The 68,247-nt window shown below is 32.1% G+C and overlaps 5 protein-coding genes across 19 annotated transcripts in view; 2 read left to right on the plus strand and 3 right to left on the minus strand.

Annotated features, from left to right (window-relative positions):
• Positions 1-1,677: 1,677 nt before the first annotated feature.
• LOC116352526 lies at positions 1,678-2,746 on the plus strand. Its single transcript, XM_031785186.1, has 2 exons — positions 1,678-1,758; positions 1,845-2,746. Exons 1-2 carry the CDS (start codon positions 1,708-1,710, stop codon positions 2,604-2,606), a joined length of 813 nt encoding a protein of 270 aa, XP_031641046.1. The 5' UTR covers positions 1,678-1,707; the 3' UTR covers positions 2,607-2,746.
• A 4,090-nt stretch (positions 2,747-6,836) lies between these two features.
• LOC116352527 (LHFPL tetraspan subfamily member 2 protein) lies at positions 6,837-11,011 on the plus strand. Of its 6 annotated transcripts, XM_031785192.1 has the most exons (6): positions 7,527-8,141; positions 8,253-8,439; positions 8,914-9,393; positions 9,542-9,780; positions 9,873-9,986; positions 10,151-11,011. In XM_031785192.1, the coding sequence occupies exons 3-6, from the start codon at positions 9,203-9,205 to the stop codon at positions 10,291-10,293; spliced, it is 687 nt and encodes a 228-aa protein (XP_031641052.1). In that variant the 5' UTR covers positions 7,527-8,141; positions 8,253-8,439; positions 8,914-9,202; the 3' UTR covers positions 10,294-11,011. The 6 variants fall into 6 exon arrangements, with proteins under 6 accessions (XP_031641051.1, XP_031641047.1, XP_031641052.1 ...); XM_031785191.1 differs by lacking the exons at positions 7,527-8,141; positions 8,253-8,439 and adding an exon at positions 6,837-7,178; XM_031785187.1 differs by lacking the exons at positions 7,527-8,141; positions 8,253-8,439 and adding an exon at positions 7,382-7,511.
• A 1,335-nt stretch (positions 11,012-12,346) lies between these two features.
• Positions 12,347-13,953, minus strand: LOC116336590 (protein CDV3 homolog). Of its 3 annotated transcripts, XM_031760529.1 has the most exons (4): positions 13,896-13,953; positions 13,626-13,735; positions 13,322-13,563; positions 12,347-12,897 (listed from the first exon to the last, which is right to left on the minus strand). In XM_031760529.1, the coding sequence occupies exons 3-4, from the start codon at positions 13,526-13,528 to the stop codon at positions 12,367-12,369; spliced, it is 738 nt and encodes a 245-aa protein (XP_031616389.1). In that variant the 5' UTR covers positions 13,529-13,563; positions 13,626-13,735; positions 13,896-13,953; the 3' UTR covers positions 12,347-12,366. The 3 variants fall into 3 exon arrangements, with proteins under 3 accessions (XP_031616389.1, XP_031616387.1, XP_031616388.1); XM_031760527.1 differs by having other exon boundaries at positions 13,322-13,735; XM_031760528.1 differs by having other exon boundaries at positions 13,322-13,735; positions 13,852-13,933.
• Positions 13,954-17,100: 3,147 nt separating this feature from the next.
• Positions 17,101-28,869, minus strand: LOC116352025 (oxysterol-binding protein-related protein 1). 8 transcript variants are annotated; one of them, XM_031784211.1, is made up of 8 exons: positions 28,640-28,869; positions 21,612-22,073; positions 19,873-20,093; positions 19,141-19,597; positions 18,846-19,065; positions 18,628-18,750; positions 18,330-18,544; positions 17,101-18,240 (listed from the first exon to the last, which is right to left on the minus strand). In XM_031784211.1, the coding sequence occupies exons 2-8, from the start codon at positions 21,662-21,664 to the stop codon at positions 18,141-18,143; spliced, it is 1,389 nt and encodes a 462-aa protein (XP_031640071.1). In that variant the 5' UTR covers positions 21,665-22,073; positions 28,640-28,869; the 3' UTR covers positions 17,101-18,140. The 8 variants fall into 8 exon arrangements, with proteins under 8 accessions (XP_031640071.1, XP_031640069.1, XP_031640073.1 ...); XM_031784209.1 differs by lacking the exons at positions 21,612-22,073; positions 28,640-28,869 and adding exons at positions 26,325-26,341; positions 27,108-28,159; XM_031784213.1 differs by lacking the exon at positions 28,640-28,869 and adding an exon at positions 23,397-24,394.
• A 13,414-nt stretch (positions 28,870-42,283) lies between these two features.
• The window catches only part of LOC116352179 (calmodulin), a 34,344-nt gene continuing 8,380 nt past the window's right edge, over positions 42,284-68,247 (minus strand). The window contains exons 2-4 of the mRNA XM_031784568.1: positions 58,770-58,944; positions 55,207-55,449; positions 42,284-44,174 (exon numbers count right to left, since the gene is read on the minus strand). Of these exons, the coding sequence (XP_031640428.1) occupies positions 44,146-44,174; positions 55,207-55,449; positions 58,770-58,944 (447 nt within the window). The 3' untranslated portion in view covers positions 42,284-44,145. The remainder of the gene's footprint in view (positions 44,175-55,206; positions 55,450-58,769; positions 58,945-68,247) is intronic.

The raw sequence follows: 68,247 nt of genomic DNA on the forward strand, positions 1-68,247 counted from the left end.
GTGATTTTGTTGTGCGATAGATGAAGTGTTTTCACGTCAGGTAAGTCAACATATCCGCTTTCACCGAACTTATTATATGACAAATCAACTTCAGCAACATTTGGTGTGTGGTTGAAAAACTCTTTTGAAATTTTCGTAAGTTGATTATGCGATGCGTTCAATGTCACTGAAATGGTCAAGTTTCAGTTCGAGTGTATCCAACGATTCGTAACCAGAATATGAAATATGCAACGATCGCACATTTTTAAAGTTACCTGCTATTTGTGCCACTGTTTCATGATCACAGCCGCTAATTTTGAGCTCTGTTACCTTGGATTTATCACAAGTATGAATCCACTGTAAAAATGATGTTGTACAATTATCCGGCAATGGTTCTGCATAGTTTTCACAATAAAATTCAACCGATTCTACGTTGCCATCACATAGGCCACACTTTAATTCGTTTGAGACACAAAATTTAATCAAAAACAAAACGAACGCAAGGGAATACTTCATTTTACAAAATGTGTTCGATGGACGTTATCAGTCAGACATTATAATGAGATATTTTCAGCCAGATGATTCAGCTCAGCCAGATATCGTCAGGAGCTGAAATTTAGTGAAAACAATAGAAGTGATTGTTATGGTTATAATTACACTTACATTGCTACAATCACTATAACAATCACTTTTATTGTTTTCACTCCATTTCAGCTCCTGACGATATCTGGCTGAGCTGATTCATCTGTCTGAAAATATCTCATTATAATGTCTGTTATCAGTTTAACGCTTATTTTCAATTTCAATGATTAAACATTTTGAAAGCGAATTTATATACATTGCCGTCAGAAAGTGTGAGACCAAGCAAAAAAATGTCATACAATTTCATACAAATTGACGATTTTTTGGAGCAATATTTAATATATTTCAGAAAGAGCTAGACTCATAATTTTTTGCACACTTATTGTTCTATTTACGGAGAGTAAACTAGTGAAGTTTTACCAAAAAAGGATTATTTTTCATACAGAATGTGTCATTTTTCACACTTGAAAGTGCAAACTTCGGATATTTTTTGGTAAAACTTCACTAGTTTACTTTCCGTAAATAAAATAATAAGTGTACAAAAAATTATGGGTCTAGCTATTTCCGAAATATATTAAATATTGCTCCAAAAAATCGTCAATTTGTATGAAATTGTATGAGAAAAATGAGCTTGGTCTCAAATTTTCTGACGGCACTGTATACCTATATACATCATTGGAGTGATATCAAAAATGATAAGTTTTACTTGTTTTTCTAACACAAAATATTCAATTTCAAATAAATGAATTGTTGAATATATTCAAATCGTCTAATGCGAAAAGCATAGGTTTTGACGTGTAGAAGGGATTTTGAAATTATCCCTTTACACTTTTGAAACATTTTGGGAACTACCCCTTAAATCGCGACTGAAGTTTTACCTTAAGCTTATACTTTCAGTTTTTAAATGGATCAAATACAAGGCAGAATGCGTAAACTTCTACATCGAGCTATTTAGTTTGACATTCCAAACATTTTTATTTTGAATGAAATGTTCATGATACACGCGCACAATTGTTTGATGTGAAGACAAAATTTTCCATCTTTTTTTTCATATACGTGTAAGTTTATAGAAAAAATAGTGGTATATAAAAGTTGTTTTGCTCAGCAGATGTTTCAGTTCCAGCTATATTTCCAAGGTAAAACAAAATGAAGCTGTTTTTATTCGTACCATTTTCGCTACTTTTGCTATTCGTTCAGGTATGAGAGCATCAGTCATTAAACCTTCAGTTATTATTCCCACGTTTTTTTTCTCCAAAACGTTTCCAAAATTTCTATTTATCAATATAATTAGCGCTGAACACGTAACATTTGAACGAGTAGTAGAGAGCTTTATTGCCAAGGCGAAAGTAAAAAAAATCAAATTAAATTCAACGTTAGATTTCATGCTCCAAATATCCGAAAATGTCGTTGCTTTTGAATATCTATGCTCGAAAGGTATGCCCGCATTTATAACGGATGAAAAAAAGATCGAAGTGCTGGCAAAGGTTCCAGAAAGAATGGAAATTAATGGAATTAATGCGAGTGCCTTTCTTGCGAAGGAAATCAGTTCCATCAACTGCACACTGAAAACAACATTCAAACAATTGTGTGACAATGTCATCAAAGGACTAAATTTCAATTCGCCGGGAGTGTACGATGATACGTTCGATGTTTCATTCAACAAATGGAATGATAGGCCAGCTAAGAGGGCAGACGTGGAAAGAATTCAAAAGCATTTGAAAACCATGATAGAACAACACACGAAATTGAAGAATAAATTTGATACATATTCACAAGCAAGATTCGATACAAGAATTGAACTAGGGAAGCAAATCAACTATTGCCGGGAACATTTTGATCTCCTTATAAATACAAATAACTCTGAACAGGCAACGTCAATTATAAATTCAAGTATTCTTCCTACACTCGAGCAAATCAACGAATTTAAGGCGGCAAAACAAATTCATTTAAGAGAGATACAATTTACGGTAAGTAAATACAACCAGCAACGCGTGGCTTGGGCACAATTTTTAATTGGAACGAAAGAAATTCCTGAGGAAAAATGAATGTTTTTTGCATGTATTAATTGTAGTTAATGTATTTTGTTGATAAGGTAATTTTTTAACTCGTTAATTTCAAACTAAACTTTAATTGGTTAATAACGAAAATAAAATACAAAATTACATGAACATATAATTATAACAAATATTCTAGTTTTACTATGGGTTGTACACCGTTTGCAAATGAAGAATATACAGCAAATCCACGATTCTCGCTATTCTTACAGTTCTCACTATTCCTACGATTCACAAAAATTCAATGATCTAGTTTATATTCCGGTTGTACAGTATATACACAACGATAGCATTTTATTTGAATCTGAAAAATTGAAATTTAATAGTTTTTGTAATTTTGAGAAATTTGAATTAAAAATTAACACAAATTTAACATTTAAATTTCCAATGACTACATATTTTGTATACGTATATAAGTTCGTTGTTCGAAACTGTCAAAACACGATCAATGAACTTATGTCTTATAACATTGACAGTTTTATAAATGAACCTATTTATATTCATAAGCTGTACAACAATTAAAATAATTTTAGTTCATAAATTTGATACCAATTATAACAAAAAATATTATTTTACATAAATGACTCCCGGGGAGTAAATAAATGACTCCCTCTAAAATAAAATAAATAGAACAACTCTATGGTAAATTTTTCAAGGAAATAATTTTATACCTCGCAAATTCTAAAAACGAAATAATAGTTTTTTCTATATTAAAATAGATTACTCCCGGGGAGTAAATAAATGACTCCCGGGGAGTAAATAGATTACTCCCGGGGAGTAAATAGATTACTCCAGGGGAGATTAGTTTTACTCCCGGGGAGTAAATAAATTACTCCCGGGGAGTAAATAGATTACTCCCGGGGAGTAAATAAAGTACTCCAGGGGAGATTAGTTTTACTCCCGGGGAGTAAATAAATTACTAAATACTAAATCTAAAAATTGTTCAGGGATTTAGTGTTTAATTGGCTTCTCAATGCCACTTAAATTACAATCAGTGCTCCATTAAATTGCTGGAAATCATAAGGGTTGGAAATGATATAAGGGCAAATAAAAGGAATGGATACAGCTCAATGAGTTTTTATCAAAAATCGTTCAAAAATGGTATTAATGGCAGGCATTATAATTCATACATCTTTCACCGTTGAATGTTTTTAGCACTAATGAATCAATAGTTTTTAGAATGGAAAATATTCAATATTCGACAGACGCACAATATACTAAAAATGCATTCAACGGCGTCAATCAGGCTATTGGTGGAAACATTCGCAGGAAAATAATTTTGGTGCCGTACTACAATGTGGCGAACGCTTCAATGATAGAACAATGAAACTGTTATTTCAACCATTCATAAGAGAACACTTGAAAGGTCAAAAGTAACATGTATTTTAAGTTTTATACTTTTATATTTTGTATAACTTGTTCATTTCTTGCCCAATTTTTCTACTCATTTTTTTCAATGTTGATTATTGAACACAATACTTTATTGTATTCATTTGTGAGATAGTTTGTTTTAAATCGAATCTCTTCAAAATTTTGTTTTTCATTTTTAACCAAATGGCTTCGCGATTAGAAAAAAAAATAAAAAAAATTAGATACAATATAAACTATGAATTAGATTCACTTTTACGCATTTTTCAACTGCCACACGAAAAATTTCAAGGTACAAACAACAGACTTGAATTCAAGACCAAAATACAAACTTACTTATACTTCTAGATTGAATAATGCAAGAAACGACAATCAGACTGTATGTAATTTGTTGTCTTTCAACAGAATCGATTTTATCGTTTTAAGCTGAGCCGAATCTCAATTGTAAATACATTCTTTAAACATTTAGAAGAGAAAAGTGTTCAGAAACCGTCAATCAGACACATATGTGAAGACGCCGAAGAAAATAGTTATGTGCATGTTGAAGAGCATAAATTCTCCGTTTTTGGTGTTATTGTTTAGTATGTTGTGTTTTAGTTATTGGCGGATGCAAAACAATGACAAATACCCGGAATACGAATTATTTTCAAAGGGTAAATGTAACTTTAAATGAATGTCGTACACGGTGTTTGATCTGATTGGTTTGCAACGAAGAAAAAAAATGTAAATTGAAAATAATTTCAATGCATATTTCGTTTAAAGAAATAAAATTGATTTTGGTCGACGAAGAGCAAGAGCGATGGTTAAATGACGATTCATTATAACAAAAATGGGTTTTGATTGAATAGAATAGAAGCTGTTGAAGTGACTGTTGACTGATACGAATGCATTATGGATATTGGCTCCATTGGCCCGATGGGTGTGCGTGTGCAAGAGAAAAAGCGTTGAATAAGTACACGAGAATCGCATAATGATCACATTTTTTATTTGATGTTGAAGTTTTTATTTGATTTTCATTTCCTACGATTGCATATATGCAGCGACAATTTTATATTTCGTTTTTATCGTTATGGATTTTCTAGTTTTCTTCTTCATCGCTTTTTTTTGTAATTTCTCAGCTTGAATTTTATATTGCTATCGTCTGAATGAAGTGGAAATAATAACATCAATATTCAGAGGCATTTGTCGTGGTATGAGTCATCTAATAATAATCATAGTCAACCCGTTACAATGGCCATTATAACAATAGCAACAACAGAAACAATGTGTGAATGCGCAGAGATGAATAAATAGAGAAAGAGGTAGAGAGAGAGAGAGAGAGAGAGAGAAAGAAACACAAAGAACCGAATGAAATTAAAAATGAAATTCTATACGCGCTATATATGTTTGACAACAAAAGCGCACGAGAGGTTATGCATCCGATGAGAATGTAAACAAATGAATGCATTTTATTCGAATTGTGAATTCGTGTGGTGAGTGCGTTTTAATCGCCATGTATATACTTCATCCGAATGAGAGGAAAAGAGAACGAGTGAAAAATAGACGGAAATTTGAAAATGAATTGCCGAAATATTTGAGCTGAGCAAATGTGTTTGTGCACGATCTCACCGTATATACATGAGAATGGGCGCATAAATATTAAAAGATCAGATGCTGGATGTAAATTAATTAACTCGAAATAGATCTAATATTGAAGCGCCTCTCAAAAGTGCATGACCCGCATCATGATATATATTTTACCGGAGCACAAATGTCCGCTTAAACAAAACGAAATGAAAAAAAAATCCACTCACTTTAATGGCTCTAGTTATTTGTCGATCACTTTGTATAATTCATTTTTCTCTCGTTTCAGTGCGCAGCCAACGAATTAGTAAGTGTAAATGGTTCGATAAATTGCCTGTATGAGTTGTTCCATCATCGCATCACATTACATTTATCGAAACGAAATATGCCGTTGTTTATGACTAAAAGCCTGCATGCCTGTTTGCATTAAACTCACCATATCATCGATTGATGGAGATCCGCGAGCGTCGATCGAAAACATAAATTGAACATGTTTATGTTCTATTTGTTTATTTTATTTTGCCTGTTTTTTGCGTATTGCAGTCGCTCTATCTCTTTCATTCGTTCGTGCTCCATCCAGAGAAAAAATGTTATTGTTTAGCGAGAAAAAAAAAGTTTATTTTGGAGCCGCCACAACGATGTAAGAATAAGCAAGAATGTGAAATAAGTGCTTGCTATGCACCGACGAAATTTATGGCCAAGTGCTGAAAATGAATTGCAATAATGATCGCGCTGGTGTAATAGTCAAGGGGGCCCGTGTCAAACATTATCAGGGTGTGTCAATATTATATGTATATAAATACGTTTATAATATGGTTTTTATTTTGCGCGCACACATAATACCATCTTTCTTTTCTCTATCTCTTTCCCCGCGTCTTTCTTATTTAATCGGCTACACATTTATGTGTATGTGTGTGAGAGAGAGAGAGAGAGAGAGAGAGAGAGAGAGAGATTATGTGCCTGTGCATGAACATTTTTGTGTGTCTAGCACACGAAACAATTTATCTCTTGCATTTACGTGGTTGCTTTTCATTTAATTTTTCATATTCAATTTTATAGTTGTGCGCGCCCATCGTTGTCGCTGCTGTGCGTACTTTGGTGCGCGCAAGTGAAAAGAAGTTTGCTATAGACAATGGCTTATAAGTGTGTTTGGTGCATGTGTGTGTGTGTGTGCATGTGAGGGAGAGAGAGCGAGATAAATAGAAGAGGAAAAAAGGGAAGAGCACATTCATTAAATGCCGTATGCATATAAAAATATTTTGTAATATTATTATTGCCAGTTTATGTGTGAGCAAAAAAAAAATGGAATGAGGCGGTGGTGGCAACGGCGACGGCAGTGGCAATGACAGCGACCAAGTCAGCCAGCTAGAGCTCACAGAATGCCAAATAGCAAGAATGAGTGAAATGAGCAGCGCGCAAACCTTTACACACAATGCACATATTAAACTCCGGCAAATGCGGCATCAATATTGACGACACAACAGAAGAAAAAAAAAAACATATGTTCATGAAAAGCAGCAATAAAACATAATAAACAGTAGAACGAGGAACGAAACGAATGTGGACTGGAAGGGAAAAAAGGAAGAAAAAAAAGAGAATATAAAAGAAACACAACAAACAACCAAATTGTGTGTGAGTGTATTTTTCATTTTTGATACTTCTACTTTTGCTGGCTCTTTTCAGCAACACAGTACACACATATTATTTCTTCTTCTTTTTTTTTTGTTGATTCTCTAGCGTGTGCATAACATATAATACAATTTTTTTTCGGTTTGTGTGTTTTTTTTTTTCACTCTTCGTTCAAAAATGTGCTCGGCGCACAGTTAGTTGAACGACGAACGTTCAACACTGAACACATACATACCACATTGAAATAGTGCATCAGCAACAACAACAACAGAACTAAAACCCTAGAACTGTTGTGCATTGTGTGTGATAGTAATCATAACAGGCCCGATTCCACCAGTATTATTATTATTATTATTCATTACATATTCGATGAGAGAGCGATCGTGCAATTGTTGCCTTACATCGATCAAAAGACAAACTGACCAGTGTGCATTGTATTGTTGCTCTATCTTGGATGTCATTCAGTTTTAACGCACAATTTTTACTCGCGAACTCTGAATATATCATCTTTTTTTTTTGTTTCATTTGTTTATCTGTAACATTCAACGGCAACGGCTAGTAATACGATACATCTGGATTGTGAGGGAGACTCAGAGAAAGAGTCAACAAAACGAAACAGACGAAGAAGTATCAGTTTCAAGGCAACATATCGGACCCACACACAAATAAACCAAATAAAAAAAAAACGAAAAATTAACGACGAAAAAATGTCAATTTATTGAAAGAGTTGATTCAACAAAGATCAACGGTTTTGCGATATGAGTGTATGTGTAGTGCATATGTTTGAAACGGTCAATTGAATTTTTATGATATTTATCGGACAAAGTCGTCGATTCGAAACCGAAAACGAAAACAAAAAAAAAAATAATTTAAAAATAAACGAGGAGAATAAAAACAGTTTGATTTTGCCGATACGTTTGCAATAAACATTGAAAATCTAGTTCGAAGTAGCCGAAGATCGCTGTGGTTAGCAGTAAATTTGTATATTCGTTTAATTTGTTTGTGCCGAATTTTATCATATCGAATTTGGTTTTACGTGCTTACTTAATTTTTGTTTTCTCGTTGCATTCGTGACAGTTGATATGTGTGAATGAATTTTGAAGAGTCGAGCGAAAAAAAGGAGCAAAACATATAAATACCAAAAAGCAACGAATTCAATGTGAACATCATATACATGCACATCAAAGAGCGATGACGAGCAGCCGGTGTGCAAATGCCAATTTAATGAGCGAACGTCGGCATATATACGTATCTGTTTCTAAGTGTAAAAATACTTTGTGCCGTATTTTCACTTTCGGATTTTGATGATTACATTTTTTGTGCGCCCGCAACTGGATAACTATTTCGAATGACAATTTTGTTTTTTAACTTTGCTTTGCTTTGTTTGTTCGTTGTTTATTCACACGCAATACGAGGGTATGTCAAGAAGAAATCTGAACACGGCGTCTTAACACTCGTTCTTTTTATTATTATTACGAATTTTTTTTTTTCATACATATTTTGATTGGTGTTTATGCTATGTTACGGCTTAAAATATATGTACGTTTTCAACTGACCTTCAATGTTCTACCGTTCCGCGCCCACATTCGTACTTGAAATCCACTCATTCATAGTGTCATTTTGTTAATTTGTGCTAATGTTGTTGCTGTGATTTCTCTCTCTCTCTCTCTCTCTCTCTCTCTCTATCTCTCTCTCTCTCTTTCTTAATAATCTTGTATATTATTTTTACATCGAACAGATTCACTTGCGCGCAACACTCAATATAGAAGCTGCTGTGCATCAATTTGCTGATTTCATTCGGCGTACTGATTTAGAAGAAACGACGAGACTCATTCATTATTATATTTTTCTGCGAAATTGTTCAGTTAAGAATAGTGCCAGACAGACAAAATAAGTGAAAAACAAAAGAAAAAGAAAAACACCAACCAGTGCGTCTTAAAAAAGAACACGAAAACAAGGGAAATCGTTTAGATATTGTGTAGCTCAGTTTGTTCACAGTGATTTTTTTTTCGCATCTCATATTCAAAATGTGCTATTATGCGGTGATAACATGTCGCAGTTTGGCATGGTTTTTATTAACCATTGTTGCCGATCTATTTATTTTAACGGCAATGGAGAGTCCAAAATGGCTTGTGGGTCCTCAATCATACATCATAGACGATTCAATGGCCGAGAATACAACCATACAACGATATCCATCGGTTGGAATTAATACTCGGTGAGATACATTATGTCACACACCATTTCATCTTGAGAATAAAAACAAATATTACGAAATACGTGATATATGTATAATGTAAACATTACTCATGTTCATGTCGGTTGAAGTTAATAAAGATTTATTTCGAATTTGCTCCCCATTCTAGATGCATTCTAATGAAGAATGTAAATGCAGTTAATTTCAACTGTGGTCCATTTGATTTAGATGGATTTGCGACTGAAAATAATGTCTATCCACTGCCATGGAAATTTGCCAGGTTTTTCATCGTTTTGGGTTTTATTATAATGACATTGACCTTAATTTTAACATTGGCCACATTTTGCCGTCAATCGATATTTGGAAAGAGCATTCACACTATCACCGGATCTGCTCAAGCATTTGCAGGTATTTATGACTGAATAATCATATGAATTATTAAAAAGTCAATATAAATTAGCGACAAATGACGTGACACTTTTTTATTTGGAATTTTATAGCGATTTGTGTGCTGATTGCATTATTTTTGCATCCGTTTGCATGGGGTCATGATCGTGTAAAACGCTTATGTGGATCAGAATCTTCAGCCTATTGGCCATCCGATTGTAGTTTGGGTATGTTTTTTTAGCTTGATATTTGAAAATATTTTTTTTTTGAAACATAAAAGTAAAATCAGAGATCAAATTAAAATAAAGTGAAAATAGAAAAAGTATTTAATCGGAGAAAATTTATTTCGCTCAATAATGTGTTGTTTTTTTTTTTTGTTCATATTGAATAGGATGGTCATTGTATTGTGCCATAATAAGTGTGATTTTTGGTTTTGTTTGTGCATCGATGAGCATAAAAGCTGAATCGGCAAATATGAATATAAATGTGAAGAGACGTATCGAGGCTGGAGAAAGATTACTATGTGTCATGTGAATACTACTACTCTATATAGTATATGTGCTTTATTACAATCATTTGTAGAGAAGTTTTTGGTCTTCGTAAAAAACAAAAGGAAAAACAATGTCTCAGGAATTCACTTTGAAATTACAAATTTTACACTAATCAATTCTAACATTCAAATACGCTCACGCACACACGCACACATATAATTGTAATGCATGAATATTCTCGCACGAGAAACGAAAAACAGATTATGATGATGTGCCGAGTTTCAAACAGTTGATGTCGAACTGAGGAAGGAACAAATTTAAAAAATAATAATGTATTATTGAACGTGCACCTTTTTTGATACATTTCAAAAGATTTTTTCACAAAAATATATTTTATAAACGAAAATATAATATTCCAAAATCATATATGCATATGATACATTTGTCATTTTGTTGATTTTTTTTTTATATTAATGAAGAAAAGAAGAGCTAAAATTTATTAAACCCACATAATCCAAAGATGTTAGAAACACATTTGCGAAAGCAATTAAAATACTTATTATGATATCATCCCGTTCAATTGGAGCATCACTAACAAAAAATGACGGACCACATGAATTGCCGCACATTCTCAGATTCCGAAACGTGGTTTAATCATTTTTTTTTTGCTCGTAAAAAACACTTCTTTGTGTAGTCAATGTTCTTTGTGTTATTATTATTCATTTTTTTTTTAAATTAAAACTAACATAATGTACGGAACAAAAAGCATTTTTCTTTCTTAAATTTTCAGCAATCAACACTCCATTATAATCAATTATTCGTTTTGTTTTCTTGAAACTTTCGAGTGGGTAGATCGGGATTATCAGCTGTAAGTATATAAAATGCCAGTCATAAGATATTATCGATAAATGGTTGTTGGTGCATTTGTTTGTCACTATCATTCGGACAAAATTCGATGTGCATTAATCTCGTCGATGGTGCAACATGAACAAACATTTTGTCACTTATCTCATTTTGTTTTTATTGCTGCCTTCTTTTTATTGTGGACATGTGGTGTTTCTGAAAATTGAATGCTGTTTATATTACATTATGCTGATCACATCGCGAAAATAAAAAGTAAATTCAAATCAAAATTTTTAAATGCATAACCATTCTCTCTTTATTAAATATTTCTTCATTTTTTTCTCTCTTGCAATTAACAATGTTCAGAGTTTATCATAATTTGTATTTATGTATGTGTGTGTGTGTGTTTTTTTTTATTTAAATAAAATGTTCTGAAAGCAGTCATTTATAATTTACAAATAGAAAATGGGAAATAGATTTGTCATTATCATTTATCCATTTTGTTTTCTAAATCAATTGATTTTGCGCGACATGGCTTTTTCAATTTGCTTAAGACCTGAATATGCATTTTGTGGTATTGAAACAAAAAAAAAAACGATAAAAAATAATGGAACTTGAACCATTGTTTAAAAAATTCATTTGTATGTAGTAATAGTTTCAATTCCATAACACATAAAATTAATTAGAGAATATTTCGGGAAACATTTTCTCATATTTTGAAACAGATACAATCGGTACTGTTTTTCATGATGAATCATTTTTTGTGTGTGTGTGTGTGTTTTTTTTTGACAATTTAAACCAATGATTTTTTTTCTACATTGATTAACATTTCAAGATGCTTTTTTAATATTACAATGGAAACAAATTCGTAGTACAATGAAATATACATACTAAAAAAAAACAAAACAAAATTTAAAAAAATCTTCAAATATTTTAAGAAAATGGTCATTATTATTTTGTTCATTTCATTGCTTTGATTTCCTTTTTTTCTTTTAAATTTTCAATTTTTCTTGCATATATATTTCATTTTAATGGATTTCTTTTTAGCATTTCTTGTATTCATTTCTATTCGTTTGTATTGTATTTTCATTAAGATTTGTTGTTTTTTTTTTGTTTTCTTCTCTTCGTTCTTTTTAAATATATGAATTTATCATAATTTTTGCTATTTAATTAATTGTTTCCATTTATTTTTCTCTTTTTTTTTTGTTATCTCTTTTTCCTTTTCAAAGCTGTTATAAAACGAAAAAAAAAACTGATTTGAAATTATATATTTCTAGCTATCGGCTAATGAATTATAACGATTTCCTATAGAGACTGGTGCGTTTGTTGGAAGGTCAGATGATCGTTGGATACGTGCACCTTGTTTAACTTCTTCGAATGCCGGTTCGTTTTTCTTTTTTCGTAGTTCTTCTTTTTTGGCATCGCCCAGCGTTGGGAAGTATTCTTCGTTGTTAATGTCTGGCAAAGCATCTTTCTTCAGACGCATCGACATAAGCGGTTGTTGTTGTCTAAGTGCCGGACTGACATACACACCCGTTGATGTTGCCGATAAAGCCGGCTTCTTTTTCGAGCTATCGCTTTCAGCTTGACTATTTACTTTGGCCTCGGTCGCACTACTTGCACCGCCACCGGCCATTTTTTTCCATGCACCCTTTTCACCGTCACCATCTTCACCATCACCATCACCACCATCGGCATCCGAACCCGAATAAAATTCATCGTCGTTCAATTGTACGTTCTGGATTTTAAGGCCCGTAAAATCTACGTTACGTTCTTCTTCTTGAAATTCTCGCCATTCGTCTTCCTAAATTCGACATAAAATAAACAATCGTAAAGCATTAGAAATGCTTATATTTTTTCTCGTTGGCAATTTATGAATTTAATTTTAAAAATCCAAAAGATTTTCATTTTTTCAAGCAAATTAACAAATGGTAATCCCTTTGTTTCTCGTTCAAACATTCAAAATGAAAATCAATTGGCGACAAAACTATCACTTTCACTGGTAACGTGTTTAAGTATAAAACAATAGACGCACATGTATGAACACGCAAGCACATACACACACTCATGCACGCATACAAGGATATTAAGTACATATATATTTGCATATGCGTGCAGTCGCATACATGTCGACACCGAATATCCATTTCATTCGTATCATCATCATAAAAATTATATTTTTATGCATTATTATTTATTTAGTTTGAAATTTGTTTAGAACTACATACTTCGGCTGCATTCAATTGTGGTTCGCCGCTCTCATTCTCCACACCATCTGACTGCTGTGTTGACTGTTGTTCTTTGCGTGGCGGTTTCACTTCGTTTCGCTTTGTGGTGTCTTCCAATTTTTTCACAAATTCATCTGGTGTTGCAAATTTCTTGGTTTTTGTCTTTTTGCGATCTTTTTTCGCAAAAAAATCATCCAAATCCGCCATTATTAGTGCTTCTCTTTCTCTGTGTCTCTTACACTCTGTAACTTGTCCTTAATTAGTTGACGTTTTCTTTTCACTTCCACTTACTTCACTCTCTTACTTCACCTATTCTCTCACTCTCTCCGCTGTGTCTTTCTTCTTCTTTTTTTTTCTGTACTGCCGCCACTGCTGCTGCTGTGTAGCTCCAACGATTTAATCAGAATATTCAACCTGAAATTAATCGAAAAAATGTAAATTATCGACTGCACACACAATAACAAACAGGATATCAACTAATTCACAATAATTGTTTGACCAACTATCGCAATAACTAGTGTGAAATGTACTTCTTTTTATTGAACGATTAAGCTATATATTAGATTGCACGTACTTTCTTCACACTTGCGTTTCACTGATTATCAATGTGGACTTGGATGACGTTCGTCAGCATGAAAATGACATTTAGCGCGAAGCCGACAACGACACCTTGTGCCAAAATAATAATCACACATTTCAATTCGCCGCGAATCGATTTTTTGCCACTCGAACATACTTTGTTCTCAGTTTAAGTATGCCAATTGAATAAATTCATTTTTAGTCATAAGCTTCCGATATTCTTATAATTTTGAAATCGATGAAATGTCATTGTTTTGGTAATTCTATGAAAATCCGAATAATTTTCATCTATCATTTTCTATGATGCATTTTATCATCTTCTTCATATTGGTTTGACGAAGAAGAGAAAATATTGGGTTGGTTGAAAGTATTTGACATTTATCTCAATAGATGTCATTGAAGTCATTTTGTTCATATTAATTAAAATCATACGAATGGTGACATTTCTGGCCACATTTGAAAACAAATAAACAAAATAGTTGGAATTGGTGAATTCTTTCAAAGTTCACAACGTTATCGAAAAATAATGAATGAAACTTACGAAAAATTCCGATACACTTTGCAATATTATTTCGACAAAGGCAAGAAGGTGGCAGAAGCTCGACGACAAGAACATGGTAACATCGTTTTAAAGATGGAAATTTTGATGTAAAAGGTCTGGCCGACCGCTGATTGAAAAAGCTGACGACAATTCTCGATAAAATCAAAGAAGAAGAATTCAAACATCGTCCTCACAAAAGGTCACGCTATGCATTTCCACCAAATGGGTGGAATTGGAACGGAATTGTCTACTGTATATGAAATATTACCACCTGGATTTCCGCTCAGTATCGAATTCCGTTGTCAACCGCTGACAACAGTAGACCCCATATAAATATGATGACACAACAAAAACTAAGAGAGTTTGGTTGAGAAGTTTTGATGCATACGTCACATAGTCCACACATAATACCCTCCGATTATCGTTTGTTTTGATATCTAAAAAAATCACTTTATGGATTTTAATTATCTGAAATAATGGGGCTGCCGGGAAGATGGCCAAAAATCATCGATCAAAATGGAAAATATTAGGAGAAAATGCTGGAAGTACTAAAATGATATTTTTGAAAATAAATAATAAATACACCGGTTAAGTTTTTTGTTTAGCTGTTTTGGTTTTAATTTTAATTTCAAATCATAAGATTTACTCCAATGAAATGTTTTACATGATTGTAGCAGATGTCTTTTTAGTCCGATTCTTGGAATTGCTTGGTATGTGCTTCAACGAAATGGATCCATAAGAATTTTCATTCATGTTATAATTTTTGAATCTATGGCTGAGAGAATATATGAATTAGAAGCTGATACATCGCTATTAAATAGACACAAATCAGCGATCAGAGAGTAAAATGCAGTGGCTCAATAAGCACAACCACATTTATTTTCTTCGAGCAAATGGTGGTAATTGTTTGCACAACCGAAATAATCAAAAATTGACTTTTTAAACATATATATTATATTTATATATATCTCATATAGAACTTCTTTTTTTTAAACCTTATTTTGTTTTACATTTTTGCTATATTTTTTTGGTTTTTTTGTTGGAACTGATTTTACTATATGCTCCTATTATGTATGTATTAAAAATAGATTTTTTCCCCTTAATTTTAGTTTGAATCAAAATTCAAGTGTTGATTGAACACAAAGGAAACAATTTATGATGACAATTGGGTAAAATGAATGAAACAAAGACTTCATTCAATATTTTAAACAAATATAATATTCAAACTAATGAACGGCCAAAAATAAAACGCTGATATAGACTCGCTGTGTGGAACAAAAAGCGAACTAAAAATTGAATTTACCAATGAAAGTGAGGACATTGTTCTTATGTGCATTTTTTAAGTTTTTCATTTCTGACGAATCTATGTCAGTATTTTATTCTGAGACGTTTAAATATATCATTTAAAATAATGAACTTTTATAATTTATAAAATACGAATAGATACTCAACACATTTGTAAATGCGCGACGAAGAACTGTTCAACGCATTGAATGCATACGAAGACTAACATACATCGTAAAAATGTAATCACACCATCACACTCACTCAATTAATAATCGAATTTATTTTTTGGTTTTTTTTTTATAATTAATATTCTGCATCGTTCGAATGACTATTCTCTTCAGAATTTTCATAAAGTGCCTAATATTGTTTAACTATACAGTAAACATGGTCTGTAAATAGATAAATATTAGTTTTGTAACCAGTACTCTCTAAGTATATTATTATAATAATAATATTAATTTTGTCTTATTTTGTGAGTTTAAACATTGACATTCAACGAACTCATTTTCTTGCAACTAAAGCACATACATATTATTTCTCTCGCTGTTGTAGACAAAAAAAAACAGAATTATGTATGCCGCAGACAGTAGCCAATAAAAAATAAATCAAGTTGTACTTGTTTTTATTTTTAAATTAAGAAAAAATAGAAATGTTTCGTCTCTTTGTGATTTTCTGCACCCAAATTTTTTTAACAAGATAAAATAAAAAATAATCGGAGAAAAAAGCAAAAATTCGATTGTCACACCATTCAATGGCAAAATGTTTTACTCCATTTTTTCCTCTCTAATTCTCTTGATTTCTACAAATGTCTTAAAATATTATTATTTTTTCTATTATTTTGTTTGCTAAATTCAATAACTGATCCATTTTTAAAATATTGTCATGTCATTCGTGGTGTGTTATATATCATTTTTTATACATATATGCTTGAAATTGTCTTTGTGCATGAGTGCGTGGGCTGGAAATTTTTTTTGTATCTAATTTATTTTTAAAAAAATTTGGAAAGAATTGGACAGAACAAAAATTCTATGCATTTTTCACATTGTAAATAATATATTTAAAATATTCCACATGAACAGCAAAGGGAAAATTGACAAAATGAAATAAAAAACAATGTGGACATTTGCTAAGTTAAATGAACCTAGCCATTTGTCCGCATATCATTTTGATTTCATTAATTTTGTTTTATGTTCTGTAAAATATATTCACTTGACCAATTTTACCATATACTTAATGTGTTTGCTGGAATTATTCTGAATTTTTTTGCTACAGCGTTTCTCAATTTCAAATATACTATCCTAAAGAGAGCAATTCTAATTGCTGGCAAATTGTTAAAATGACTACAGTGATCAAAAGCTAATGGTTGGTTAGATTTCGTTGGTTTTTTTTGTTTTTTTTTTTTTTTTGTTGCTGTTATATTCCGCACCTTTTCCCTTGCTCTTGTGGGAAGTGTGGCCGATTTCATTTACAATTTCACAAATGTTGATGTCTTGGTTGATGTATTTAGCTTTGGATTTGGCACATCATCGACAAATTCTAGCACAATTTTATTTTTGTCATTCGATTATGAATCCTTGAACAGAAGCCAGGAATGAGGTGTATACATTTTGAGCGCATTAGGCATTGCATCACTTTTGCGGGGGAAGGTAGAAAAGTACGGCGTGTGCATAAAGCGGAACTACAAATTACCATATTCAATTGTAATTTGTTGTTGTTTTTTTAAAGACACAAAAGAAAACGGTCGGTAAGAAATGTTTTAGATTGAGTTTACATTGTGTTTGAATCGGTGGGTGGAATGTACTCCATCACACAGAATTGCTGTCGAATTTGCTTTCAAAACCGAAATCAAATACACAGATGACAAAAGTAGAGCACTATTGCAATTAGCTTCAGTGGAATGTGTGTGTGTGTGTGTGTGTGTTTGTCATTGCATTTGTAGAGTTAGATTTATAGTATCAAATTCACGCTTGCAATCATTCAATTCACTTCTAATTTTTGTATCAATATTTTCATTGGCAATGCACAAACTTACAAATTCTAAGAATTCGAATAAACCATCAAAATATGTTCGTACAATATACATTCAAAAAGTATTTGTGAGCAGATAAATAGAATTTGTTTTTGTTATATGGTAATATAATGGCTTGTTTAACTTGTTTTGTTGTCGATGGTCATTTCCTTGATATATTTGAACATGTGTTATTGAATACATTTATTGTTTTAAAAAAAAATATTTGCTTCTTCCCACACATTGAATGGCTGTTGCTACTAATTCAGAATTGTTGTTGTGGTGGTAGTATGTGTCCTGGCTTGAGCTGACTGACAATTTTTGCCTAAAAGCATTTGCTTCAAAATGTGTGTTTGCATTTGAGTTTGTTTTTATTGCTGTTGCAATATTGATTTTGGATTCGCTTAGAAAATATTTACTTCATCGTAGTTACGATTCCAATATTCACCGGCGTACATCCAATCGGTTAGATTCGTATGCGGATTAGTTGCCGCTTTGAACCACCTATAACAATGACAACAACAAAAAAAAGACATATTTACACAGTTTTCATTCGATGTGATTTATTTTTTACTATTTAAATGCCCACTAACCTTGGACTCCAACCTTTACTTCCTTTCATTGCCTTTTTTGTGTCTCGTTGTTTTTCTTCTAGGCGCGTTTTCTCCAATGCAGCACCATCGACATCACCCAGTTCAAGTTTGCGGACGTCTGGTCGCAGTCGAGAATCGGTCGGGCATAGTCGATTTGGTGGCTTTACATCAGGCATTTCATTCAATGTCATCGCAAAATACGTGAATTGATAATACTAATAAACAATGAATATTTTATATTAAAATATGCTCAAATCGTTTGATATATCGTGTCTGCATGAAAATAAAATTTAATTACTTCGGATGTATTTGGTGGCCGTGGTTTTGCCTCCCAAATTGTTTCTGATTGTGGTATATCGATTGAATAAAGTGAATCACATTTTGGAAGATCACCATTGGATGGCTCGGGTGTTTCCTCCGGCTGAAATTGAAGCAAAAAGAAAAGGACGAAAGTTATCAAGCAATCTCACATTTTCAGATAAAAAATTGAATTTTCTAAAACGAAAAAAAACTTACCTCTTGTATTGATAGGCTTCTGAATGAGCTCATTTTCAAACTGTTCAATTTCGACAAAACTTTGCGTGGTGTATGCGCTGGCGATTCATTTGGACTTTTGCTACGTTCAGTTCGTTTGAATTTCATGTAATGTTCCTTCAAGTATTCCTCATACGAATCATAATCAGTACATTTAATGAACTCAGTCCATTTACCATAAATGAAACGAACTCCTCTTTCCCTGTAAACAGAAATTCATATGTTAATATATTGATATGTGTGACGGTAGATTTTAAGTGAATGTAAAATAGTTTACTGTCTATCATAAATGGTTCCTTCGACTCGATGTAAATCCTTTGACGACGAACTGGCTGGTTTAAATGTAAGCACGGCTTTGATTCCGTAAGTTTTATTCACTATTTCCATTGTACCATATTGTTCAATCCACATTTTACCAACGATTATATTGTGAACACAACAGTTTACATTCGACCATGTGTAGGCCTCTCTCCATCTGGGTAATTCAACGGTGACAATGCCTTTTGGTTGAATTTCGACACTTTTTCCCCAGAATTTCAATTTCGGATGAATGGCACCGCTGAATTTAAAGTGTGGTGCGTCAGCATGAAATGCTGAAACTGGAGGATGATGTGACACTTGTTCGCATATTATTCGAAAATCATCATTTTGATATTCGTATGTTTCACCCAACAAAGGATTAAATGGTTTGCCTAAGCGTTCCCAATTTGATGCCAATGCTGATACAGCAAAACCTGCGTGGGAAATCAAAAATCAAAATATGAGTACATTGAGTAAAATTCCGATATTTCAAACGGACAAATTTATTCCGTCCGTCAAATTTTTATGGTTCTGAGCAATTACTGACCATTAATGGTAGAAAAAAACTGTTTTAGGCACCGGCGAATGTGAGTGAACTTTTCTTATAAGAATAACTTTCTTGTTTTATATTCAGATGCGGACTTTTGGAAACTTTTTCAGGTCCTCCGATGCCAATAAAAACTCTGACACCTTTACATATACTACTTACCAGCAACATATTTCATTCGTTCAATGGCGTCATCTTGTTCGGAGGCCAGCCGCAATAGTGACGCATATTCCATATATTCGGTCATCCGTTGAAGGAAGGTTAATGGTTCATTGAATACAACAGGCATTGTGATTTTGCTCAATTCTTTACCGATACAATTTTTTAGAACAGACCAAATGCTGAAGTCATTGCGTGACAACATGGGCGATGGCAACGAACATCTGTAATTGGTAATTAAACAAAAAATAAGAAGGAGAAGAAGAAGAAGAAGAAGAAGAAGAAGAAGAAGAGAACAAAATTCATTTAGTAATATACATTCATCAATTTGGAAATTAGTTTAGAATCAAGATAAGCATATTTAGACAACAAAAATTAAAATGGTATTTCTGGTGGGCTTTATTCAATTAAATTCATTCTACATTGAGAGAATTGTGTATCGATAAAGCCAAAACGAAAACGACAAAATCTATGACATTGACTGTTGTACATAAATTTGTTTTTCCATTCAATGCAAATCATGGAAAATCAAATTTTCTTTCAAATATACATATTTTCCAATATAAATTGGTTGTGCAATTTGTGTTTGTTTGTTTGTGTGTGTTTTATGTTTATATGTGTGAACATTTTCCATTTATATTTATAAAATTAGATAAATGTGCGGCTGCCTAAATCTGCTTCTAATTGCATATCACCACAAATCAATACTCTATGAATAATAATGAATATGAATGTCAATGCTTGCAATGTATTATGTGTATGTGTGAATGATTATTTTTGTTCTTCGGTACAACCGAAATAGAAACCAATCGATGCAAATTTGAATGATGCAAACAATGATCGAAATGTGACAATATGAACAATTTAAAATGCGCGAAAAATGTTTGAATATATTTTATTCGAAATTAATTGCAAATTTAGCTACATACAATAATTAGAGTTAAAATCTCTGTCAACGGAACACTAAAAGCGTCTAAGCCTCAAACCCAAGCGTTCAGAAAGACATACATTTATGCGAGCGATTGAATGATGCTTGCATCATTTGATGCGCATCAATTGTGCTGTTGCCATACATTCGGATCTTCGGCAGCGCACGAAGTGCTCCGAACGCACAACGAAAGCACTAGCGATGCGCATCAAATGATGCAAGCATCATTCAATTGCTCGCATAAATGTATGTCTTTCTGAACGCTTGCTCAAACCAAATATATATATCTAAGCTATGACGTTATAGTTACTTAAGAAAGAACATTTAGAAAGCGAACAAAGTTAACAGAATTTCCGGACAATTTCCATTTAATCAAAGCGAATTTTTGTGCTTTTCACCAAAGCATATATTAAATACTTTTCTCAACCAATTGATACAATAATGCAATAAGAAGTATGGAATTATTTAGGCTCACGAAGTTGTTTTTTCAAATATAAAATGAAATTTAAAAATGGAAAAAGTGTAAAAATGTATGAAAAGGTGTTTTTTGTTTCGCAGAAAAACATTTTTTTTTGATGAATTAAATGTTGGTTTCTGATTTTATGGTTTTAGATTAAAAGTGTTAGTGTGTTATTTACATAGCCACTTGTGATGTGAACTATAAGACATAAAACACTTAGAAAAAATTACGCATTTTAAAACAAACGATTAGAGTTAAATGAAAACAACAACAAACAAATGGCACATAAAAAGATAAGAATTTTTTTTTGATTTGGATTTGTTTTTTTTTTTGTTTGAATGCAAAAGAAATCACCTGTGCTGACAAACAGATTTTTGCTCTTCATCCTGATAATTAGCTTCGGCCATAATATAATTTTAAAATTAGTTCTTGTTTTTCTTTTCTCTTTTTTTTTGGCTTTTATATTGTACGTCTGACAATTGGCTTTCTTAGATTTGTTAAAATTTTCTTCTTTGTTGTTTATTCTCTTTATTGGTTGTTTTTTTTTATTTGTCTTTTATTTCAATATCGTGCGTTCAACGTAATGATATAGTTGTTGGGATTGAATTGTTTATAACTGTATTATTATTATAATAATTTTTTATGTGAATTTAAATTGTTTGAATTGAAATACGATTTGCTATGCAGAAGAATTGACGTAGAAGACGTTTTGTTGCTATTTCAAATGGTTCATATATTTTTTTTTGTTGGAATAATTTGCATTTATTTATTTGTTTTTGTGTGTGCGTATGTTCACTTGATGATAAATTACACTGTCTGTAAGAATATAGAATTATTCAATTAATTTAATTGCAATCAAGTTCAAAAACCAATTGATAAATAAGTAAACATAGTATCAAAATACACAGTTGTGTTGCCGTTTTAAGTGCGAATGAAGCAACGAACGACAATAAATATGAAACCGTGCGGAAAGCAAATATAATTATCTAACTATTTTGGAGTTTTTTTTATTTGCGATTAAACCAGGTGGTGCATTAACAAACGACGCTTCCAATTCAACGCTTTTTTTGATCACCTTTCTTTTACGTAGTGTTTTTTTTTGTTCAAATATAATCTTGTATCATTATCAAACTTTTAAATTATAAAACGTAACAAAATAAATAGAAGAGAGAATTCACTGAATGTATATTGAGGTGAGGCTTCATTAAGTGCCAAAGACCGATACAAAAACATATTTTCCGATTGAATGAATTCGAAAAAAACTATGATTCTACTTTACGGAGAAAAAACTTTAAGTTTGCAAAAATTCATTAACCATCGATACACCGGTTCCACGGTGAGAGATAAAAAAGCCTTTTTTACGGCTTTTGTGAAGTGGCCAAAAAACTACTTGTTCAACACATAAAGAACACGCAGAAAAGGAATACACGTTTGAATTATGAAAAACAATGATTTTCAATGAACAATGTATTTAAATTAAAACTGTTCATTTTCAAGTAAAGCATTCACAAAAGTGATAGACTATTTTAACCCAAAATCACTAGAACTAGAACTGAATGAACTTTGTTTTCCTCTGAGTTTAACATTTAATTTGTCGGATTAAACTGAATTCATTTGTTTGAATTGAAAGTTGTTTGAATTGGGTTCTGGTGCGAAAATATTTGCAAACTGAAGTTTATTCATTATCACTTAATCGCGTTTAATTGTATTGACTGCGGTGAGCCTCATTCGACAATAATTCATAGCGCCATTTTGCGGCTTTTCTCAACAAACGAAAAAAAAGAGTGTTGAATGTGTCGTTAATAATCATATGATCAAAATAAAAATGAGTGATTTTGTTATTTCACTTTTGTCAATTAAGTTTCAATCGCACCGTACCACAAATATAAAAGTGTTTGAATCATGATACAGTATTTGTTCCAAGTCCTTTTGACAAAGAAAAACATTTATTCCAATTGTGAATGCCAACAATTGTTTGTTTCACAATTTGTTTTACCAGCCGACAAAATATCAAATGTAAATAGAACGAGTTTCCTTTAAAATATAATCACAAGTCAGCAGAAGCAACAAGAGAAGAAGAAGAAGAAAAAAATGTTCGATTAAATTATGACAAAGACTATACACTCGGCTGACACACACAATTCTCGCCGCAGTTAATTAAAATATTTGGTTTTTGATTTTTGAATTGTGAACGCGGTGTGAATGGTATTCGTGCTGTTTATTTGCCAAAATCGCGAAAGATACTGGATCACAATTGAAATCGGTGTGTACTCATGTACGTCGTGTGTTGTTTGGCCGCGGTTGTCGCTTCTGTTGTCGTCATCATGCACATCGAAACAGTCACACATACACACACATGTACATATCGCACATATTTCAATGTGAACTTCGCATTTCGTGTTTAAATCCGAAGCCCTGTCATGTATAGCCGATTTGAATGTCATGCCTTGATGTTGAGCACGAGAATCAAAGGCGCTTTGAAAATGTTGCACGCGAATTGTATTTACACACGGTTATGGTGGCGTAAATACTGGAGATATGACATTCAGAATTTGTGGGGTATATTTTTCATTTGGATTCAGGTTGTCTCTCTGTCTCTTGCAATTGTTTCAATATTTGCAGATTTGAAGAAAAAAACGGCATGTTTGTGCAAGCGTGTAAGATAAACACATATCGCATCTACAATTGTAATTGTCTAGTGTGAAATTATTTCGGCTATTGTGTTTTTTTACATCGGTCAACCAGAGCTGTGTGCACAAAATGAAGTGAATGCCCTGTACGACTATATCCATATGTTATGAATTTTGTGAAAATTAAATTAATCGATTGAATATGGTTAGCACTCAGGTTGCTATTGTCATTGCTTAATTTATGGTTTTTGCTTGTTGTTATTGCTGTTGCTGTGCTGCGTTTGGAATTTAATTAAGATAAACTGTCATCACCGTTGTATTTTGTTCATCAAACCAGAGCTTCTGTGGTGCTCTCGCCCTTTTTTCACTCTAGAGGAAATATCCAATTTCAAGTCTTTTTTTGGTTTTGAATTCCACGCAGTAGATACCCGATATATCTAGAATGAAATGTTCATTTTTCACTCGATCGCTTTCGCTTTAGGATCTTTGCATCTTTATTATAGATTTAATGGTTTCAATCAATTTTCAACAACTCTTACAATATTGCTAGCAAATTGCTGGTAGCAATATTGAATTAATTTGAAAAGAAAAATGCACCATTCAACCGATCGAATTTCTCGCATCAATGAAATGTACAAATTCTGGTTCATTTGCATTCAATTAAATAAATTGAGGTTTTATTTCATCAATCATGATGATAACATAGTCATATTAATATCAAAAATATAAATAAATGCAGCACCAACCATTTTCTCCTTATTTAAACACGACATTCAAATAACTCATTTTTCAGGATAAATAATGGCTTTCAATTGAATTGCATTCAATAAAATGAAAATATCATGTTTCAAAAGAACCACATTTCAACCCTCACATTTGTGGCCGGATTCAAGTATATTTTTATCATTTTTATCTAAAGCTTTTTGATCCTGTTTGAATTTTGAATAGAGTGAAGAGAGAGATGGAGATAACTTGAAAGTGACAATTTGAAGGACAATTGAGGCGTTTGTTTAGATTCCACCCAAAGGCCGTTTTAGAACGCAATTGAATGAAAAGCGCAAAAACAAAACGAAAATTGTTCATATTCTCAGCCAAGAGTAGTTGATGGTGGTGAACCTTTGACCTAACCTTGCTATTCAAATAAAACATATAAGTTGTAAGTGTTAAGAATTTTAACTTCCGTGCCGATCGAACTTTTTTAAGTCGTTGCGTAGTTGAGGGAGTTGATTTTTCTTCTATTTCCTCTCTTCGTTTCTTATTCATTGTTTTCAAAATTGGTGGAGTTGTTGAACGTTTTTTTTACATAGTTTGTATTGTATGTTTTTCGTGTGTATGTGATGAAAACCTAACGCTTTTTCGCCGCAGATTTTTCCTATTAAATATTAATATTGATGTAATTAATCGCATTTGAAACATTGTAGCACAACAACCTTCAACATTTCTTAAATAAATGATTAATAAACCGAATAATTCAAGCCAAAACGGTCGAAAATAGAATGGCAACAATAAAAATGGAACAATATTTTAACACGCGCGCCAAATGTTCTGTACGATAGGGAAACAACAATAGGATTTCATTTGAAGTATGATGTGTTATTTTCTTATTTGTTGTTTTCGTCCAAAAAAATCGCTCGATACAATGTTATATTGTACGAATAGACGCTTAAACGACACGAAGACACTATATAGACAGAAGTTATGTAAAGAAAAAAAGCATGTCGTATTTGTTCGACATTGTCGTCAGATTATTCGTTCATTCAAAACAATTCCTTGAATATAAAATCGATTTTTTTATTTTCCTTCCATCTCATTCAGCGTTTCATTGTCTATGCCATTAATGCAAAGAAAAACTTCTGAAAATGTTGCATACATAAATCAATGGTATTGATATAGCAATAATGCTTCTTTTGTTTTCTTTGTCTCTTCTATTCTCGCTTCTTTTTTCTTTTTCTCGCTTCATATATTTATTGAGTTTATTTAGCAAAAATACCCATCACTTTTACTAGCGCCATCCCATCGGTAGGATTTTGCACTAACCATTCTTAGGCGCTGTGTATAAAAAGGCCTGACATGAAATGAGAAAATGCAGGACAAAGTCACGAATGTCTGAGTTTTGTTATTGTGTATATATCCGGTGAATAAATGGCCAGACTAACGGATATATATGTGCACAAATATGATGATAATATATGATATTAACAATTTCTAATTGAAAAGAAAATGATAGACACTGCATGATGAAAATGAAAATTATTATGCTTATGAAATTATATGGTAATTGAAGTGTTTATGTATGAAAATGTGAATGTGTTTGTGTGTTTATGTTATTGTTGTTATTGTTATTCGAAGCAAAAATAAAATGGATATGCAATTAATAGACGCAACATTGATAATGCGATGGCAGAAATAGACAGCAATAGCCACATAAACCACTTACACGCATACGAATGAACACTGAAAATACATAATATAGAAGACATTTTACAAACGACGGTTGACAATGAATACAGAAAGTTATAGTGTGAAGAAGACAACGATAGCGGCTAATAACAGGGTAGATAAAAGGAATAGAAAATCAGAGGACGGTTACGAACAGAATACGTGTTGACCAGCATAATACACAGACGAATGACCATTGCTTAGATACAGTCTATGCACTTTAAGTGACAATTTTATGCTTTTACGCACATCGAGGGGTTGTTTTTTCATGCTTGCATCGATTAGCCATTAGGCGACTTAAACGGAAAATCCATTCATTTTCTTGATTATCTATTTTGTATAAATGATACTGTGATGATGTGCTCAACAACAACATGAAAAAATCACATAAATAAAGAAATTCAAAACGTTCACAATTTTTCGATGACACAATAATCGAATCGGGCGAAACATTCAAATTTAGATGTTGTCATGATTAATCATCATTTCATCGGTGAATTTTGTGTTAGTAATATACGCATTTGAAGTGTCTGATGACTATCAAGAATACTTTAACGATGAAGCATTTATATTGTGTATGAGGACATACAAAAAAATGAAATTGCAGAAATATGAATTTCGATGTTTTGTGGAATTTATAATAAATGGAAGAGAATTATAGAGCAGAAAATTTAGAGAACAGGATAGATAATATGAAAACACCAAACATGTCAACAATGCAAATCAAATATATTTTTTTTAAATTGTAATTTGAATATTATACGGTTCGGCTCACACATACACGAAGTTGGAAGCTACGAATCATCATGGTGTCAAATTTCATTCTTGCTTTCCATTTGGTGTGTATGTTTTTTTTGAGGATGTGCTGTTCTCCGGGTCTAATTAAATTTAAATGTTGAATCGCGTCGAATTTGTGTTTGCTGTGTTTATTTACCGTATCAACCGCAATGATTATATATCGTTTCTGCGCTATTTTTGTGTTATTTGCGATCAATAATTTGGCCGTTCATTGTCAAAAGATAATTGAATTTGAGTCGTTTTATTTTTGAGGCCAACTTCTATGAATGGCAATCGAATTCGTACCAACACCTGTGATGAATGATTTCTGCTTTTACTTTCGTTTGGATTGAATTTTGTTCTCATTCGTTGGTGTAGTTATAACATTTGTTTTGGGATGATGAGTTCAAAATGCTCTCACACACGCGCACTTTGAATAACGCAGAAAAAAAATCACACACACGAAATATATTGGCAATAAAAGCTTTCATTTCCTCAACACAGAACGAGTACTTTAGACTTAAAATGTTTTTTTTTGTTTTTGCGCGCGTGTGGATTCTAACCTGTGAAAGAGAGGTTGCTTGAATTTTTCGTAAAATTTTCGCTGAAGGTCAAAAGGCTAATCAAATGTGAACGTCTCATTCATCAATAAACTTATATAATCAACTGGTACTGTTACTCATTTTTTCTACATCAATTTGTAAAATTGTCTATTTGGCTATTCATTCATCTGGTGTTAGTGGTGCATATTTCTTGTACAAGTCTCAAATGTTGTGGTATCGTATCGGTTTTATTTGTTTTTATTTATTCAGACGGTCGGGGATCGATTTTTGATCATAGGAATTATGGCGCGCACACACGACATACTTAATGTCTATTCGATGCGAATTCAATTTTGTTTTTTATTCAACGTCACCAAATTTACATAAAAGAAATTCAAATGGTATTTGCTCGCCTTTTAACAACACATTTTCTCTTTCACACACAATTCATGAAATGTATTCAGCATGAATGTTTATGGTTATAAAAGAAATTAATCAGTTAGCATTTTACACAACACTAAATAAATATGTACATTAACAAAAAATATACGTTGTTTGTTTTTTGTTCTATTCATTCATTACTTGAGAGTATTTATGCGCGTAAAAATGTATATTTTTATTTCATTTTTATCTCTGTTCTTTTCTTTATCAACGAAACTCAACAAACAAATGACACCCGTATAAAATCACGCACGTCAATTCACCCTTAATCGCACAACGAAATGAATCACTTTCACTATTTTTCTCTTTTGTTGATTTTGTGTCTGTATGGATTGTAAAATTTTAATAAACCAACAGCAGCAACCGCAATGCAATATGTTGTATACTTTCTCGGTCAGTTTGTCGCCTTCAGTGCAAACTCCCTCCTTTTCTTTTGCTCATATTCAACGTTTTTGATTTAATTAAAAAAAAAATTATATATATGAAAAACTAGCAAATTTACTAAAACACACAATGTCAAACTTTGATAATAAAAAAAACAACAACAACAAACCCAAGTTCAGTTTTTCGAAACTATTTCGTTCGTTCTTTTTTCTTGGCCTTAAAATGTTTCCATTTCTTCGTGTGTAATTCTCTTTTTTTACTTCTTTTCTAATTCGGTTGCTGGTTGGTTTGGTACGTTTTATACGTCAAAACTGTTCACATGCAAAACGCCAAGTGAACATAAAGATTTTCCACAACACACTATAAAAACAGGAACCTAACAAAACAGGGGAGCTGCCAATTTTTCCATTGGTCTTGGCTCGTTGTGTGTGTGTGTGTGTGTGTGTTTGTGTTATATGTTGTCGATGGCGTTGTTCAATTTTAACTTTTTGTATATGTATAATTATGGCGCAGGTATGTATGTCTAAATACATACAGTGATGTTTATTTGATAAAAGGAAGCAGTGAATAGCTGCTGTCTCAAAGAATGGAAACCACAATAAATGACTGGGAAAATATTTGAGAAATAAATAAAAAAGCTTGAACACATACAATGCGCATGCGGTATTCTATTCATATGTCTTTCTATGCGTATGCATGTGTTTGAATTCATTTTGCATGCAGAGAGAGAGAGAGAGAAAGCAAGCGAAGTAAAACTAAAGCCTAGGAAAACTCGCGACAGAATCTCTGAATTAATTGTTGTTCATTTTCTCTGTTGTGCTTTATTAAGTCAATCATGTTTTATTTATGTGTCAATTGCATTATACCTTCTAACATGGCTTGAAATCGACTTTGTTGAAGGCGATTTTAATGTGATATATATTATTATTAATGAATTTTTGCCCCAAAATTATGTATTTTCTAAAAATATTTTATTTTCGTCGCAAGTTGCGACTCGCAACAAACAAGTAGCAAAAAAGTTGATCAACCGTTGAAATTCATCGCACTTTGCGGACTTTAACCCTTTGAAGTAACACTTTTTGATAAAATCATTGCTGAAAAGCTCAATTCTAAGACGATGTCTTCCTACAAATTTTTATGGTGATGGAGTGACGTTCTGAATTTTAGATCTCTCAACTGATAATTATTCGAAGATTACCAACTTTGAACGATACACTTCTATCCATTTAAAACTTCTTCCTTTCGAATTATTTTAAATTGATTTTTACGATGAACTTTTCCTTGGTTTTCAATATTCTTTTGGCCGCAAAAAATCTCCTTTCAAGTCTTCTGACCTATCTTAAAAACACTTGTTATTATTAAAACTTAATACATCCATAAACCTTTCGAATTGATCGCATAACTTCTAAACATTCGCAGAAAAGCGAATTTTCCGTTTAGAAAAGTATCCTTTTTAGAGAGAACCAAATTTATCAACTGCTTGATGTCAATCAAGGGTTAAAGACTCAAGAAAGACGGTTCTCATTATAAATAATTTACAATTCAAATGAAACATAATGCATAATGTGCCCACCCACTCATGCACAAGTGTGCTCTAGACATTTTCAAGTGTGTGATTAGTTCTTGTTGGATATTTTTTTTCTATTTCTTATATTCTCTCAACCGCTTTAATTTTGTGTAACGAAGCAATAAAATATTCTCATCCTACACACACAAACGTGTCCGAAATTGTCCAACAACAAACTAATGAAAAAAAAAAACAAATTCAACAAAATACCATACATTAGAGTATTATTAAGGGGTTATGCTTGTATCTTGTAATTTCAAAATCAGGCCACAACAAAATAAATAATATTGTGCTTCTGTTATCCCTCTCTTTGTTACCCGTCAAACTGTTGATTTTTTTCTACAATAATAATGTGTGCACACTTAATACAAAATTACCATTATGCAAATGTAAGGATTCCAATTCGGAATGCGATTCGTTTTCTGCTCGATTTGCGCGATTATAAACTGAGCTTGTGAAAATATTTGTAAAAGGAATTTAATTACCAATTAAATGTTTGTAACAGCTGATTTTCAGTTCAACAACTAGTGTTCATGTATGTTTTCTTTCTAACGATTTTGACTTGTTTTTCTCGTAGATAATATGGTATTAATTAAACTCGATTTAATTAATAAGCGACGGTTTTACTTAAAATAAGCCGCTTGTCACATAAACCATCACGACCTTTCATCATATTCTTGGAAAAAGCGCCTAATTTTGAACGTATGAAAGATATTAATGTATAGCTAAACCGTTTAGTGGCAAAACTTTGATTGGCACATCTTTGCAACAATCATCATTTATTCGCCAAACATTTATTGTGATTTTTTTTAGAGTAGGATAATGGCAAAAAGCTTGAAGAGGTCTCGGCATAACATGATGCAATCTAGTGTAAATTTACAGGAAGAGAGTCAGCCAAAAAAAGCCAGCAAACCGAAATCTCAATTTTTTGAGAAAATTAGGTGCACACCACAGGTCAATGAAAGTGATTATTTTCTTATATTTTGTCTTAGATTTCGTCGCAATACAAAATGTTTGTATGAAAAGTAACGAGTGCTTAAAGCCATGGACAAACATCTTGATCATGCGAGACAAAATGTTTCAGATAAATTTGTTATTTGGACCTTTTTAAGTTTTTTGTCTCAAATTTATTTATTTTTTTATTTTATTATCAACAATGAGTGAACTGGTACGACGCCCATCCTGGATTTCCACCTAACCGATTTTGGATGTAAGTCTTGTGTTACAATTTATGTTTCATTGTTTTTGTATTCGCAAATGTATTATGGTTGATATAGTGTTGTGTGTTTTGCTATAATCGTGCCACTTTATCGATTGAAATAACAATTGAATTGAAGTAAGCCAATCTTAGGATTTGAACACGGGGCACGCAAATCCATATCATAAATTCAATCAAGAAAATTTTCTGTTCGAATCGAATACACGTACTTTTATATAGATATACTCATACAAACACTTGAAATAATGAAATATCTGACGCGAACATCTCACATTATGCTCTATCTAATCAATGGGCACCGAGTGACACTTCATTGTTGAAGTGATGGCACAATCATGATTTCTAATTTGATATTTGCACAACCATTTCCAATTCAATTCGCATTTTGAACGCATTCAATGATTGAATATATTGGATATGGATAAACGCAACAATTCCTACCTCTCTCTTTGTCGCTCGTCCTTTCTCTGTTTCGTTCGGAATATTTTCTGTATTGCTGCAAACACGCTCTGCTCGCACTCCATTTAAAGCAATGTATTGGGTTTCGAACACGCAGATGTGTTGCCACCTGGTATCTCAAAGTTAAGCTGCTATAACGCACATGCTTCTTGTAAATGAAGAAGAAGAGGAAAGCAATGTCTTTACATAGGGTTGAACTTATAAATGTCAGAGAGCAGCACAACTGCAGTGTTCAAAGTGCGATTGCCCTTCGGCTGCAAACAAAGTATGATTGAAATTGCGCTGCGTGCTTGATCAGGAGTGCTAAATGAGTTAGCAACTCAATTGAGTGTTCAACTATCAAGACACAGACGCATACACACACCTGTTGTAGCAACGATAAAGAAATGTGAAAAGTAACGAAAAATGGGTGTGTGATGGGGAAAACGGATGGAAAATTCGAGGAAGGTTTGGATTGAACATGGATTCAGGATACCCTGAACATGGATTGAAAATTTTATTGCTTATGAACCATTTGGGAGAAATAAAAATAAATATTATCAACAACACGTACGAGGTTGAACATGTGTATTTCACAATTGATCTATCGTACATAACTGATTCGAAACTCGAAAAATCAAGATTGATAAAATAATCATATTTATAGGTCATTACGTTTCAATCATTGAATTTAATTTCCGTTGAGCTTTGAACGCTGAATGGTGAACATCGTTTTTCTCTGTTTGCATTTTGTTTCCTTTTTCTTGCAATCACATGAAAAAGAAATCTAATTTTATTTCTCTCTAAAATCGATTGGCATTAACTGTGGCCAACTACTACTCATGCAAACGGAATACATAATTTATTTGTTAAAATTTACTTACCGATAATATGCTCGTGCCTTCACTTTACTGTAACTAGCCATTGGAACCGAACAAAGTTGATCACATGGAATGGATTCACTAAAATCGATGAGTTCATTTTCGTTGTGTGGTATAAAGGACAAATCGTCACGAGCACTTGAATAACTGAATCCACCATCTGATGATATTGATGTACCAGCGACCGTATGGTCGTCTTCATCATCGTCACTGTTCCCATTCGATTTGAGCTTTCTTCCAAGTTCGCCGGCTTCCCAACGATAACTATCACATTGTAAATTATACGAAAATCGTTCATTGATCCCGATGGTGTATTAAAATCGGACACTGACATAAACGAAAAATTATCTGATGAATCTAAAACGGACCGACTTTTTACATCAATGACATGTAGTTATCAACAGATTCTATTGGACATTCGGTCTTTTGTGGAGCTTTTGATAAATGCGAAGTGACTGCATTTTCCAAATGATCATGTTGTTTCGCAAATACATTTAATGTTTCTTCTAAGACTCGGCATTTTTCTTTTTCTTCTTTTAACATGTTGTTCAAACAAAACCAAACAATAAGACAACGGTCCTACCATATCTTCTGCTATTTCTCTGATATTTTGAAATTTCTGCAAAATAGATACAAAGAATGACTGTGAAATTATAACAGTTTTTTGTACCATTTTTATATGGCCTGCTCTACTCGCATTTATTCTACATTTGTGAACAGCTTTTATTGGGCTGAAGCTTTGAATGTTAATTAGACACGAGTGGAGAAATAATATAAAGCGTTGAGTTATTCTTTCAAAATTAAATCCATTGCATTATCGGTTACGTTGAAAAGAGTAAAAAAAAAACTAAAGTAAGCCAATTGGTGCAAGAGGTAATAGAAATGGGAATATCGTATCTCTTATCGTTGGGCCGCAAATCGCTAAAAATATCAAAATTGTAGCACTGATAAACGACCGTGTACAAATTATCAGCCAACATTGTAGATTATATTTATCACACTGACCATAGAATGTTGCTATGGACGAAAGTGATAAAATCATTATTTTTTAGATGAACAAAAACTTGTGAATTAAACACATTAAATTTCAACACATATTTAAAAATTGGCTCAAATTTTAACGAAATTCAAACAAAGAAATTCCATTGATAAAATGTGCAAAAAGGAACATTTGTTTTCATTAATTTCCATTGAACAAAAAATAAATAAAAACGAACACAATTTTTCGTGAATAATAAAAAAAATAAAGACAAAAAACAATATCCACTGGAGCGCACAAAGTGTTGAATTTTTTTTCTGTTAAGATAAAATTTTTTATACAATGCATGAAATTTGAACAACAACAACAACAACAATTCAAAAAAAAACCAACAAACAATATAAATCACATTGTAGCAATTGTTAAATGGAAACCATAATTTGTTGTTTTATTTTTACAATAACACAGACATTCCAAATGAAGTGATAAATGATAATGTCATCATTTGGCCAAACAACAGACTATTTTTGTGTTGAAAAACAATTAAAAATTACTTGCTACAAATAAAACATGTTTTCATAAAAAATGAGAGAAAAAACATTTAACATATGCCTATTGTGTTGTGATCAACACTCCAACACTGAAAGACCTGCAAACGATTTGGAGAAAAGAAGATAAATTTAAAGAAATAATTTTATTTATTAAATTTAATGCAGCAGTAGCAAGAATAACAAGAAAAGCAGCTGTAAAAGCAACATAACAAAAAAAATGTCGAAATCATTATACCGAATTAACTAAAATTCATTTCATGGATGTATATTTAAAATGCCGGCGAGGTCGAAATTTTTTTTTCAATCATCCTTAAGTATACCACAATTCAAAAAAAGTGTACCTCGAAGTTGAAAAAAATATTCATGGGTCAATATTTCTGTATATTCAACTTGCCGCCACGTTTTTATAGTCCTAATCATGAAATACTTTGTAAAAACCAAAACCAAAACCAACAATAACCATAGGTTTCGCAATGTAGAGAATTACAAGTGGATTGTTCCAAGTCAGGCGAGATGTAAAACACCGCTTCAAAAGCGAGGGCTGTGCTATGAATATTTCGATTCAGATCACGCTGCAAGCGACTGACGACATTTCTAATTTCTCGTACCATTTTTAAAAGCTTGCCTTCCGTCGATTTCACCATGTCTGTGATATCAAAGTCTATCTGTGTGCGTTGCAATTTTCCTTGCTTCTAAAATCAAACGAAAAGAGGATATGAATACATTTTATTACAAGTTTTTTTTCTTTTATTTCTCTCTCTCCCTCATCAATACTTACCTCCAAGATCAAAGTCATTGGGTACATGGCATGCATCTATCGATGCAAACGATTGCGTTGAATTAGTTCGCTCTTCAAATCTTACCAAAATTGTTCAAGGATTTTTTCAATCTTTCACTGAAGCAATGAATGTCCAAAATTATACCAAATGTGTGTAAATCATCAATATTGTACATATATGTATTGTGTAAACATATATGTTTTTCGACTATTATTTTTTTTTAGTTTAATTGTGTAGGTTTTATTATATCTATATTTTAGAGAGATTACAAAACAAAACTCTTATAAATAAAAATAATTTGTTGGATTCTTTTAATATTTAAAATAATTCATTAATATTTTCACAGGATCATGAGGTATTTTATCATACCGCTTAATACATTATCCTGCAATCTGGATAACTTCGAACTTACCTATTTTATCGCCGTAATCACCGAAAAAAAGAAGATAAAGTGATAAATAAATAAAGAAAGCCAATTTGTTTTTGTTACTTTTATTTATTTGTTACACAGACAAAATATAAGAGAAAAGTACACATATTTTAGACTTGTTTTTTCTAGTTACACTTAATTCTTAGTTGCTGATTTAATTTTAATCATTTTTTTTTATTTTGTCAAGTTTTAATTTTCTTAAAATTGTTTTTTTTTGTTTGTTTGTCATTTAAGAGGTAAATCTGCGCAGATATGTGAGCGACGAGCATTTGTGGGTGCACTGTGGCTCAAAAAAAATGCGCGTCACACAAAAGAAGCGTTTGAAAAATGATCGTCTGTCTGTTTCATAAAGATTGATGTCTCCGCTCAAGTATGGCCATTTTGGTGCATAAAAGAGACAAAGACGTTAACTTTAATGTCCGCTTCTTAAAAAAAATATTCTGGCGCTGGTTCGGGTTGTAATTCAAAGGCATATTATCTCGTTATAAACAGCGTACAAAAAATACTTGACACTCACATATCTAAATGCTGCATTTTTTTCGAAATGATGATTGTTTACTTGTTTTATTTATTTCAAATTTTTTTGTCTCTTTGTTGTTTTCATTCATGTTGTTTGGTTGTTGTTGTTGTTGTTTGTCCCTTTTCAAATATATTTTCTTTTTGTTTTCTTCATTTAAATTCAGATCAATTACGCACACAAAAACAAAACTGGAGAAAACCAAATGGTGATGCCATTTTGAAGGCCAATCGACGATGCGATGGTGCATTTGTGAAAAAGAAGAGCACAACGAGCACAAAGCGCTTCGTCAAATTGGCCTTTTGCCAGTGTGTTTTGGCTTCAAATTTCGAATTTTTTTTTTGGTGTTCTGCTTAAATTCTTTGGTTTCTTGACCGAATACAAAAAGAAAAGTTACCGAATCGATGACAGAAATAAAATAGAAAATGTTAAAAAAACTAATCCGTCATTTGATAGAAAAAAGGCATTTTTATCATATTTGTTTGTTTTTTCTTTTGTTATAGGGAGAAGTATGTTTTTCACATCTTTTTTTTTTTGTTTGTTTGTTTAATTTACATTAATTAAGTAAGTGTGTCTGCATTATTTTTCTCATTTTTAAATGAAATACTTCGAACCATTTGTTTAAAGATTTATCTAAGTTGAGAAAATTAAAAATTGAAAGAAAAAGACAAAAGAAAACGAGTTTTCTCTCTTTTTGTGTTGTTTATATTTGGTGGCTGCTATTTTGTCCTTGTTTTCAGGTGGCACAAAATTCAAACTTCATTCCGCCTCAAGAAGAAATGCAGATTTGGGAAAATTATAACGTGTGTATATTTTGTTTTATTTTCCTGGATAATCGCTCATTTCTGTGGTTATTGTGTGTATGTGTTTATGTTTAAATAACTCGTAAATGTCGCTATATAAAAAAAAATCCTCCACATTTTTGTTGTTGTTGTTCTTCTTCTTATTTGTTGATATCACTTTGATCGATCCGTTTTGTTTCTCTGCTTTTTTCGATTGCATTTTTTTTTTGCTAATATGCCTTGTCTGTTTACTGTTGCTTATTTGTATCGAACGGATACATTCATTCGCGATTTCAATCGAACGAGAGAAAAGTAAACGGAAATAGTAAATCAAGTGTTTGCTTTTTGTTTTAAACACGATGTGTGTGTGTGTTTGTGCGAGAAGTAATGAAGTGTCCGTGCAAATGTAACTCCAATGCATCCCTCACTTATGGTAATTTGTTTGTCTTTAAAGTTTGTAACGTATTTTGTTTTAAGTTATTGCACAGAATCGACTTAGTTTCACCCCAATATCATCATACATCCAATCTGATATATATCGTCGACTGAAAAAGTACTCGTAACAAATACCTTCGAGAAAAATCTTTTTCCGCCAAATATTCCATCATTCTTTGTATCTGGATCTGCGCGCCCGCAAGATATTCGAATTTAAAAACTAAATGAAACGTTTAAAGCGGAGATACAAGTCCAACATCTTTAAATCGAGCACAACATTTATCTCGTTATTATTGGTTATTCGTTTCGTTTTGCACACAAAAGCACACAAACTATACTCTCACTGATCGAGCTACGGTGCAATATTCTGTATTTTAAATCGATTTCTCTTAATAATTGGTTTTTTTTTGTTGCAAACGTTATTTTTTGTTCATTAAATAAAATCTATTTCGTGAGTGTTTAAATTTTTTGTTTGTTGCTGTTGTTATTAGTAAATAGCTACCGTAAAGTGCTTTAAATATTGTTGTCATTTAGTTTTTTTTCTTTAATTTTCAAATTGTAATTAGAATATGTTTTTTTTTTTTCATTTAAAGATAATCCCATTCAAATACTTAAGTTTTCTTATTTTTCATTTCTGATGTGTTTTGTTAGGTATTTATTTTTGACGTAGTATTTGAATATATATATATTTTGTTTTTTTATACGATTAAGCTAGTTTATAGACAAGTTTTGTAAGAAGTTTGTGTGATTCATTTTTTTTTATCTTGTTGTTTCACTCGCAAACAAAAATATGTTGGATTTTTTTTTCGGTTCTTATACAGTTGTAGTTCACAAATAGTTTTTTTTTAATAGTGCTGATGATAATTTCTGCCAATATGATAGTTGTTTCTATTTATTGGTAACAAGAGAGATGTGTATATGAGAATTTAAATGATTGATCGATTGCAAAGGGGAGTGGCAAGAGAATAACGAAACGAACATTGTAAAACAAAATTTTCCAAGAGAGAAAGAGAGAGAGAGAGAGAGACAGAAAATGAAAGAAAAACGAGATTTTATGGAAAAAATGATGCAAAGGGGTTCGATTCTGTGCTTGACACTTCAAAATCTACATGATTAAAATTCCACAATGATTTTATGTTTGTTGATGTTTTACTTCTATTTCAAATTCGGACGTCTATCGGATACACACGAGAAAAAACAAAAAGCAGAAACAACCAAAAGCTTTAAACGTAATGTGTTGCTGTGTTTTTGATTTTGACAAGAAACAATTACCACGAATGCAAGTTAAATTCAAATTCGATTATCCAAAATGGTGTGTCGCGGCCGACCGAATGGGGCTCGACAACAATAACGAAAATGACAATAGCGATGGATTCGTGACGGACGCGGTTTCGGCCGGTTCGATCGCTTTCGTGCGTTTTTCGGTGTTTGTTGAAATGCGTGAAATTATTAATCTTTATCTATATAAATATATGTTGTTGTTGTTGTAATTTTGCGTTCGGCAAATTGATAAAAGTCTATTGCGGATTCAGTTCGATTTGTTGTTGTTGCTAATTTTATTTTGCATCAACCTTGCCATTTACAAACACCATTTGTTTTTTTTTTCTTCATATAACTTGAGAGTTTTCTTTAGCTGTTCCTCACTTTCGTTAAATATAATTCATTAAATATTATATATATACTTATATATCATTTTATCATTTTAGATGATTTTTTTTGTTTTAAAATAATTCTTTGCTTTAAAGTTTTTTTTTTTTTGTTTAATTTCATTTGTTATAATTTAATTCATAACGTCGTAATCATAATTCATAAATTTGAAAGATAGTCAAAAAAATGTGTGTTAAATATTTGGTTGAATGAAAATTATATTAGTTTTTGTTGTCTATTTCATTTTGTGTGACATTTTTAAGTTTCTCTAGTTTGGTTTCTCTATTATTCGATTTATTTTTGTTGTTTTTGTTGCTGTTTTGTGTTGTATAACAAGGAAAATGAACGAATAAATTATATATTGGGATTGATTTTTTTTTGTCAGAGGTGATGAGATGTTGCGTCATTTGGTGTCTGTTCCATATATTGTCTTAAAATTGATAGAGTCTAGACATGAGAGCGATCCAAAAACGAAACTAAAAATGAACAAAAACGTTGGTTTCTGGGTTTCTGGAATGAGTGTGTATGCAACAGCGACACGGCGGTATGACAATGGCCAAAAAATAGACAGCCTTTTCGGCGACATCACATCGAACTCGAACCTCGCAATCGTTATCGGAACGGGCTGGATGGCGTTTTAACGTGAGTTATATATATATATCTCTCTCTCTGTATGTGTATTTATGTGTGACTTTCATAATAATGATAATGAATTTTGTTGTGTTTTCTTCAATTTGTTTCAATAAATATTTTTTTTTTATGTTGTTGTTGGTTTGTTTAGAGTTAACTTTATAGATCAAATATTATTTGTGATGTTTCATTTCTCTTCTATATATAACTGGATTGTTTTCAAGTTTTTTATTTTGTTTGTTAAATGTTAAATATTATCTGGTGTTTTGTCCTCTGCTTTTGCGTCTACATATCCCTCAAAAAACAAAAATTGCCCAATAACTACAAAACAATCGAATTTGGCTGCGCGAATATAAATCATAGACCGTGGCCAAATGTCATGCATATTTTGTGTGTCATTAATTTCGTTCTTCGATAATTTCAACTAGTTAAACCGTTTATCAATTTATTTGTAAATCTTTCTCTTCATATTCTTTGTTCTGATTTCTTCTCTGCTACATCCGTTCGGTGTTGAATTTATTTAGTTTTTCAATTAATTTTTTCCTTAAATACGCCTTTAAAATTACAATATTTGATAAAAAAAATTAATTGTATATTTTGTTCATTTTTTTATTTATTTATGTTCATTAATTTTTAAATTGAAATTAGAAAGAAATTTGTTTTGTTGTGTATGTGTGATTTTTCATCGCGAAAATTAAGTGTTGTTTGTTTTTTGTTAATTTTTTTTTATCAATTATTTTAATTAATTTAAATTTCATTTTAAAGTATATCATTTTTTTTGTTCATAAATTTTGTTGGTTTGCTTCATTTTGCTCTCATTATTTCGTTTAAGATTTTTTTAAGTAATATGCATCATTCATGTCTCTCAAGAACGTGTGTGAGTGGGTGGTGAGTGTATGTGTGTATTTTGCGTGTGTGTTCTTTTTTTTTCTTCAAAATTAACGTTAATTAGTTAACGGTGTTGTTTTTTCATAATTTTTGTTTCATTTGTCACAAAAAACAAAACTACCAACGTTAACAACGAACCCGCGTGCGCGAAAATGCCTTAAACACATAGCTAGTGATATGCGTTTTGAAAAAAGTTTTTTTTTTTTGTTAAAGATTATATTTTTTTTTATTTTTTTCTTAGTTTGTTTATTCATTAGTTACTAGTTTTATTTTAGTCGTTATAATTTGTTGTTGTGAAGTTTTTCTTTAAATTTGCCTCGTTTCAAGCGTTCAAGAAGGATGTTTTAGAGTTTTAAGTGCGCAAAGTATTATTGCGTTACACAAAACAATAAAAGAAAACTAAATGAGTTCGCATTTTGATTATACCGTTTGGTTTTAACACAGAAGCCATTTTGGAATCGTCATTAATGCAATATGACGATTACGAGAGCAATAAATAGTGTTTTAGCAAGCGCGTTTCGCCAAAAAAGAAAACAAATTTTTCTATTCCAATATTCTCTTTTTTTAAATATAATATATCAATTGTATTTGAAAAAAAAGACATTTTTTGCATGACATTAGAATCGAAGTGAGAAAAAAATGATTCAGTAACAGAATAGACTCGACGCACGCAGTCACACACGCACAATTGACCAAACCCAATAACCAAATAAAAGAAATTTTAAGAGAAATATTATTTCGTGTTATTGTAGCTTAGTTTAATTTGCATCTAAAATACTTACACCGTTTACACACAAAAACGTTGTTGGTGCGATTGTGTCGAATTCGTTACAAAAAGAGACTGTGTGTTGTCAACAGACCCAAACAGAGGATGAAAATGATGCAAACACGTCGTTTGCAGTTTGTATTGTGTGTGAGTGTGTGTGTGACTAGATCAGTGTGCAAATTTCGAATTCAAAGACACCATCGATGTTGAAATCAAAGATTAATCTACAGAAGTTTGATTAAACACACACATTCCAAACCATCTCCGATCAGTTTACATCATTCATCAATTGGGAAAATCGATTGTTTCAAATTTAAAAAAAATATATATATCGCAATCTTTCGAAATCAAATGCCTCTGCATAAAAAATTACTTTATAAGCCGAATGTTTTTGTTTGCTTTTATGAATATCGGTGTAATTAATTCATTATTTATTTATTTTTTTATTCCGGTTGCCGGTTCAAGTTTTCTCGAAGGGCCGGAGCACGTGCATCACTCAGACTCATTGCTCCCGCTTCTTGGCATTTCCGTTCGGCATATCATATCACTCGTTCGATGTGTATGTTTTTAATTTATTCTCAATTGTTCTTTTAATAATTTGCTTGACGGTGTTTTGCGTGTGTGTGTGTGGCGGCGAGGGCTTATATTTTCATTTCTGTTTGTTATACACAATTCTAGTTGCTTCTATGACACGGAAGGAATGATGTTAATTTTTGTTTTCATTAATAATCATTGATGCTTTGCAATTGTTCCCCATTCTCTCTACCTCATTTTAACTCTCATTAACTTCCGTAGCTATTTCATTTCTTTGGTTCTCTAAAAAAAATGCCGTTCGTTTCACTGTAGTTTTAAGTGTATTATGTTCATTTTATAATTCATAATTTATTTTTTAAGTTTTTGTTGTTGTTGTTGTGGTTGGTATTTGGACAACTGAATTGAGTGTGTCGCTTATTTTTCACCTAAATAATTCATATTTAATCGATTATTTGTTTTAAATTGCGGAGGATCGTGTGTATGTGTTTGTGTAGATGGATCGGCATTAGTTTTGTGTACAACATGTTACTCAAATTTTTTTTATTCATCTTCTCTTAATGTTTCCATTTGCTTGTTGTATCCACGCATTAAAAAAAACCGCGATTTACATACTACATTGTTCAAATTCGGTCGCTAAAACCAAATATAACACACAGAGGGTACGAATGATTCAGCTGAGAACTAAAATTAAAATCAAAACTAAATTTAAACGTATAATTGATAATTTTCGTTCAATAAAAAATAAATAAATAAAACAAAATGCAAAACAATTATTACGAAATTCAAATATTTATTTGATGTTTGTGTGTAGAAAAAAATGTGACAAAACAAAAAGACCAAAAAAGAGAAACGAAAGAGAAAAAAATGGTATAAGAATCAGGAAATCCAATTTAGTATACACGTAAACAGAAAAGTATGCGTTTCATTTTCATAAGAAAAATAAAAACGATTTAAAAAAAATTGGGCGAAAACTTATCGGCGACAATATTCACAAGATGGCATTTCGCAATTTCGATTTGACCGCCGGAAAACCGCCAACGTGATCATCAACAGAGCGTCACGGCTTATCAACAAACGAAAATTCGAAATTCCAGAAAATGAAAACCATGTAAAAACCAACTTGTGAATGTCGCTCGAGATGGACATTAAGTTTCTTTTCCCTATTTTTCACTTTTCTGCTGAACAGAACACACATTTACATAACTTATATGAAATACTCTTTCCAGGAAAATTATTTTTCATTTTGTTTATTTTGCTGGACAATTTCACGCCGCACAAAAGAAAACAGAGTTTAGCTTTAAATGTCGCAGCACAATATTGGAATTCATGTCTTTTTCTATGTCTGCGCTATTTAAGCATCTCGACTGTGTTTTTTTTTCTGTCGCCACGGTCTGTAGACTATGTGTGTATCTGTCTGTATTAAGTCAAGTCGCCGTCGTTCTTGTATGTGGATTTTTTTTTCTTTTTCTCTTTTCGTTACTCAAAATTACATAATGTTTCACAAATCAAGAAGAAGAAAAAAATCATAAAAGTAATAATAACAATAAAAATGAACTCATTTGTCATCGTTTCCTCATTTTTTTTAGTTTGGTTTCGAAATGCTTTCGGACTATATTTAGTAGTTGTTTTTTTTTTAATTTAAATGTGTGTTTTTCTTGTTTATCTAACTCCTGTTGGTTTTTTTTTTGTTGTTTTAATTAATTAATTTATTTATTATTTATTTAATTTTTTTTTTTCAACATTTTCATTTTTATCATTGCGTGTGTAGTTTTTTTTCTTTGGGGGGAGAGTATAGAGTAAAAGAGGGAGAATAAAGAAAAGTAAGTAATTTTAATTAATTAAACCCATTAACGATCCGAGCAAAATATTCCACACGTTATCATTTTATTTTCCCCAAAAAAATCAACGTTTCATGGTTTAGTTCTATGTCTTTCAGAAGAAAGCTTTTTAACGCAAATTTAAAACAGTTTGGAAATTAGATAAAAAAAATTCAAAATTGTTGGGCAGAATGGTATTGCTGCTGCTGCTGCGGCTGCTGTTATTGATCATGACGCGATCGTTAATGGGTTAATTCATTTATGAATATATAGTAATGTTCTCATATTTCTCTCTTATAAATCTTAATTAAAAAGTTGTTTTTTGTTGTTGTTGTTCGGTATGTATGTGTCTATGTTGTTGTGTATGTGAAGGGGGAGGCTGCAATTACTTTGTTTACTTGTTGCTGCTGCTTGGTTTTTTTCTTCATTTTTTTTCTTCTCTCAATTAATCATATAGAATAATCTTTTCTCAATCGCTTGATTTTTTTTTCTTCTTTGTATTTATTTGAACTCTTTTAATTTTAATTTTATTTAAATTTGCTGTTAATGAGTGTAAGTGTTATTTAGTTTGGTTGGTTTTTTGCTTCTAATTAATTTTTTTTATTTATTTATTTGCTTTCTGTTGTTTCTTGGGATATTTTAGTTTGTTCTGTTGTTGTTGCATTTTTTTTTTCTCTTTTTTGTTTATTTTGTTAGAGGAGGCGAACGCATAGCTACAGTCTCTCTTCTTCCATTACACATTCTTAATAAACATCTTAAACAAATACAAAGGCTTTAAATATGACAATGATGATGCGGTAGTATAAATAAGCAGCTCACTTCGATGTCATCATGGTCACGAACTCTGTACGGATCACATGAAATTGAAAGAGAAAATAAGAAAAAAAGAAATACATTTGATTAGAATAATTGTTTATAATAATTCACGATATTTCTTCGGTTATTAAATATTTAAAACTAAATTTTAATCTTGGGACGGATCTTGGACAAACTGAAACTAGATTTTGAATGTAAATTAATTTCAAATTCAAAAACGAATAATAAAAATTGATTGGTGCGAAATACAAAACAAACAAAAAAAAAACAATGTCAAATCATACATGGGGTGAAACATACACATCATCGAACCATAAACGACAGTAGAGGATAGACGGAGGAGCTATATACCCGAAAATGCACTGATAAAAATAAATGATCGGAAAATGGCCCCAAACTCGATCATATCGTTACTTACCAAATAATTGCGAATAAATCTTTTATGCAAAATTGATATAATGCCAACGATACAAAATGAACATTCAAATACAAAATCGGGAACGGAACATATAAAAGGCTTCGACACGATTTGGGATACAACTATTGACAATTGGACGGTCACAGAAATGTAATGCGTAATGGAACACAGGGTTGAGTGGTAAGAGAAAATGAATAATACAATTGAGAGATACACTAGGATGTGTCATTTGTGGGTGGAGGTATGACTATTTGTGTGTGTATGTGCAAAATAACATTTAAACAGCTATAGTTTCTCTATCTACTGGAAGACATATTGCTGCAAGTCCAAAAACAAATTGCGACCAGTAAATAAAACAAATTGCAACAATTAAAATCTAATAGGTAAAATTTATTGAAATTCAATTTTCTGTTGCTGAATAAACCACACTACTATTCTGTTTTGATTTGTCCATTTATTTTTTTGTTGGTAAAATGTCTGCAATCAGTAAATTATTTTTGGTTTTTTTATTTACTTAGTCATCTTCCTGCTTAAATTAATTCAATGGAAAACAAAAACAAAACAAAATTCATAAAATATAGAATATGGCTTGACATAATTCTTATTTCTTCTTCTTCTTCTTCTAATAAATAAAATATTCTATATAAAAGCAAAAAAATTGAGGATTTTTTCGGTATTTCGAGCATTTCACATGAAAATCTCAATCGCAATGTCTGTGCTATTGTAAAAATAAAACAACAAATTATGGTTTCCATTTAACAATTGCTAAAATGTGATTTATATGTTTGTTGGTTTTTTTTTGAATTGCTGTTGTTGTTGTTCAAATTGCGTGCATTGTATAACAAATTTTATCTAGAACAGAAAAAAAATTCATTCGATAAAAAGGAAGAGAAGCGACCGATGCGCATGAGTCGAACTAATACGCAATTCGGGTAGCAAAAAAGCCTCACATTGAAAACTGTAACACGGTGTGTGTTCCAGTGGATATTGTTTTCTGTCTTTTTTTTATTATGCACCGATTTCACAAAAATTGTGTTCGTATTTATTTATTTTTTGTTCAATGAAAATTAATGAAAACAAATGTTTCTTTTTGCACATTTTATCAATGGAATTTCTTTGTTTGAATTTCGTTAGTGTATAATTGTCAATTTTATTTGTCAATCGTTTAAAATTTGAGCCAATTTTTAAATATGTGTTAAAATTTGATGTTCGTTTTGGTCTAACATTCAAAAATCTACAAGTTTTTGTTCATCTAAAAAATAATGATTTTATCACTTTCGTATTCTTGACACTCTTCATTTATTTCTCACCATAATTGGATTGATCTTAGCGATTTATTTGCTTCTAGGATAAAACTAGAAAAATAAACGATTCGTATTTTATATGCATTTGGTTAATTTACATGCCATCAAAATAATTCATGCACAATGATTGCTTGGTCAATATTGTATTTGGCTAATAATTAATATATAAAAAAGGGTTTCACATGGTTCATGTCAGTTAAAAGAAGGAATTATTATTACGTTATGTCGTATTTAAAAATTTCATTAACATTCGTTTAACCGTAATCGTGTCAACTAACGCACGGTTGTAAAAAATGATGTTTTGCCTGCAATTCGGAAAATTTGTGCTGAAAAGGTGTGGATTTTCGGTGCAGGTGTTGTTGTTTTTTCGGACTTTTTGAGTGATAAACACGTAAAAGAAAAATCAATATGTAAATTGGGCTGCTGGTTGAGTAATTGTTTTTCTGATCTTGTAAAAATTTGGTCGACATTTAACGACGAAAACAATAGCACCGAGCCAGAAAATTACATGTCAATCTCATATTTTGAATTGGCTTAAGAGTATATTTTGGTGAAAATTGTGCATTTTCCATAAGAATAAACTACACTAAATTTGTTGGCCAAACATTAAAAATGCATCGATTCGATTCTCTAATACCTTTGTTTGTCTTCAATGACCAATTCTCTCTTTTGTGATTGGTTAAAAACAGTAGTCACATGAATTTTAAAATATCGGCATATCGTATCAGGAATATATTTGTGCATTTGTGTAAGTGTGATATAATTTTTCTATGTGATGTAAAAATCGGTATATTTTTTATATTGGGAGTTGTTCCCCTGCAATATTGCGTTTTACAATTACTTAACAAATAATACGTTTATTGACTAAACTAAAAATTGCACCGGTGACGGTGTGTGTGTGTGTGTGTGCCATCTTTTGTGTATTTCCAAATTTTGAAAATGTCTTGAAAGGCATCATTCAACATTTGTTTAAAACTCGTGTTGGTTACGTTATTATTGGCGCTTGGGTGATCTATATATTTATTTTGGTTTTGAAAATGAAATATATTACGAACCCGTTTTCTTCTTAAATACATTGCTTGAGATCATTTTCTTGAATTTATTACTCTAGTTTGAGTAACGTGTTTATGAAAAAAACAGCTTTAAATGTTCATTATTTGATAAGTTTCAAACTCAACTGGAAAACAAAAGTCATTCCAATTAAGGGCTATTCATGAAATTGACCTTTTTTTTAAATGTGCTCAAAATCCATAAAATGGATCAAAGTCTTGTTCATATTTTATCATAATTTGCAATGAGTATAATTTGATTATCGTATTTTCATCAACTTAAGCAAATAAAATTGCAATCGATGGCTCTTGAAATAGATTTCTTGGAATTCAAATAAAGAAATTTAATTTTGCATAGCATATGCACTTTTTGCGGAGATTTTATTTTCTATAAATTTTCTTCAGGACCAATCTTCTCATTCTAGAATTGTTCTGGTAAAATATTGTTTGTGCAGAAAATAATAAAAAACAAAATTATAAAAAATCTTTGCGTACGATTCTATGTTACTCTCCGGAGTCAGTACATACAATAGTGATTAATTACAATAAAATACTATTATTTATTTGCCATACTCTTTCACATTTTGATTGATGCATCTTATAAATCTAAACACAATTGTAAAATGGAACAAACATTTGCATATACGTTGTATGTATCAGTATTTGCTTTAATGTCCGGTCAAATTGGTCGCAGTTGAGTGTGTAGGAAATAACATGTTTTGAAATATCATCACACATATAAAAAAACAGAGTGCACTGTTTGGTTCTGACATCAAGAGAAATGTGCGTGACACTAACAACTAAATCGAAGGGGTTGCATACATCAACACACACACATACGATTCCTATTCGAATTGAGTTTTTTTTTAATATTTTGTTTTTCTTTCATTATTTACATTTTGAGTATTTCAGTGTGTACATTCATAATTGCGACACTTAAGGTTTTTGTGTGTATGTGTGTGTGTGTGGGTACGTGTTTGTGATTTATCCCATGACCAGAATTGCATAGACGAAATCGGTTTTCGACAGCAGAGAAGAGATGCACTTATTTTGAAACATTGTACGTGACCATTATTTGACCGAATATTTCAGTTGATTCATCTCTGTCATTCTCTTTCACTCTCTTTCTTCCTTTCGCTCTCATCCGTACAAAAGTCGTATGGGTGTATTTGTGTGTGTGTTCGTGATTTTCGCATTAATTTACATATATTGTGGACCACATTTTAATAATTTGTAAGTCAGATTCCGGAAATCTGAAAACGAACGATACAATATCGATTTTTTCTTCATTTTTCATTCAGGGTGTTTTTTTTTGTTTGTAAATTTAGATTAGTTTTTTTTGCGTTTGTTCTGGTTTTTATTGTGTTTAATAAAAACAGAAAATAAAATTAAGAATATTTAAAAAGAAACCGAACGCAAAAATCACATTGAGAATAAACAAAACAAAAAAAGAAGAGAGAACACAACGTAACACAAAATGAATAAATGATGAGATTTCCCTTGAGTAATTTGAATAAAAAAAAAACGGAAATATATTTTTCTTTGGCATAAATAAAAAAAGAACGTACGCAAAGAAAATTGGAAAAATTTCAATGAATAAAAATATCGAATCGAACATACCGTATCAATTGCTTTCTTGAACAAATATTTAGCATTTTCGACGCTATGACAACATATACTTTCACTTCTGCGTAATTCATTCGTTTGCATGAATTATGCATGAAAAAGAAAATGTTATTTATTTAGTGAAAATTGTTTTTTTTTTAATCATATGTTTTTCTGTCATTTGCCTAATAAATTACAATGTATAGCGTTAATTCTGCGAGGCATACGCACGCACAAAATATTCATTGAAGAAAGCCAGATTTTCGGTGTTCGTTTTCTTGTGGAAAAAAGAAGAAAAGTCGCTTGAAGGAAACAAACAACTCAAGAAATATATATTAAAAAAAAAAAAACATTTTTTTGTTCTTTATTCAAACGATTGAAATGATAATAAATTTTAAATGAAAAATCTGTAAGAAACAGAGACAATGGAAAGAAAGAATTATGGCAACACAAAAATGGGAAAGAACAAATATTGACATTGTTAACAAAATGAGAAACCAAATCGCTTTGGAAGAACAGAAATGAACACTGATTGCATTTTCTACAAACAAGTATTACCAAATGATACATATCTGTTGTTACTTTTCATCATAACTGCTTTTTTTACTTTCTTATTCGGCAGGTGTTTGATTCGGTTATTGTGTGAAAAAAAAAATATTTTTTTTCATAGATAATTTTGTTCATCGGAAAAAATCCCATTGATAAATATCGATGATTATTACGGACATAGAGACATAGATTTTTATATTTGGCGGAAACAACAGTGAAAATGATAAGATATTTCTGTTCAGTTTCGTAATAGTTTTGTTTTTTTTAAAACAATTTTTTTCTGGGGAAATAAAGGAAAAAACAAACGGATACTGATGCAACACAAAATGCAATTTTCACATGTATTCGATGTTTGATTTTCCGTATTTTTTTTGCAAATGTCATATGTCGCATATTTATATAGCATATAACATACAATACAATGAATTTCAAGCATTAGAAAAATAATAATTATATTGAGCCACAATCAAGAGTGAAAACAAAGAAAAACTGGAATTGAAACTTTTTTGATATTTCTCATCTGATTTGGGTTTTGGAACGTTTTCCTATACGGATCGTTTCATTCAAAGAGCAAAGCCAAATGTTCGTTTGATTGTTTCAATTCCAAAATTTGAATACAAACAATTTACAGTGATAATAACAATAGTAGTGCTGCACTACTGCTACTGATGCATAGCATGAGAATATTCGGCATCCCGTGTGGGAAATATTTTTTTTTTTTTTTTCATATCGGTCGAAACCCTCTGATGAGATCAGTTTAACTGATTTTTTGCGATGCATTTCATCCGTTTTCTTTCGGTATTTAATAAAATTTAGGAAAAAGAAAATGGGCACAGACACCACACATTCTAATTATCGAATGCACACGTACATTTTGTGCCATGTTTTCAAATGACTTTGTTAAAACTGAATTATTTACCAAAAAAAATTATTCAGCAAATTCAATTAATTCAGTTTTTAATTTAAGTGTAAATTTGCAAAATAACAATATAATCTTTAAGTACATATACAATTTGCAATATGAAGAGTAAGCAAACGGAAATGAGTGGAATGAAAAACAAAACAACGCAAAAAAGTGCACGAATAGAAAATCGGATAGAAAGGAAAAAGTTAGTTTATGGAATACAAATCACGTTTTGTGTGTGAAAGAGAGTTTATCCAAAGCTCGTTTTTTTTTTCAAGTGATAAAGAGCGAGCACAAAAAATAATAAATGAAATGTTTTTCTATTCACATACAAATCAAATAATTATTCTATACTGCTGCATATGCAAATGCCTTTGAAAATGAGAGAGAGAGAGAAAAAAAAGACAATGTAAACCTTGAATTAGATGATTGAATTTACCATTTCGTGCCACTTGCTTTGAAAATGTTCATCAAAAAGAAATTAAAACAGAAAAGTGCTTTTGGTATGTATATTTTATGTCGCTTTTGAGAGACTATAATTTGCAAAAGTTTATCTTTTGTAATTTAAATGCGATTATTTAAATCGAGGCTTGACTCACTCACATCGGTGATGAAGATGAATTGAATTTTCGAAATATATGAAAAAAGCTTTTCTTATGCTGTTTTGGATAAAATGGCATTGCACAATATTTTCTCGAAAACATAACAATCAAATTGAAATGCTTATGTTTTATTTTCATGCTCGATTTTCGGTTTATTCAGTCAGTTTCGATCACTCTTCTTTTATCCTCTATCAATTTAAAATCGCTTCACAACACTCAATTGCCAACTTGCACGAAATTCGGAAATTGGTCGCATGTGTGAACGATTGTGAGCGTGTCACCGAAAAAACACACACACACATATAAATGAAGTCAAATAAATTTTATGCAAATCACAAACCGAAATCACTAAACGAACGAACGAAAATGCTCATATACACTATGTTTTTCCACACATATTCTGTATTAAGTTTTATAAGTCATTCAAATATGAAACGTGACCTTAAAAGTCAATTTTCACAATTGTTTGATCAATAAAGACATACAAAATCGGAGCAAAAGCTTTTTTCTCTGCCTTCATAAGTTGTGAGAAGCAATCGGATGAAATGTTTCGAATTAAATTCCACTCGCTGCACACAGCAACATACATTTCCGATACATGTTTTTTTTTTGATATTCTACTCAGCTTTTTATCGATATATTTTTTATTATTCGCAATTTAATATTCTATTACATATATCTTCAAGTTTATTCTTTTTCTATTCGAGTAAAAAAAAACATTTCTCCGGGTATTTCTCTCATTCCCAATTGTACATTTGCGAGTGGCGTTGAAAACGTATTCCAATCAAATATAGTTCTGATATTTGATTTTCACTAGAAATGCATCCGAGAGTCTCTCTCTCTAGAGAAAAAGAAACTGTAAAACTGTAATGTAAAAGTATCAATTGATTCATTTATAAATGATTTGTGTTATATGTGTTCCTGTCGAATATATATTATTACGTATATGGAACTGGCTGAGGATGTTGAGTTTCGAATGCAAAAAAAGCTCACAATCTCTCGATACAACATATTCGAATAGATGATTCTGATTTAATGCATTCACGATTTGCGTACGATGTGGGCAAATTGATTATTGTGCACATAGCGGCCGCAACAGCAGCACCAACATCAACACAAATGAACTTATATTATTTTTTTTTATCGATGGAACAAAATGGGAATTATTTGCTGTATTTTTCTTTCGTGCATACATTTACAACAGCACACATAATTTGCAGTGCTTATTTTTTTTGCCCCCAAATCACAATCCATGTGTACCAGAATCGAGAGCGAGAAAATATAAAGGGAAATATTGCCGAAAATCTAGTGTATATAGTCGATCGTGAAATTTATTGGTAATATTGTGAACTGCACATTATTGGGGGCATAAAATAATATTTGATTGTCTCTGGACTTTATTTTCCGAATTGAAGCGGAAAGTGTGCTTCACAACAAATTTACTATCGTCATATCGGCTATAATTTGTGATTCGTACCAAAGTACCGAAAATGGCACAACGAATAAAATAAAAAGACACATGCGAACGATAAAATGATACAATATCCAGGCATTTTGATATGAACAGCATAGATGAAAACGTGCACGCATTTATGTCTATTAATGATTTTGACGATTGTTCAATTCTTAAATTCGTATTGTTACAAACGCGATGGAAAAATTGCATGTGTATAACTTACGAAATAGTGCGGATTTTACGAATGTAGCTCATTTAAATCAATTATATCGAATCAAAAGACACGCTTTTCGATACATTTTATTCGTTTGTTCGTTTCAGTTTAAATGAGCCGGAAATGGCTTACGGCCATTTATTTTCATCGCATAAATTTTATTCGGTGTTTGATGACAGCGAGTGCATCTCAACTAGTATTTTACAAGTTCGAATTGGATTGAACTGAAACCACATACATTAAAACGGCAAAATCTTATTTGCAATGTGTTTAAATATTTGGCTAAGACTTTTGTGGTATGTTTTCACTAATGTGCGTCACCGCTGCTACAACCACCATTGCCATTATTTTCTGTTCCACATTAACGAGATATTTATTTAGTTATGGCGCCGTAGAGTACGCATTCACACTTACATCCACATATATTTTACTTATTAACTTTCACGTTGATATAATCTAATTAGGGAGTAAACTTCATTTTTAATCGAATCACCATTTTCAAAAGCCAATATTGTGAAGTGTGAACACACAACGGAAATAATTGCGAGAAGGACAAGAAAATACCAACACCTTAACAATTGTTGGTTTATTATTATTATTATTTTTTTTCTTCTTTTTTTTCATTGTGTTTCATTCAGTTGTTTTACTTGACGATGCGCATCAACTGAAAATATGTACAAGCTTAAGGCTGAAAAAAATTATCGAAAAAAAAACCAACAACAGCAACATTGTTCATTGTACTTAACACTCACACACTCTTTATTAATTATGACCCGAAAAATTAATCATGATTTCATTGATTAACTATTATCGCCTAGGTCAATCATTAAACGTGATTAGGAAAACCGAATAAAAAGCTATATAGTGAATTAAAAGAAAATAAAACTGTTTATTTCTATACTAAACAGTTGGCTGTGTACAATATTGATATGCTCATTAGAATTCATTGAACAAGAGTCATCTAAAAATCAAAAATGTTACTTCGAAAAAATAAGTGGATATTCGAAATGGATCGATGAAACCTCGTGCACACGATAAATATTACAAAATACCAAATAATACGTGTGTGATAATGATATTTGAGGTCGCCTTAATTATGGTTATTTTTATTTAAAAAAAATTCATTTCCTATTTCATTCTATTCATCGCGATTTTCCTTATAATAGTACCTATGATGATGTACAAGTAAATTGGTATATACTTTACATGTTGCTGGGATGAAGGGCTGTAAAATTACACATTTCTTTGCACAACACATTGGGATAAAATGGGAAAAATTGAATATTCATTTTTCTCTTACAAAACGAGTGCATTTTCGGGGACGAAATTTTCTTTACAAACTACAACCAGGCCAACAAAAGCGATAAAAAAAACACACGCACAGAATGTTCAATATAAGATTCTAGATGATTATATTGTTTGTCTAAATGGGGCGTTATCCGAAAGCGATTCAATTTTTTTTCGACACGTACTCGGGGGGGATTTTTGTTCTAGTGGTTTATTTTCCTTTTTTTTGATTGGTATTTATATTTAAGTAAACGCTTCACAATTCAAAACAATATCAAAGGTGCAAATTTCAACAAAGAAAAATTTGAGGGAGCAACGAAAACTCAAACGAAAAATAAAAATGAAACGATCAAAGAATAGAGTGATACATGGGCCGAATTGAATCACTCCAAGTGCAAACAAAGAGATTTTATTCATTGAGTTCTTTTGATCGATGTTCGGAAAATACGAAACTATCTGAAATGTATCGGATTTTCCTGGAAAATTTAGCAGATTTTCGGTTATTTTCTAAACATCAAACAATAAGTTTGCTTGTCCCACTGTTGAACGTGCAGTGCGTTTTCCATTCCACTTATATCACTCATACTCTTCGATCAATAAAATACGGTTTGTTGTTCTGTTTTTTGGCATTCAGGATTGCGTGTGGAAGTAGACCAACTTAAAATTCTTAAACACAAACCAAAGTTTTGGAATTGAAACTCAACGTTTGAAAAAACAAAACAAATAAACGCAAAGGAAATAAAATCGGTCGTAAAACAATTGAAGAGAACAAATGATGAAAAGCTTCTCCAATGTTTTCAAATCAAAGTAAGATATACAGAAGATAGAAAAAAAAGAATGGAGCATTTGAAACCGAGCTAAATCATAATTTACTCAAGTGAAATCAAGAAGACAAAGAACAAAGAAAAATTCATGGCAACTTAAGAGCGAGAATTAAACGAAAAATAAAATGTGTTTCTCTAACAACCATCATCGACTTCTCAAGAAATAACAATAAATTTTACCATAAAATATTTCAAAGTAAAAATCTCTTAAGACATTAAAATGCAACCATATTCACGACTCACAAATTTCGAGAAAAACATTTTCGCGCAGAAGATAGAGAATTCCACAGAGGAAATTTACAGAAATTCTTTCCGTCGTTTCCTCTGTTGTATGTTGCGTGAAAACGTTCGTTAATATGTTTAAGAATCGAATCTTGGAAGTCGAAGATGGCGGTTCTTGTTTTGTTTGAAAAACGACGAAATTAAAATAAATTGCAAAATTTCGAGTTTTTCGTCCTTGATCAAGTTGAATCGAAAAATAAAATGATAATATTTCGAATAAAACCGAAAAATTAACAAAGAAGAAAGTAAACAAACTGAAAATGACAACAAGTAACCAATGAATGTGTATTTAAGATTTGATCATGGACTAATGTTCCACTATCAACGACATCTCGATGACACAAATTATGAACTGAAACCCGGCCGATCATTTTTATTTTAAATCATCAAATGCTGAAGTTAAAAGCTGCACTTTTTTTTCTCTGAATTCAATTTATGGCAAGTTTTCGTAGACTTCATAATTTTGTCATCGCGTGCTTTGATCGTGAAATGAAAATTTAAACCAAACAAAATAAAGAAAAATGCAAAAATAAATGAATAAAATGCTTGTCGCCGTGTCTTCTTACCTTCGTAATTAACTTGACCGTCACCGTCGATATCAGCCTCACGGATCATTTCGTCGACTTCTTCGTCTGTTAACTTTTCACCCAAATTCGTCATGACGTGACGCAATTCAGCAGCCGAAATAAAACCGTTACCATCCTTATCGAACACCCGGAAAGCTTCTCGGATTTCTTCTTCGCTATCCGTATCTTTCATTTTACGAGCCATCATCGTTAAGAATTCGGGAAAATCAATTGTTCCATTGCCTGAAAATTGTGAATCGAAGACAGAAAAGAAAGAGAAAATAAATTCAAAATCAAATACATTTATGTTGAATTGAGAAAAAAATAAATGGAGGAAATCGATTAGTTGTAATTTTATTTTATTTAATTGTTTTATTAGCATGAATTTGTGTCGGCATTATCGAGTAAAATCCGATTATATAAAAAATCTCACTGTGGCAAATCAACCGAAATGCATATTTCAAAATTGGCTTTTAGCGAATGAAATGAAGAGAGCGAGAGCGACGAATTGAGAGAAAAGACTTAAAAAGAAACAAAAAAATTCAATCAATCTTTTGTACAGGGTCACATGGTGTGGAGGTCGCCTTTAAATTAGATTACAAAATCGGAAAGAAAAAAAAATCAGTGCAAAATAGAAAATACAAACGAATAAAAGCGAAAGAGAGTGAGCTGATTTCATATCGAACGTTGCGAACATAAAGAAAATTTACTCGAATTATTAGTTCTATTTTTTTTCTCGCATATTTATTCGAGAACAAACAGTTCAAAAATATGATTCGTGCTAAACTTATTTATTGCCCGTTAATTCGGCCGATTATAGAAACACGTTTCGAAGCGGCTGCATGCTTTCGTTTTGCTCTTTATTTCTCACTCTCTTGCACACCCAAATCCATTTGTGCTGCATCTCTTTTGATCGTATACGATTTCCTAAGCGCGCACACACACACACATCAACGGGATAATGATTTCGAGCAATTGCGAATCGTTAACCGTAAAATTGTATCACAATGTGGCGAACAGAACAGAAAAGAAGAGAACATTTATTATGCGAAATATATAATTTGTTCATTTTCAGAAGATTAATGCCGAAGAAAGAGGGAGATAAACTTCGATGAATAAAGAAAAGAGCATTCCAAAAATGTTCGCCACTTTCAATTGGAAATGAATAAACGGATACGTACACAAGATGTTAATCGGTGAGTATCAATTTTCAAACATGGTGGATTTCAATGTGTGTTTGTTGATTTGCTATGTTAACGGATGCTCGTCCATTGTCTTTATCGTCAATCATTAGAAACGATACGTTAATTGCTTCGTTTTGATTTTGTTTTTGCCCATTTGTTATTGTGCTTTGCTTCGACGAATTGTTTGTGCTGTATATATACAATTGACGTCACATACATCACAATGTGTCATTCATGTTTCATTGGAATTTAGCATTTATTTGGCTGCTGATTTTATATATCGTTGCGCAACTGAAAACGATGTATTCCGCAAATTTTGGAAATAAATTAAGTTCAAATTAGAAGTAATTGGAACTTTTTGGTGTTTTTCCCCTGTTTATTTTCTCGCTGGAAATATTGAATACAAGATACTAATGAATAGAATCGACGAGATTCATTTTCATACAAATAAATATCAAATGGACGATGTAGTTGATGTAAACATTTGTGAGTTTTATCGTTGCTGTTGTCGTCATTTGGTCGACAATTTGCAGAGAGAAAGAGCAAGCAAATTACCATTACGTTACTGTTCTAACTAATCAGTTGTATACGTTTTGTAATGGTAAAGCGCCAATATGGTATGTCCTATATTCCGTAAGCGTGAGCAGTGCACAAATCACTGGACTTTGGTGAAAACGCTTGGGAATTTATTCTTGTTCGTCTTCTGGCATGAAAATCTGCGTTTTTAGCATGAAAATATGAATGTGTTTGTGGTTTTTTCACGGTGGTCTATCCATAGTTCATTTCGCTTGCGCAAAACAGGCTGAGAATATTGTGGAAAAAGGAGTCCATAATGAGATTGCGTTCATAATGTGTGCTGGACATGGGATTGCATGTTAGATAGCCATATTTATTCTGATTGCGTGTGTGCCACGGTGATTTGGTGGTGATTGGGGCGTTGTTTACGTTCTCCATTTGGTGATAAGTTTTATTTTTTGCTTTCATTCAATCTGTCATTCTCTCTGCGCTTTTTGTGATGTTTTTGTGTAGGGAAACACAAAGAAAATCACTATTTTTACCAAATTATTTAAAACCATACATAACCATAAATGTAAATTGTCGCTTTTATAAACATTATGTCATAAGTAATTGAGGAAAAAAAGGAATACAAAGACAAAGCCGTACTAAATAGCTCATCCGAAGAAATTCACACCGACGAATTTGTCCGAAAAAAGGCCCTGAATAGTCTCGAAACGGCGGCAATAGCCTCGCAACAAATCGATAAACACATATGTTTCAAATTTTCCAAATGTGCCGTCCGTTCCATTTACATTACATTTACCTCAAATCGAAAGAAAAAACAAAATGTACTACACACCCAAATCAAATGAGCTGCACACACAATTCATTATCCAAACAATTTGTTCAAAACGAAAAAAAAAACTTTCGTAATTGGAGCTTTATTAATCGATTGAAAAGTAAGAATATACATACGGTCAACAGCACCACCGACGCATTGAGTCGCACAAGCAATTGAGAGGATCGAAATAAAAGCACAAGCACAATACAATGTCTGAGTATTGGTTCCGAACATAAAATTTTAAGCCTTGATTCCATTCTGTACCGCTTGGGACTAATGGGTTAATGAGGAACTCATATGAATTGAAGGATTTTTTTATGCATGTTCACAATTGTTCGATGTAAGTGGGAGTTCCGCAACGGAATAGCCCCAGAAAAAATCTATTACAAAAAAAACCTCGAACAAATCACCGCGGAATTATGGCTTGGAATAGAGTGCTGGCAGCGATTTATACGTAAATGCTTCAAAGAAAAATGTACTTGGTTTGAAAAAAATCAATGCTGTTTCATTATTGAAGAAAAAAAAATCCACCAAAATTGAAAAATAACTTCATTTTATTCCATCTATCGATATAATTTTTAATCGATTATGAAAATTATGGTATTATGCGGATGTGTTCGAAAATATAAATGTTTGTCTCTGTTGATTACACATGAGTAAGTATATGAATTAAATTCTACTTTCGAGGTAATGTTACTTTTTAGCCACTTGCGTGAATACGAGCAGATATTGTGTACCACACCCACGTTTTAAAAGCATTTTCCAAGCCGCAGAGGTGAGCTCAATGGTTTTCGTTCCAATTTTTTTTTGTGTTTTTTTTCTGTTATTAATAACTCAGATACACAAAAATGAAAATAACAGGAAAGAAAAACAAATCCATTTAATTGCGGATACGCAAAGAAGAGGTTGTTTTGCTTCTCAGCCCTCAAAATGTTCAATGTTAAAACGGAAATCAATACTCTTGCCAATGATTGACACGTACATATACAATCATTTTTGTTTAGAGGGATGGGTGATTGGACACAAAAAAATCTACTTACCGTCGGCATCGACTTCATTTATCATGTCTTGCAGCTCAGCTTCTGTTGGATTTTGGCCTAGTGATCGCATAACTGTGCCCAATTCTTTTGTTGTGATGGTACCATCGCCATCCTTGTCGAAAAGTGAGAATGCCTCTTTGAATTCAGCAATTTGTTCTTCTGTTAATTGGTCAGCCTAAAATGAAAAAAAAGTATAAAAAACATTAAATTAAATGCTTGTCAATGGTACACAAACAAAAGGTAAAAAAAAAAACACCCAACAAACGCTTGAAAAAAAAAGATAATGGATAAAATTATGTGCAAGTTCCTGTAGCAAACAGCAGTATTGTGACGACAGCTTCAAATTCATTGCCTTTATATGGTTTGCTTTTTGTTCTTCATTCGTTTCGTGAAGCAGTTTTTTTTTGTTTACAATTCACGACAAAGCGTGATATCGCCTAAATAACTGTTAAAAAAGTTTTTGTCACTTGTGCAATTCACTTCATTGGAGATGTCACTACCAAAGGGAAATGTTCGCGTTTTTTTACCATTCATTCTTCTCTGTTTCTTTCATTTTATTGCTTTGCATGCGATCGTAAAAAACATTCCTCTCTGCTTTTTTTTGTATTCGGTTTCATTCTATTTTACTTTTTTTTTTTTCAGTACTGTCATTCGCCAGTATTTTCTCTGGCTCTATTAAATCATCAAACAAAGACGGGTGTTTTTCACTCTCACTCCACAATTCATAGAAATTGCATGCTAACACATAATCATCATTTGCGATTATCGCACATACAATTTTACTCGGTTTGAAAACTGATGACTTTGATTTCAAATGTGTGCGCAGTTTGATATGGTGGCTAATATCATTTTCGTTGTGTGTGTTTTTTTCTTCTTCTGTGGGATATGTTTGAGCTGTCACTTTTGTGTTGCGAAAAACATTGCGCGCAATGTTCGAAAGAATTTTTGAGGCACACACATTTACACCCACATACACTTCACATCAAAATGATTTTTCAGCGATGAAGTTTTCTATGAATATGACTGTGCAAGGTCGTCCAGTTTTTAAAATATACAAAAAGCTCCTCTCTCGCTTTTCTCTTTCGATAAGCTTCTTTTTTTAATAATCGAAATAAAAACATACGAATTTATGTATTTATCATTGAATGCCATCGATGATATGGGTATTGAACAAATTGGTTTTATATTTATTATGACGACACAGTCTTTTTGATTCGAATAGTTTTTCGTTTGATTTCAAACAAGACGAATGAACAACAAGTTCGAATTTTTTACGAATCGATCCATTTTGTGCGGTCACATTTATGTATCGTTTTCTCCAATTTTTTTTCTCATTCTGTTCGCTTTTTTTACGTATCCGCACCCTTTCAAAACAACAAATAGAAATGTGTGACGCATTCAATTGAAAAGCTGATCAAAGTTCAGGGAAAACGATGGTATGTGCGCTGGATGGAGAGAGTGACATTTTTTTTGACACTTGCGTCAAATTGCTAAAGCCTTCGATAAGGAACTTTTCACAGAACTATAATGTGACTAAATATGATTCTTTAGAAAGAAAGGACCTTCACCCCCATATCACCGTCACTACAAATAACTGTGGTCGATTTTCGTTTTTCGGCAATGTATATTTATTCTGAATGTAACCTTCGGACCAGCATTCAAATACCGTGCAACAGAAACACAGAAAAACATATGCAACGATCTCAAATAAAATACAACAAGAAAATGTCGAGTATATCTCAATGACAAGTCGATAATAAAAATGTGTGATGTCTTGTATTTCTTCACATGGAATCATGTATGCAATTCAATCGAATTGGTATCAGTGAAAAAAAAATTACGCTCAAATCGATTCCTATTAGTCTTCCAAAGTCATGTTTTTTTTTTTCTCTTTACTCATGTTTTGCTTCTAGTTTCCAGACAAATACACTGAATGAAAAATGCAGGCAAAAATAGTTGCTAATCAAAAATGAGAAATGGTTACGATGGCAGATAAAAAGAGAGAAAATGAACGAATTTTATCGTGTATTCTACCGTTCATTTTCAATTTTACAGGCAGAAAAGTCGCCAAAAAATCTATTAGTAAAAAGGCGATGAGAAATGAAAGCCGTCATGAAGTGAATTATTGAGATGGGCGATGAAAAAAGTTTTATTGACGTATTTTTTTTTTCGATTTGAAATGAAGTAGAAAGTTTCGTCATGTAATTCAAATAAAGTTTAAAATAATCGAATCCAAATCGATGAATTCACAAGATGGCAATTTATCGCACTTTTTTCTTTATCTGTCATTTTAATATTACTTTGATGTTTTTCCTTCTTTTAAGAAAATGTTCGTTTTTTTTCTCTCTCACTAGAAAATGAGATAATTTTGTAATTGCATCACATTCTTCTAATTAGTCGTTGCGTTTTATTGCCAATGGCACAACGTGCTTTTTTTTGCATATCAAAGGCGTTTCAAAACATTAAAAAGGAATGAAAAAAAAGACGGAAAAATACACAGACTAATCGATCGATCAAATGAAATTGGTTACGTTTTTAATTAAGGCAACAAATGGACCAAATTATAAACGGTACAAATGTTCAAACGTACACAGCAGGGCGACTTGCTAATTTCTTCTATGTAATTTTCTAAATCGAATGACGAACGGTGTTTAGAAAATGAGATGTGTTTGTTTATATATATATATATGTGTGTGTGTGTGCAATGTGAAAATTATCACAAACAAAATTTAATTACGATACACGATTTCCAATGTTTAACGGAAATAATTGATTCAGTGTTACAATGTCACAAGAGTGAATGAAAAAAAAATTGACAAACCATTCACGTCAATGTGAGTGAATGCGTGCTGAATTCTCGACAGAGACGAGAAGAGATTGAGTCAAGTAATCGGGTAAACAATTCGCCAGCTATTTATCACCTTGTAATAGAGAAGAGAGGCCGACAGCGGCAATTGATATGACATTATGGAAATCAGTGTCGCTTCGTCGTTGTTGTTGTATTCTTTGCTCTATCGTTCTTCAAAAAAAATCTTGTTCTCTCATGATAGAGAATATGAGATGTATACAATGCTGCCTACGTGTATTTATGCTTTGTTTCATCCATTTGAAAATGGATAACAATGTTAACGATATCACATGGCGACACTGAGATTCACAAAATCACAACCAAATGAAATGTGATTTTGCTAGTTATCATTGCACTTGAGTGCGCACACATTCAACCAATCATTTTTTCTATGCATAAAGTGCGCGAGCACACACACACACACACACGGCTTATTTTCTATTCTCCCACAAATGGAATTTTAACAAACGTTAACCAATACGCCTCAGTCTCTTTAGAGATACAGACGAAAGAAAGAGAGTTAAAGAATAGAGAAAAAAAAAGTTGAAACATGAAACAAAAACCTGTGTTTGCATTCTCGTTGTTTTTCCCCTCAACTTTTCAAAGCTTTTAGTGAGTTTCTCTTTTCAAAGTGCCCACATATCCTGAAATAGTCGATTACAATTTCGTATTCATAACTTTTTAATAACCACATTATATATTATATATGCGTATCTATATAACGGGGCAACCATGAATACTTGCGTGCATACTTTGCAATTCATTTACATGGACATACAAATGCAGCGTTTTTTTTTAAATGTTGAAATTGATATAATTTACGCCAAACGTTGTTGGTTAATATATTTCGTTTTGTTTCCCATATGCTGTCGCCACCATCGTTCATCGATGTTGTGGCCCGATTTTTGTTGTTGTTGTCTTCTTTTTCATTCTGATCTTTTTTCAATGGCATCATTTAAAACGCTCACACATTTAACGAAAATTTTCTGTTCAATTGTGATGAATGACAGAAAAGTGGCTGGGCTATATTAGCTTCGATTGAGATCGCGCACGTTTTGTCAATATTAATTTCGATACGGTGTTGAAAATGGATTTTATGCATATTAAATTTCAATTGAAAGTGGCGTTGATTGGATTAATAGCGGTCACAGTCACATTTCGATATTCATTCATACGCAAAACGTTTATATGCATTTTTGTGTGTGTGTGTGTCATGTCAAGAATGACTTTCAATTATATTTTTATTAAAATGACATCAAAATCATTTTACAAATTGAATTTTGATCACACACAAACTCTCTCTCTCTTCGGCACAGTTGTACCGCTTCATCTGGCCACAACATTCATTCATTTCAATGTGAATTGTACAAAAACATAACATGTTTTTGATGATCGAACAAGAGAGCGAACGAAAAAAAAAAACACACGAAATCTCACCGTAATCATATTTTATTTTTAATTGAATTTCAATGGTGAATATAAAATAAACAATTTTTCGTTTTGATTCGATTTTGTGAAACCAATTAAAAGCATTTGCTGAAATGATTTTAAAATCAATAATGTGCCACCGAATTGGACGTTAATTAAATCGTATAAATATATAGATTTTTGTGACCAAAATTGACGAAAAACGCCTTGGACATGTGGTTGGTGCGTGTGGTGTTTTTTTAATCGCTGTATTTGTGTGCGCTGCGAATTAAAATCCATTCAGTTTTGCAACATGCTTTGTTGTGACGTTTCTTCCAAGCTAAACACCTAAATAGGTTGCAAACACGCCAATATGGCAACAGTATTGCGCAATTCGCACAGCAGCAACAACAGAACAATCAGAAGCAGTAGCAGCAATGCTACATTCACTACAAAAACAAAAACACCAATCTCTCACCGTCTTGTCATTCAAAACTTGTGTTGTTGTTGTTGCTATTTTTCCGTCTCATGTTCAGTTCCCTTCTAGAGCCGAGAGATGCATATACATGCATATGTGAGTGACTATACATGCACCCGTCAACTCGAATCGAACGATCGGTCCAAACTGACCATGAGTGAAATAATGTTTTATGAATTGTTAATTTTGTAAAATAATGCTCTTTTTTTTAAATCGTTTTACTATTTCTCTTGCTCGTTTTGCCCGCAGACTGAAGGAATGAAAATCAATTATAAGATTGATATCCTTCAACTTGGAAACTTTGTACATTATTCAAATATGCGAACCAACAACAACAAATATAATGTGAAATAAATATTTTGTATCGAGTGCAGGCCGATATGTCATGACTCATCTTTCGCGTGTCAGCAATGTGCGGTCATTAATTGATGTGGTTGTTTACATTCGATTAAATTACAAATAAAGCCATTGGTTTCGACATAGTTTTTTTTCCTTTTCTATCTCAATCTTTCCTCCACCCACCTCGCACTCTCCTTTGCAAAAACATAATACCAGCTTCAGCTCATAACACTTATAGTGCTGATTTCAATCGAGTTCGGATGGCGGATATTTGCAAAGGGGTGAAAAACGGAAACGATAGAAGGATGGAGCGATAGAGAGAGAGAGAGAGATCCAGCGAGAAAAGACGGGGGGAAATTGCAATTGAAAAAGCAAAATTCAGGCGCAGAAACATGACAACGATGAACGCCGTTTTGCGCATTAAACACTGAAAAGCTACAGCTATGTGTATATACAATTTTCATTCGATGTGTTTTGTGCATACATACGAGAAATAGCATTTACATTGTTTAAAAGTGTTGCTGCGTATGACGTGCGCGCACATATATATGTAGTATATAAATTGATAATGGTTGTGAGAACACATCCAGTGTACCGTACCTATAGCCAGATTTATGCTATTGTAAAAAGAAAGAGAAAAAAAAACTTCGTACATGATTTACGCAAAGAAAACTTTATTTTTTCCTTGCGAGAAAGGGATGAGAAAACGAACAACAGGGTAAATCGTGCAACTTTTTGCTATTTCTTTCGCCCATTTTTTATATGCTTATTCGTTAAACTATGCACATAATCAAGAGACATTCGGTGTAAATGAAGTGCGCGACATTTTAAAAACGAATTTCTTGTAAATCAAATCATAACTATTTTCAGTTGAATTGTTCCGGGGCGGCGAACTTTCTTTCTCTCGAACGATAAAATTGGATTTATTTTTTTTTCTCGACACGATTGTGTCTAAATTACATAGGTTATTGCTCGGAAATTTGTTCGCCGTTTGTTGTTTCGTTCGGAAAATTGATATTCATTCACATTGAAAATGCTTGTCAAAAACAAAACGGGTAATGGTATATGTTAAGAGTTCGCTTTCCACTCACTCACTTTATCCTGAGAAAGTGGTGTTAACGCATACAAGTACAGTTTACAGCATATCGTTCGTGTCATTTACGCCCGTCCTTTCTTTCATTTGAAAAATCCAACAAAAATTGTATTTTATATGGATATATAAATGTCAAAAAGCATTAGAACGAAACGGTTTTGATGTTCGAGTCGAAAGTGATATTGATGTGCATGTTGTGGCGCGCGCGGTCCAAGCACCAGTAAACGCACATCCATATAGTTCGATGGCTGTATTTCATTCAGTATTCGAAAATATGAAGTAAAACGAAACAACGACGACGATGACAACGACAACAAGGATGACGATAATGACGAAAAATTTGTTACTGAATCGAATTTTTCGAAGTTTAATACTTTTGAGATTGAATTTCGTACATGAAAAATCTAATCATGATTTTGGGGCGATAAAAACGCCTTTTTCTTTACAAACAACAAAGCCAACAACGGAAAAGCACTGAAATGAATAGAATGAGAAAAAAAAAGCGAACAGAGAGAGAGAGAGAGAGAATTTTGAGTGAATGGAAATGGGAAATGGGTAGGCAAAAAAAAATTCACTTCGCAAAGTGAAATATAAATACAAAATACGGTGATTATGTGTACCGAAAATAAACTGGGTACACGCATACAACGGCAAATGGGGAACAGCACACACACACACATACATGTTGAAACCGAAAGCAAGAGATAATATGATGATATGAACAACCAAGACACATCATTTTATGTATCAGTATATGCGCAGATGAGCATAGCATATTGAAGCGCACACGAGAATGTGAACTAGACCTGACTTTTTTTTCTCTTCTTTTATTGGATTTTTTTTTCTTTGTTTCGGTTTGGCCCGTGTTCATTTATATATTATATAGCTCCGTACAATTTTCATTTTTCCCATTTTTATCTTTCTTTTTTTTCTCTCTCTCTCTCTCTCTCAAATCCACCCTCTCTTTCGCTCTTATTCAATTATTTTATTTTGATGATTAGAAGAGCAAAAAGATATGTGCGATAATTGGATAAATTGTATGACATTCCGATTCGTAGCATAAATCGTTCTTTTTTTTGTGGGATACTGAAATTTTATTTTGCACAACGTTAAAAATATGTGGAAATTGTTGAATTGAGCCAGATATGGTTTGGTATAAGACAAGCAAAAACGTCGACAGGCAGTAGTGAGAATTTGTGGTATGCATATAATTCAGCGTCGAGCAACTAAATCATCAAATTATATACCATTTGAAAATTGGAATGAAGCCGCCCTAAAAGCATGAGCCGCATGGATCCCTTTTTCATCTCTCGGCCGGCAAGAGCTACGCGTGTGTATGTGTGTGTGTTGAGAGAGAGAGAGGATAACTTTTTTTATTCTTTAATTCGAAGTCAAAAACGGATTTTCTTCAATTCAAAATGAAACGTGAAAAATTCCATAGATTCGTATCGTTTTGCTGACGCCAAATAATGACGGACATTGAAAATAGACGAACAACCACGTAGCAGTAATCTATCAAAAACAACGAACAATTTTTTTTTTTTTTTATAATTTTTCATTCGCTCCATATATTGTTCGTTTCGGCATATATACATATATTTTTCTTTCATCGTTCTGATAACAGAGTAGGAACGAAGTAGAAGTGAAAGAAGCGAATAAAAATGTGTCTACGTTTCGGATTCTTGTTCAGTAGTAAAGTGCTTTTGGGGGCGCTCTCTTTTGTGTAAGTAAGTGAGTGTCTCTTTGTACAAACAATTGCTATAGCTTTTTGATGTTCATTGATTTGTACATATGCAAGAGCGAATGAGCGTGAAAGAGTGCACGCATTCGCTCATTCTCGAGTGTCCACGTATATCGGTACACGGAGAGCACATATAAATAGCAAGAATTGGAGATAGCTTTGCCCGTTGCATATATATAGATAAAATATATGTTTTTTTTTGTCTTCATTAAACTGGTATTTGTGTCGCGCTTCGCATCACATTGCTTTCAAATATTGTATGCGATGTGTGTACAATGTACATGATTTAGCTGGCTGAATGGTTGCTTGTACACATTAGCTGTTGTTTTATTTGTTGTTTTTTTTTTCAACAACTTTATTCTTTTAGGTTTTTTTTGGTATCGTTTGCACGATAGAATGTGTGTGATTGTGATGAACAGACGCAAAGCACGGCATAGCACATTCATCATTGCATGTATTGATCTGGCATTCTGGAATACGAGCCCAATAATATATGTATGAGTACACATACGAATGCTCTATAAGCTCTCTCTCTGTCTATCTCTTTATCCTAGCGCTTCGTGCAATTCAATGCTGTCATTTTCTCTCGGTAAAACGAGCCGACACACACACAAGCAAGATCCAAGTCGTAAGCGTGACTGACGTGTGTATTTTACAAGTTTATTTGGCTTTAATTTGCTGTATCTCTTGTCCAGTAATCCGGATGAAATTCACGCAGATATATTATACATCTGACATTTCCCACTAATAAATTCCAGTTGAATATGGCAGCGGCAAAAGCGCACGAAGAAAAATATAATAAAACGAATTTGGTGAAGAGAAAACTTTACCGAAAATGAGATGGAGATGGAAACAGAGAAAAAGAAGAATCACCGTGGAAAATAAAGAAATGGCAGAAAACAAAATGAATCTATCGGAAGTGGAAAAATTTCAAGTATGCACACAGAAGCGCTTTGTACGCCCTTCCACCGACTCAAATTGCAGGTTTTGTGTGATGATGATGATGATGATGCTGGTATTTTTTTTTTTCATATTTAACATCATGTATATTCCATTATACATTTGTATCTGGGGTGTGGAAGCCATCGAATCAACTAAGAAACGTGACTTTGTATATGGTTGTTATTATTTTTTTCTGTTCGTTCGTAAATATCGTATATCGAGAATTTCATGGCATTTTTAATGCTCAACTTTGACAAATCCTCAACTCGTCTCCATTCCACTGTCCCCACCTCCCTTACCATCGTTATTGCCCCGTTTGTCATTGCATATATCTGTGTATGTAAGTGTATATAAATGCTCCAAATATATTTCCCGCGAGGTGAACGCATGCAAACGTCACACAGCAACAACGACGGCACCAGCAGCAACAACAACAAAAAAAGACATACTCATGAGAACTTATCATTCGTCGATTGGCTCAAATAATATGAATTAAAGATGAGCACCACGAGCTCTGCTGCCTGAGAGCACGTATAAACTTTGAAACATACCAGTTTTCATGCGAATCATGTTACATTATTGGTATATATATATATATATATATATATATATATATATATATATATATAT

This window comes from Contarinia nasturtii, unplaced genomic scaffold (assembly GCF_009176525.2).
Source record: "Contarinia nasturtii isolate CC-2019 unplaced genomic scaffold, AAFC_CNas_1.1 Cnas_scaffold_187, whole genome shotgun sequence".
Lineage (NCBI taxonomy): Eukaryota > Metazoa > Arthropoda > Insecta > Diptera > Cecidomyiidae > Contarinia > Contarinia nasturtii.

Excerpts from the sequence above, each read along its gene's own strand:
- LOC116352526 (XM_031785186.1), top strand. The coding sequence starts at position 1,708 with ATGAAGCTGTTTTTATTCGTACCATTTTCGCTACTTTTGCTATTCGTT. Across the intron at positions 1,759-1,844 it reads TACTTTTGCTATTCGTTCAG|ATAATTAGCGCTGAACACGT; the intron begins GTATGAGAGCAT and ends CTATTTATCAAT.
- LOC116352527 (XM_031785191.1), top strand. The coding sequence starts at position 9,203 with ATGTGCTATTATGCGGTGATAACATGTCGCAGTTTGGCATGGTTTTTA. Across the intron at positions 9,781-9,872 it reads ATCTGCTCAAGCATTTGCAG|CGATTTGTGTGCTGATTGCA; the intron begins GTATTTATGACT and ends GGAATTTTATAG. Across the intron at positions 9,987-10,150 it reads GCCATCCGATTGTAGTTTGG|GATGGTCATTGTATTGTGCC; the intron begins GTATGTTTTTTT and ends CATATTGAATAG.
- LOC116336590 (XM_031760529.1), bottom strand. The coding sequence starts at position 13,528 with ATGGCGGATTTGGATGATTTTTTTGCGAAAAAAGATCGCAAAAAGACA. Across the intron at positions 12,898-13,321 it reads CACAATTGAATGCAGCCGAA|GAAGACGAATGGCGAGAATT; the intron begins GTATGTAGTTCT and ends TGTCGAATTTAG.
- LOC116352025 (XM_031784209.1), bottom strand. The coding sequence starts at position 27,149 with ATGAAATTTGACACCATGATGATTCGTAGCTTCCAACTTCGT. Across the intron at positions 19,066-19,140 it reads GGAACCATTTATGATAGACA|GGAAAGAGGAGTTCGTTTCA; the intron begins GTAAACTATTTT and ends TTCTGTTTACAG. Across the intron at positions 18,545-18,627 it reads GGCCACCAAATACATCCGAA|TATTATCAATTCACGTATTT; the intron begins GTAATTAAATTT and ends ATTGTTTATTAG.